The 60,948-nt window shown below is 44.3% G+C and overlaps 2 protein-coding genes across 4 annotated transcripts; both read left to right on the forward strand.

The window, feature by feature from the left end:
* Positions 1-4,679: 4,679 nt before the first annotated feature.
* evlb (Enah/Vasp-like b) lies at positions 4,680-48,100 on the forward strand. 2 transcript variants are annotated; one of them, XM_030047715.1, is made up of 13 exons: positions 4,680-5,350; positions 29,921-30,089; positions 31,736-31,913; positions 39,190-39,256; positions 42,098-42,165; positions 43,058-43,308; positions 43,597-43,694; positions 43,899-43,938; positions 44,297-44,348; positions 45,282-45,342; positions 45,438-45,498; positions 45,807-45,864; positions 47,224-48,100. In XM_030047715.1, exons 1-13 carry the CDS (start codon positions 5,256-5,258, stop codon positions 47,259-47,261), a joined length of 1,236 nt encoding a protein of 411 aa, XP_029903575.1. In that variant the 5' UTR covers positions 4,680-5,255; the 3' UTR covers positions 47,262-48,100. The 2 variants fall into 2 exon arrangements, with proteins under 2 accessions (XP_029903575.1, XP_029903576.1); XM_030047716.1 differs by having other exon boundaries at positions 43,902-43,938.
* Positions 48,101-50,040: 1,940 nt separating this feature from the next.
* yy1b (YY1 transcription factor b) lies at positions 50,041-56,577 on the forward strand. Of its 2 annotated transcripts, none has more exons than XM_030047391.1 (5): positions 50,041-50,720; positions 51,617-51,779; positions 52,904-52,964; positions 53,794-53,952; positions 55,445-56,577. In XM_030047391.1, exons 1-5 carry the CDS (start codon positions 50,189-50,191, stop codon positions 55,625-55,627), a joined length of 1,098 nt encoding a protein of 365 aa, XP_029903251.1. In that variant the 5' UTR covers positions 50,041-50,188; the 3' UTR covers positions 55,628-56,577. The 2 variants fall into 2 exon arrangements, with proteins under 2 accessions (XP_029903251.1, XP_029903252.1); XM_030047392.1 differs by having other exon boundaries at positions 50,042-50,720; positions 51,629-51,779.
* The last annotated feature ends 4,371 nt before the right edge of the window (positions 56,578-60,948 follow it).

Here is a 60,948-nt window from a genome sequence, read left to right on the forward strand (position 1 = left end):
ATTTGAGTACTTGGTGACAGGCCCTTCATGCGGTGTGTGTTAGTGTGAGTCAGTGTGTGAATCATAGTTAAGAGACACATTCTGTCTCGAGATGACATGCAATTTGCTGCAAAATACTGTCGCTGCAAACGAGACACCGTCATGCAGCTTTTATGGCCTTTTCATTTTTGCATCGCAGGATGTCAGAGATTTGTGGTGAAATGGCCCCGAGGCTTGCACGTCCTGTACCCATAATTCTATGAACAGATCTCATATGTCAAAACTCCCTTACACATTCTGACATAGGCTGTATAAGAGTCAAGACAGAGAGCATGAATCTGTTTGACACAACTTTCCTCCGACCAAACACAAGCAAAGCCTGTGCTAACAACAAAGATGGTGGCCTACTCAGCTGTCCAACCTGCCACCTGCCCTTCACATCATCCCTCACTTATAGAAACCTAGTAGTTCATTAAAATCAGCATCATTTAGCATTAGCTACCTAACGACCTAATCATTATTCAAATTGAAGCCCACGCCAAGACTGATTCAGTGACTAGTAAATAAAACCATAATTTTTGCCTAATATGTGAACAATCTTTTCAAAAATGTTACTCACAATGGTCACAGTACATGTTGCCAACAGAAAATCTATGCATGCATGAGTGGTTTCTCTCATTTTTCCATTGATGATTAATGAACTTCTCTAGTTTCCAACTGTCCCGCAAAATACAGAATCAACCCATAATTGCAAAATAAAAGACATGTTGAATATTGAACTGATGCAGGACACGTTTGGATCTGTATTTCTGAGAATCAATTCAGTGCAATTCTGTGGGAGAGAAATATTACAGGTTAGACTATTAAGTAAGGTGACCAGATTTTTGGAAACTTTCTTTTATATTACGGAATTCGTTCACTGTAATGTGTTCCGTACACATTTCAGATGAGAAATAATAAATAATAAATAATAAACCGCACAGTTGCTGACTTCATTTTATCAGGAGTTTCCAGAGGCAGTGCATCTAGCTGGACGCTCCTAATTTGCATAAAGTAGCCTAGACCTCAACTTCATGCAACTGAGGAGACGCCAACATGACGCCGTGTCTCTTGAAAAGCAATGCAACGCCATCGGAATGAAGAATTGCATGGCTGCTTACACAGACAATGAATAGGAACGATTACTGATCTTAGTGACGAGCACCACTAGACGGAAGGCACTTCAGGCTGCAGAGACACGAGCCTGCACGGAGCCGGTGCAGACAGCCGCATAGTTTAAAACGAGAGTGTATCTGTTGCATGTGATGCGTAAAAAACACGGTCTAGACAGCAGGTAAGGGTAAAAGCACCGCAAATACAATCAGCGATAAAAGCAGTGGAGCTCTGCAGAGACACACAGTGCCTGCTCTACACAGACACGAGAGACAGAATGCCACATATAGCATGACAACACAACATAGGGGCAGGTGTAGAAGAGAGCCTATGATAAACAGGAGCACCCTCAGTATAATGATGACAGATGATAGGATGACTAGCAGCACAACACATCACTATTTGATTACTAATAAAGCAGGCTCTTAATGTTGTGGAGAGGGAGGGGGAGTTGGCACAGTTTCCCGTCATTGAAGGCAAATTGCCTCATACATCCTCAACAAAGGTGACTCTGATTATGGATTCATTCCCCAGCAGCTTCCTGCTATGGCATGCCAGCTTCCTGAAGTTTCTAAAGAGCTGAAACTTTGTTGTTCTGCCATCGTCTGAGCTGCTTAACAGCACGTCTTGGTCGCAGTGTTGCTCATCTTTGCGTAACCCGCTGATGAGGAGGATGATTGGTGGATCGATGGTAACTGGGATGGATTTGATTGGCCGTTACTCCCAGCCAATCTCTTGGCTCGCCGGTTTCTGCCCTTGGAGAGAACTGCTCAACCAAGAGATGTCTGACAGCGTGGACTCTCGTTCACCCATACACACACTCAAACACACACACACACATTCCCTCAGACCGATCTTTTCCTCTAAGCAATCATTTCTCCTCTTCGTCCCTTCCCCTTCATGTGTCGGTGATGATTCACTCGCTTTTCACCGTGGTGCTCTCCACACTCCTCCCATCCTCTCCTGTCCTGTCACAAACACACACACACACACACACGCATGCACACACACTTCCTCTCTCTCTGTCATGCTGTGTGTCAGACAGAAGGGCAGCCCTCCTGCTGTACGCTAATGGCCAGGTTGTTACAGTAGCACTTGGCTGGACTCTTTCTGGGTCTCTTTCTCTCTCTCACACACACACACACACACTCGCACACGCGCACACTGTACAAATGGAGGTGTATAGCTTTAAGGATTAGAATACAATCTGCAGCCGGGGGTCTAACCTGTGAGAGGGGAGGGGGCTGGGTGAAGAGCAGCATACAGGAACCGGAGACTGGGTGTCCTTTCTCCCTTCCTGTTCTGTTTCCCTCCCCCACATTCCTGCCCTTCTCTTGACTCTCTCTCTCTCTCTCTCTCTCTCTCTCTCTCTCTCTCTCTCAGCTTATCCCCCACCTCTCTCTACCTGTATGTCCATCTGTCCTCTCCTCTATCCCCTACCCTCACTCCACCTGTTTTTATTTCTACTCTATCTTTCTCAACCCCCCCTTGACTTTTTACTGTTTTCACTCCTCTGTTCTCTGTCTTTAACCCCCATGGGCGTATCTGTCAGTCGACTCTTCCTCCTGTCTGCTGTTTCTCCATCTCGCACAGAGAGACCAAGGATGCATACGTTCTCAAAAACACACAAACACAAACGCACACGGATATATAAAAGTAAAGCAGCAGTGTGTGCAGTGGGATCTGGAGACAGAGAGAGAGAGAGAGAGAGAGAGAGAGAGAGAGGAGGACTTGGACGGGGGTCAGTATGTTGCTGCTCTTTCATTCCAGTTCAAAAATCAGTGATTTTTCCCCTCTAGAATCAGTACTGGTATCAGTCTCAGTCTCATCCAGTGTGAAGTAAAATGACAAGACAGGAATTTGACAAGGAGGAATTTTCTGAAGTGAGATTTGTGTCCAAAAGCCATGAGAGAGAGAGCGAGAGACTCTCAATTAAATTAGTACAGTGTTAAGTCCCATCAATTAAATTCCATTGTATTCCCATTTGGATACACATCGCCACTGCCGCCATGCACCAATTATATAGCAAACCATGTTATCCAGTAATTGTACAGCTAGTCCAATCAATGAAAATGTCTGTTGGCAGACCCAGCTGGACAGATGCGAGCCAAGCAGAAAGACACTGTGTGTGTGTATGTGTGTGTGTGTGTGTGTGTGTGTGTGTGTGTGTGTGTGTGTGTGTGTGTGTGTGTGTGTGATGTTTTCCTGGCACGTCCGAGGACGTAAATATGGGAGGGATTTATTGGTTACTGGCACTCTCCTGTGATGCGGACCCAACCCAGCAGATTATATCATGTCCACTCCACTAATATCAGATCTAATGTACATCTGAGAGATATAAGCTATAGAAGATTGTCTCACTGTTTTTTTTTTTTTTTTTTTTTTAATAGATTGCTATGTCTGATGTGACTCTTTCTACTCCAGGCAGACAGCAGTCTCTCCTCATCCTCCGTCATCAAGTGAAAAGTCACCTCACATCAGCCTCTGTGTCCACAGACTCTCCACTCTCTGCTCCAAAAAAAAAAAAAAAACCTCTCCAGCTCTGACTATATTTACTGCATAACCACAGAAACCTTGACATTTCAATCGTTAAACATTTGTTTTGTTGTTGATCAAAGAATTGATACTTATTTTGCTGTTTGTCGCTATTAAATAACTTATAATAAAAGTGCAAATCTATACTGTGTTGCAGCATCAGAATTTAGCAAAGCATTTATTTGTAGAAGAGGTCGAAATTTGCAAACAAAAAAAAAAATCTGATATATCTGCACCATGATGCATTGTGCATTTGAGATAGTTGAGCAGAAACAGTGAGTGATAGTGTGGTTTACTTCCAGCTCGTGCAATGCCAGTTCAGGCTTGCACTATCACCTTTTAAATGGCCGATGCGTTGCTTTATCTCCTTTGCCGCCCTGTGTCCATGTCTGTTAATGAACAGCTATCACAGGCGGTCACATCAGCGCATCAGTGTGTTGCTGCCGGTGCGCTTGTGTATGAATGCGCTGTATCCTCAGCTCCACCCCGGCCTGGCAAACCACCACCACCACCTCGGATCCTGCGAGAAAGACGGGAGCCATCACATGAATTAACGTCTGTTGCTCCTCCTCTCCTGCGCCCCGCACGGGTTTTACGCATCCTTGCCTCAGCCAATCCGGCGGCGGAGAGAGGAGAGAGCGCAGAGGGGGGGGGAATCAGAGAGAGAGAAGGGGGGGAAAGGGGGAGGAGGAGGAGGAGGAGGGGCAGGACCAGCAGCCTCCAGGGCTGGCGGCCCATCGCTCTTGTCACAGCTGGGAGTGGAGAGGAGGGGGAGGAGGAGGGGAAAGGAGGGAAGAGAGGGATGGAGGGGGAGGAGGTAATCCAATGAGACACAGAGAGAGGAGAGGCAGTGTGAGGGCAACGCCTCACAGCACCAGGAATCTCTCTCTCTCTCTCTCTCTATTTCACCCTCCCTCCCTCTGTATCTCCATCTCTCTCTCTCTTTCCCCCCACCTCCTGTCTCTGCAGCGTAAAAAAACCAAGGCACTCTCATCTCCCATTCAGTCTCCGCTGTATGCTGCTGAGGGCTCCTCTCATATCTTTAATTGTCTCGCTTGCTCCCACAATCCCATTCTCCTCTTTTTTTTTCCCCCTTCATTTCGCCGTCTCCTTCCCACCTGCTGAAGGATGTGCGGGTGAAAAAAAAGAACTGGAAAAACGGGATTATTTTTTGTTTACCTGTTTCCTCAAGCCTCGTTTTCTGGAGTCATCTTTGTTCTGTGCTTCCAGCTGCTCAGTGCACGGTGGCTGCTAGTGGGGAAATAGGTTAGTGTGCCTGTCTGGTGCCGGGCGGCGGAGGTGATTGAATGTTCTGTGCATGGAGGAGAGGAAGAGGAGGGGGATGCCTTCCTGGTGGTAGCGATCTGTAGACCTGCGACTGTGCGCTCAGAGAGGGCGACTGGGATGCTGCCGCTGAACTCCGACCTTTAGCTGTTGGGAATTTCAAGACAGACACGGGAGATCGGAGGAAGCGGGGGATAAAGTAAAAAATAATAATAATAATAAAAAAAAGACTGAGGCAATTGAAGCAAAGGATACAGAGGGACGTGAAGCATTTTTCCATTTTCCCTTTTTTGTGTGTGGACACCATGGACATCAACCTTCAGTCTCACCGGTTTTATTTCCCCCAGATCTACTGTGCGGAACCCGGGGCTCAACCACAGCTCACTGAGTTCAAAGTCAGGTAGGCCACCTGGTGTGGGGATGCTGGGATGATGAATGGATCAATAGAGAGACCCATCAGTAATGAATGAATGAACGGCAGAGTCGCTCAGGTCGGCTTTCGCTGTGCAAGACTTGCTGCCCTGATGGCTCCATTTTCTTTTGTTTAGTCACAGATGCATTTACTGACACTCAGAAATCAAACAACTGGAACAATAAGACTGTCTTTCACCGGCAGCTGCGGCCGCATATGAGGCGTCTCTGTGTACGATGAGTGCTGCTGTGAGCGGCTGCCCTTGCAGGGGGATGGGGCTGCATGCTAATGTGTGAGCTAGCTGTGCAGAAAGTGTTGGGGCTCCTGGGAGAAGGAGAGGGCATTGATGGCCGGTGAAGGAGCCTGCCAAGTTTGGACAGAGGGGGTGACAGTGCCGCAGTTGTGTTGTGTTTGCCGTCCTCGGGCCCGTGGCTGCTGCAGCCCTCTGGTGGCCGGCCTCTGTGCCTCTTTTGTTCTCTGCGCTCTCTCTGCTGTCTCTCTCTCTTTTTTCTGCCGCTGTCCTTCCTCCCATAAAGTGAGAGCGCCCGGGGTGCCTTGTGGCATCCACAGCCAACGCCTGTCATCGCGGTTGCAGAGCGCTCAAAGACGCATGCTCAGACATGCAACAGCTTCCCCGCTCTTTGTCTTGCTGAGGTAACGGCGTGTAGCTGTTGCTCTCACCCACCCAGGAACTCACACTGGATGCCATGTGGCGTCCACAGAGGAGAATGTGGAGAAGCACACCTTTTACTCGGGCTGTCTATCCGCCCTTGCACCCTTCTCTCCATGGTTTCAGACGTCCCGGTAATCTCGTGCGCGATGCGTTTGGCGATTCCTCCTCTAACAGCTCTGATTAGTGCAGCTTTAAGGGACTCAGCCAGAGTTTCGGCCCACTAAGCAGCTTTTAGCTTGGCCAGCGCTCCGAGCTGGAGCCGCTTTACAAGGGCGACATCGTGTCGCTGTCACGGCCTGGCCGCGCTCCCCACATTGCTGCTGGGGAGTTCAAGGGACTCCAAGCCGGGCAGCGAAGGAGCGAAGACTCTTGGGACGTCACATTACAGAGAGCGGCGGCTGCAGCGTTTTGGATGAACTGGCTGTTGAGCCGCCTTGATGGCAGTGCCGTGTTTCATCCCAGAGGAGAACGTGTGTCACCCCAGAAATCATTTGTATAGATGTGACACCTTGTCTATATTGCAAAGAAAGGTGGAATCAAGAAACCAGAAATGCCTAACCCCCCCCTTGTCCCGGCTCTCCAGTCACTTGAGTGTTATCATTGATTCGTCATACTCTGATACCAGCATGAAATCATTTGTGTTGTGAGCCTGTTTCTGCTTAGTCCCCACATGCGAACCCCGCTGGTGTGTTGTCATGACGCCGTTTAGCAATTGCGCCTTATTGACCTTCTGCGGAAAAACCCGGAGTCAGCAAATATAAGGAAACATCAGCAAATATCCGCGTTTGATGTGTCAAGTGGAGCCGTAATGAATCGTCCTCACTCAGAGGAAAACAGTCTCACACATTTCTGGCTGTGACTCACACGTCTCCTCTTCCCCGCTACAGGAGAAGTGCAGGAGTGGAGTGAACGCACTCGCACAGACTCACATACACACACAAACACACACCCCGACTGCTTTTGGGGAGATTAAAGAGATTTAAAGTGTGATGTGTTTTCACGAAACCAATTCAAGCCTTTAAGCAATATTACTGTTGCGCAAATCTGCTTTTATGCAATGAATACTCACTTACAATAACAGGGTGGTTTTCTTGCACACACACACACACACACACATTCAAATAGACTTCCATCTTTCTGTCTTTTTCTGTGCAGGTTCATTACTCATTTTGCTTTCCTGACTTGTCGGACTGCTGTGTGTGTGTGTGTGTGTGTGTGTGTGTGTGTGTGTGTGTGTGTGTGTGTGTGTTCGCACACACAGCAGAATGAAGATCAGAGTAAATCTGAGCCTCAACCGAATGTTTTTGAACGCGGCTTTACACGGCGGGATCAATAATGATGAAATTAGGAAGGTGAGCTGATTAGAAAGAATGAGAGGGAAGAGGAGAGACTGAGAGATTAGAGATATATGGAAAACAGAGACTGAGATGGAAGACAGGGAGAGAGGGAGAGAGAGAGAGAGAGAGAGAGAGAGGAAATGAGAGGGAGTGAAAATAAGAAGCCAGGAGAGAGAGGGGGGATGGTGAGAAAAGCAAAGCTAAGCAAAAGAGAAAGAGAGAGGGAGGGTTTCAGTGGGAATGGGGAAACAGAGGCAGAGGGATGAAAGTGGAGTTAGAGGGAAAACAGAGAACAGAGTTTTTTGTGGGCTTTCGGTGCGGCACAGCATCTGCGAGGGATGCTGGGATAGTAGCGCCTGCCTGGGCTCCATGGTGACCGAGGTGGTCTACTACCCCACAATATTGCCAGATAACCATGACAACAGGCGTCAGCCAATGCCCTGGGAGCGCACGCACACACACACAAACACACACACATATTGAGTGCCCTTTCTCCTTTAGTACCTCCTCTAGCAAGGAAAACACACCTAACCTCTTGGTAATGTGTTGATGGTAATGAGTGTGCACTTATGTTTGTATTTTTTTGCCAGATCTTAAAAAAAAATATCTTTTTGTTATCAAAAGTGTCTCTGGTATCTCTGAAACAATGGTTCTCAAATGGAGGTATGAGTACCCTTTGATATACATCGGAGTACTTCAGGGGGTCCGTGAGATATTTTTAAATGTTTATTTAAAAAATAGCGGTCATGCATCATTCCTAAAATATTTGGTGTATGCTAGCCTATGATAAGTATACAAACTAAAAACTATAAACTGTTTGTTCACTCTGACTGGGAAGCCAGACAAAAAAATCTAACTTTTTTTTTTTTTTTTTTTTTTGCATTGGTCAGGGTATACTTGGCTGAAAAAATATCTCAAAGGGCGTGCATCGTGTCTCTAAACCAGGACACTGATCGCTGTTACAGCCTCAAAGTTTATACAAAAAGTGTAACAGTGCACATTCATGCAGTTTCACCAGCATTAGCGAACTAGTCATCTAACTTTTAACTACAAACCTCGAGAGCTTGGTATTTCATCAGATATGATCAGATATGTTCAACACACATGTTAAGGCACTTGTGATTGAGGTCATCTGCTCATGTCGATATTCTCAGCATCATTCAGGTATAATTATTGATACTCATGACATAGCTTTGTTTGTGGTGCATTAGTGCAAGGTATCACCCAAAATTGCACACAACGTTGTGTGACACGAGACGTAAGGCACTGACCATGGAGGAAAATTGTTAGTTATAATGTCGTGCACCAGCCTGGCATCACCAGACCAAATGTGAATTAGTCCAGATGTCTCAGTTCATTTTTGATTTCCACGGGGCATTATCAGTGTAGACCAAAATGCCTCTGCAGGCAATTTGATAGACCAACAACCCATCAGTGCAACATGTGATGTCACATTTAGCGACACTCCTCCGTCTGGGCTGGAGGAGTTGGAAAGAGGCCTGAGGACTGGAGATGGCTGCTCTTTTCTCAGACCCTGTCCAAGTGTTAAATCCTCGCTTAAATCAAGATGTCCGTGGATTTCCTGACCTTCCTCAAAACGGGATTTAGATCATCATATTGTATTACAGGCCGATTTCCCCGCAGCTCCTTCACTCCCCGCTCACCTCAGAAAGCCTTAAATCCAAGTATCCAGCTACTGTACTGTGAATTATAGCCTCAGGATTATGTCTTGGGGCTGAGAGAACGGCTCTGTATTTTTTTTAGGGATTCCCAGAGGAGACGACATGTCCCTTTTGTTCAGTGTTCTGTTGTCTGACAGATTAAAGACTGCAAGTCCACTGCAAAAACACACCAAACATAAAAATGCCAGGAAAAAAAAAAAAAAAGTGCTGCTCAAAATTCATGATTTTTTTTTTTTTTTTTTTTCCCCACTGTAGTTAAAATTGGAAGCTCAAATTGCATAATGTGCACAGCGGCATAATCTGTGCTTGAGAGAGGGAAGAGTTTGACAGCTACACACAAGACGAGGATGGACAGGCAAAGCAGTGGCTGCTGTGAGTGTGTGTTACGTGTCAGATCAGTCTGCAATGGAGAGCACTTAACCTAATGGCCTCAGACAAACGCTCCGCTGTACAATGGCTCACATGTAAATACGTCTGCTCGGTGTGTGTGTGTGTGTGTGTGTGTGTTTGTGTGTGAGTGTGTGTTTGTGTTTGAGGTTTCACGGTAACTAGCAGCAGATAAATGGCATCATGGGTAGCAGAGCGCAGCCTCGGGGCATCTTCTTAGACGTCCTGTTCTCTCCTTCCTCCCCACTTTCCTCCTCTCCTCGCCCAGAGACACACACACACACACACACACACGAATGTTTCTTTTCGATGATTTGAGTGTTAATGGTCCAGCGATGCTCTCACCTTCACTCTTCTCTCTGCCGGGAGATTTTTTATCTCCGCCAAATGGAGACCCATGCATTTTTAAACCCGCCCCCGCACTTGATGTACTCTCCCTCTCCCTATATGCTCTTTCTGTATCTCTTCGCTTTCTCCGCCTCTTTGTTTCTCACTTTCTCTTCGCTGTTTGCATTTTTTTTCTCTTTGCCTGTCCTGTCCTCTCTCTCCTGAAGTTATTTCCCTCGTCTTACAGTATGTCGCCTCTTCTCCTTCTCTCTCTCTCAGCATGTGGTCGGAGTAACCCTGTTGAAACCTTGGCTCACGCTGGGCCCGATCGGTCAAATGACCGACCCCCTGCATGCGTGCACGCTCATGTACATGCAGCACACTGATGCATGCACACACACACCGCTGAAAGTTTGTTTTTCTCATAAGTTTAGTGCTCATCTCCAGTTTTAGGTGGATATGGACAGCCTGCGGCGTTTGACTCTGTATTAAACATGAGGTTTCCCACGGATAACAAATTAGACAGGAATGTCTGTCTCCTCACTGGACCTCGAGCCCTTAATGCCGCGCACTGTACACGGAGCGCTTCATGGCGATCAACATGTTAGTTACCTGCAGATGGACTTCATTTTCTGCGTTTCAAGTCCGATCTGATCAAATCAGCTTTGTTTAAGGTTGCGCCGAGTTCACAGCAGATTAACGCGCTTGCTGAGGGGCTGCGGACGATTCATCGATTCAATGCCCTCTCCTTCTCCCAGGAGCCCCGAGCACACGCACCATGTGTTGTGTCTGCCGGTGCCTCGCTTATGTCAGAGGATTTCTTTAAAGAGACGTAAAGGACCATCTGAAGTCGAAATCCTGCGCTGCAGAATCCCTCGGTTATTTTCCACTCCCTCTGTTCGCCGTCTGACATAAGCCCACCGGGGTTAGCACAGACTGTCCTCGCTTTCATTTCCATTGTTCTGCTTTGCTTTTTGTCTCGGCGGCGCGAGGATGAGTCGAGCGGGAGTCGATGAGTTAAGGGGAAGAGTGAGCAGCAGGTCTGTGGGGACTGCGATGGCAGGAGATTTAAGACCACCCAGATGAGTCAAGCTGTTTGTTTGGACCCGGGCCAGCGCTCCATTTAGATCTCGCGGACCGGCCATTTTGCTGATGTGACAGAGTCCTTTTGTTATTTTGATTTTCCGCATGTGGAATCGCTCGGAACAGTCCGAAATGCGCGTGCCTCCTCTCGAAACCCGCCAACACGCCGCTTAAATGCTGCGTTTACTTTCAAGGCAGCGTACCCTCAATAATGCATGTTGTTATTGGCCAAACTAAAAAGTTTCAAGTACCTGATCTCGCATCACACATCATTAAACCTCTTGATCGTCCTCCCCCAGCAGTATTTCCCCTGAAACCTTTTTGCTCCACTGCTTTTGAGAGTCTCAGCATTAGGGCTGGGAGGAGGGGGGAACCGAGGAAACTCTTAAATGCTTTATATGATCATCTGGGCCAGCCGTAAAAGAGACTTCATCCCTCCACTCTCTTCGAGCTTTCAGCTTGAATTAAACCATAAATTTAGGCCCGTTTTATGACACAAGGACCTGGCTTTATTCCTTTTGGCTGTCCCAGCTGACCTCCATCGACTTTTGCTCCTTTATTAGCGGCTTGAAGACGGCGACAACAACAGAAGCCCCGAAGCAAAGGAAACATGTACAGTAGACACAGCAAACAGGGATAAATGTGCTTCACGGTCTGTGGAGGCTCCAGTGTCTGCCTTCAAGGCGATGGGGCGGCGCATGTAGCTACACTAACACACACCCTGACATGCACACACTTGCAGCCTGATGAGGTGATGAGCACAGGAAGAGACAGGACGCATGTAGTTTTGCTAGGGAGCGTTACGGCAAGGGCCGATAATTAAGGCGCAGACGGTCTGAGGGCTTATGTTGCTGTTTTTTATTTATATCCCGCTGCTCATTCATCTTTTCTTCACAGCCATATTTTCTAGGCCAAGCGAATATTCCACTCCAGTTGTCATGCCAACAGATTAGCGTGCTCTTGCGTGGTCTCGGCAGTCTGCAGTGGAAGTCCAGGAGTATATGTGCCTGTGAGTGTGTGTATCAGAGACAGTGTGTGTGCATGTGAGGGTGTGTTTGTGTGTATTCCTCATGCTCTCAGCACTCCGCAGGGTCTCTAGGCTTCAGCGCGCACACAAACACACACACAGACACACAGAAATGAATGCACACTCAGGCATTGATTAACATGCTTGTGAATAGCCCACATAGCAGACTTCACTTTGCATAGAGATACACAGTGTCAGACCAAAAAAAAAAAAAAGAAGAAGAAAGAAAGAAAAAAAAAAAACACTCCCTCAGACTCAACCTCTTACTGTACTCTTACACTTAATGGTTTTCAAAGTCTTTGGGGACATGGAGGCTCCTAGAAAATGGGCCTCACTGATTTTTCTGGAGATGCTGGCGTCAAATTGGTATTAAATTCCCATTATTGGCTAGATTAGAATAACAAAGCCATCCTAGAGCCATTGTAGACCTGACAGCGGCCTAAATCAGGAAACATTTTGGGTATTACCTTGCAAGAATTTGAGTGAAAAATTAACATTTTTTAAGGGATGTGAAACCCTGTTAAAAATGTGGATTTTCTAGTTTAGTAGTATTAATTATCTACCAAGATTGGAGAGTTACTGATAGTCAGTAACTGTAATAAAATGCAGTTTTAGGGGCTGTAATTTCTACAGTAATCCATGGCAGTGGGGCTCAGAGGGCTCTATGTTCTATTTTCTGTTACAAAGTGTGGGATCTACTTGCCTCAGCTCTGTGCACTTTACTTTTCTGGATTTCATTTTCCATTGCCGTGACTGAGAGACGCATTTAAAAAAGTAATTCTTTACATGGACAGATTATCAACTATGACGCAAGTTTCATGAGTCTTGCTTTGGTATATCCTGGTTGTTAACGGTGACGGACAGGGCTTTGCTGCTCAATTTCTCTCTGACCAATCAGTGGTCTGCAGCTTTCACGTCAGCCAGCCTCAACAGAGGTGGTTCTAAAAATAGTATCTGGATACTATCCCAAACTTTTGCCTAATGGAAAACCAAAAAAAAAAAGTGGGTAGAGCTGAGGCAAGTGGAGCCAATATCATGTAATGGAAAAGGGGCAAAGTTCCCTTGCGGGGTAACGACTGGTTACGACCAACCAGCTGTCAGCAAAGAGGAAAATATCCTGATCGTTGGACCCATTACATTTTGGCCCTTGCCAGCATCAGATTGGTAGAATAATCCTTGGTAAAATAGATAAATATCCAGGAACATGTCGTATTCACCTCATTGGGAGGGAAGCTAAAGAAACATTGAAAGATTCCCAACAATACAATTAGCACGTGTTCACATCATTTGGAAAGTAGCTTAATGTAAGTGGACAGGAAAGAAAGGTAAACTATTACATCTTTAATTTAACAAAATATACTCACTTACTTAAACTTAAAAAAGTGTGCATGATAAAAGTAAATTTGGATTTATTTATGTTTATTGATAGCCATTTTCCAGACAGGCGTTATCTACCTCCTACTTGCATATATCGGAGCTTTCAGACAAAATACAAGACTCATGGCTGCAATTATGAGTTGTAAACATAAACATGATTCACAGTTTGGAGGATGGTACTTGATGAGCCTGGTGGAGGATATCGGCTGCAGCTGAAGTGTCAGTCAAACAGGGGGTGGGAGGAATTATTGGATCACTCCACTCCTCCATATGAAAGCAGTTTTCAATCCGCAACAAAAGAGCTCATTTCTGGCAAAATAGACCTTTCTCTGCGCTGATAGGGCTTCAGATTCAGATGTTTTCTACACCAAGTGATAATAAAAAAATATTGTCTTATGTAATTTTTAGTTGTTTTTTTTTTTTTTTCCAACAGTGACAGTAAAGAGAGACAGGGGGGGCAGGGGAGAGAGAGAGGAAATGGCCTGGGCCAGGTGTGTGACCGGGACGTCCCAGTACAAAACACTGCAATAAACAAAAATACACAGTTTACATTCCCCTCAAAACCACTGTTCTACAAACATATTTTGTTTCCAGTACACAGTGCGAGTTCATATCTTATCATAATTGCATTAATTGAATCAGTGTACGGATTTACCCTTCAGTGATTGATTGTTGTGTCTTTCTTGTGTCTTTCACTGTCCTTAACTCACACTGAGTAAGCATGAGTCCCAGACAAGAAAAAAACTCATAACCTAATTCAGCCAACGCCAGTTATTTTTGGACATTGCTTTTTTTAAGTCGGGCAATTGGGCTTATTTTATAACTATTTGTATTAGAGATGGCAGGGTGTTTGAAAGTCTGCTGTCAGAATAGGCCCATTTTTCTCCTCTCTCCTTTCTCTGTTTTCCCTCTCTGCCTCAATTTTTTTTCCACCCCCCACCTCCCCTCTCTCTCCCCACCAAACCTCAAATACGCAAGCAAGCAAGCTGCTTATGTAACTGGCCTGCAAAACCAGCCCGACCGTTTTGTTTTTGCTGGACCGTGTGTCACAGATAAAATGTAGTAATTTTGTCGGCGAACACAGACACGCATGCACACACACTCACACACACACACACACACACACACACACACACACACACACTCGTGCACGCTCGAGGAGTGTGGAAGATCAAAAATGCGATATCTGGAATTTCACCTTTGCTGATCCCGGGCAGCGGTGAGATCAGTGTCGCAGTAAAAAGAGATTATTGCTTTTGTGTCTGAACGACAGACAAAAGTGTCCTCAGATCAGACTCAAATTTGTTGACAAAGGCACACACACACACACACACACACACACACACACACACACACTAAATGCCATTCATATTCATTTTGCTCCCCTATCAGTATGCCCTTGATCTGATTTTTAGCAGGGTGTTTATTTTTTGTTTCTGTTTTTGGCCCTTTTTCATTGTTCCGAATGATAACTTAACACAACTGCACTGCATATTGGCACATAAACAATGTACCAGTATTATTTATTTTTATTTCATCTCATAAAGGGCTTCCACTGCTTCAGCTTGTGTGCTCGCTTGTTTGCTGAGCATGAATTGCTTTATTTTTCTCATGCAAAATACACTGGGAAAATCTGCTGGTCGTGCAGTAGGTGCCCACAAATCCCCATATTCATGTGTGAGTACCGTTTCCCATCTTAGAAAGGAAGAAACGAGCGCACAGAGTAATGAGGTGGCTTTCCTCATCATCTTGGGAATTTTTAGAATTTGTAGCCCCCGCATATTTAAATTAGCTGTCATTTTTTTGAATGTTTAAGGCTATTTTTGCACCGTGCTTCATTGATTTCTGAGCCTGGCGTACTCGATCCTACCCAGTAAGGACGTGAGCGTACTCTGTGTACTGGCGTGAACCCAGACTGTTGCTGGGAAAAACTGGCACTCTGCCGTAGACAGCAGCAGCCATGTAAACTCAACAGTCCTGCTTCATGCTACTTAACTTTGAACTCTGTACCAGATGGTTGTTCATGATGATTCTGACATCTCACCATGGTGAAGTCAGCTACTGTTACAGCGTGTCTTCGTTTCAAAGCCACTGATAGGATGAGGAAGAAAAGGAAGAGAAAAAAAAATAGTGAATTGTCCAGAGATGTAATGTTTGTTGTGATGACTGACTTTCTCAGCTTCACCTGCCATAGAATTGCCAGTCACTTAGCAGCCAACACACATTAATAGGCAAGTAAAAACAAATAAGGTTACAGTCAGGATTAAAGGTAAGGTTAGGGTAAGGTTTTGGTGGTTACACAGTAGATAACCTCATTTCTAGAACAGAAAGCCTGGAAGAAGGTCCCCGAAAGAGAGAGAGCAAATAAAACCCACTCACCATCCTGTCACTGGTCTCTTAATTTGCTCACCCAAATTTGAACCGGAAAGAGCGACTAGTCTCTTCAGCAGTGTGATTGAACATTGCCTCTGAGGGCTCCATATTCTGCTGACTTATTTTTTGCCTTTCCTCTTCCCCTGGGGAAAGATATTCTGCAGACGGAAGTGGAAACAGAAACCTCAAATTCTCTTCATCCGGTGAAACCAAAAGTCCAAGGAAACAGGGGAGCTTTGTCAAGATACAGACTCGGGATCAGGAATACTTTATTGATCCCCAAGGGGAAACTGGGTCAGCTGCAGTTGCTGAAATTCTCAAGAGAAATATATATATAAGTGAAATGATCAGAAATAAAAAAGGAGAATGAGGACTATTAAAATACGTGCATTATGTAAAAATATGTGCACTAATCCAACAATAACAATACAACAATATAAATAGAAATAAGACATTGAGAAGATGAAAAAAGAAGTCCAACAATCAGAGAAGTGATTATAACTCCTCCAAACCTCATGGTTAGGGCTAAACTTTAAACCGAACTAGTTACACTAATTAGTTAAGCAAGAAGAACAAGATGGAAAAGGATATTTAGGAAAAATAATTTCAATGCGGAATTAAAGCCCGATTTACATCAGTTCGCCATCCATCCATCCATCCATCTTCTACCGCTTATCCGGGACCGGGTCGCGGGGGCAGCAGTCTAAGCAGGGACGCCCAGACTTCCCTCTCCCCAGACACTTCCGCCAGCTCCTCGGGGGGAACCCCAAGGCGTTCCCAGGCCAGCCGAGAGACATAGTCCCTCCAGCGTGTCCTGGGTCTTCCCCGGGGCCTCCTCCCGGTGGGGCATGCCCGGAACACCTCCCCAGGGAGGCGTCCAGGGGGCATCCGAAACAGATGCCCGAGCCACCTCAACTGGTTCCTCTCGATGCGGAGGAGCAGCGGCTCTACTCCGAGCTCCTCCCGAGTGACTGAGCTCCTCACCCTATCTCTAAGGGAGCGCCCGGCCACCCTGCGAAGGAAACTCATTTCAGCCGCTTGTATCCGCGATCTTGTCCTTTCGGTCATTACCCAAAGCTCATGACCATAGGTGAGGGTAGGAACGTAGATTGACTGGTAAATTGAGAGCTTCGCCTTTCGGCTCAGCTCCTTCTTCACCACGACGGACCGGTACACCGACCGCATCACTGCGGAGGCTGCACCGATCCGCCTGTCAATCTCACGCTCCATCCTTCCCTCACTCGTGAACAAGACCCCGAGATACTTGAACTCCTCCACTTGAGGCAGGACTTCTCCACCAACCTGGAGAGGGCATGCCACCTTTTTCCGGTCGAGAACCATGGCCTCGGATTTGGAGGTGCTGATTCTCATCCCCGCCGCTTCACACTCGGCTGCGAACCGCCCCAGTGCCTGCTGAAGGTCCTGCATCGATGGGGCCAACAGGACAACATCATCTGCAAAAAGCAGCGATGAAATCCTGTGGCTCCCAAACAGGACTCCCTCCGGCCCCCGGCTGTGCCTAGAAATTCTGTCCATAAAGATTATGAACAGAACCGGTGATAAAGGACAGCCCTGCCGGAGTCCAACATGCACTGGGAACAGGTCCGACTTATCGCCGGCAATGCGAACCAAGCTCCTGCTCCGGTCGTACAGGGACCGAACAGCCCTTAGCAAAGGGCCTCGGACCCCATACTCCCGGAGCACCCCCCACAGGGCACCACGAGGGACACGGTCGAATGCCTTCTCCAGATCCACAAAACACATGTAGACTGGTTGGGCAAACTCCCACGAACCCTCGAGCACCCTCCGGAGGGTATAGAGCTGGTCCAGTGTTCCGCGGCCGGGACGAAAACCGCATTGTTCCTCCTGAATCCGAGGTTCGACTATCGGCCGAATCCTCCTCTCCAGCACCCTGGAGTAGACTTTCCCAGGTAGGCTGAGGAGTGTGATCCCCCTGTAGTTGGAACACACCCTCCGGTCCCCCTTCTTATAAAGAGGGACCACCACCCCGGTCTGCCACTCCAGAGGTACTGTCCCCAACCGCCACGCGATGTTGCAGAGGCGTGTCAGCCAAGACAGCCCCACAACATCCAGAGACTTGAGATACTCAGGGCGGATCTCATCCACCCCCGCCGCCCTGCCACTGAGGAGCTTACAAACCACCTCAGTGACCTCAGCTTGGGTGATGGACGAGTCTACCTCTGGGTCCTCAGCCTCTGCCTCCTTAACGGAGGACGTGACGATGGGATTGAGGAGGCCCTCGAAGTATTCCTTCCACCGCCCGACAATATCCCCAGTCGACGTCAGCAGGTCCCCACCTGCACTGTAAACAGTTTCGGCAGAGTACTGCTTCCCCCTCCTGAGGCGCCGGACGGTTTGCCAGAATTTCTTCGAGGCCGACCGATAATCCTCCTCCATGGCCTCCCCGAACTCCTCCCAGCTCCGAGTTTTTGCCTCTGCCACTGCCCGAGCTGCAGCACGCCTGGCCTGCCGGTACCCGTCAGCTGCCTCGGGAGTCCCACAGGCCAACATGGACCGGTAGGACCCCTTCTTCAGCTTGACGGCATCCCTTACTTCCGGTGTCCACCACCGGGTTCTGGGATTGCCGCCACGACAGGCACCAGAGACCTTGCGGCCACAGCTTCGAACAGCTGCATTGACAATGGAGGACGAGAACATGGTCCATTCGGACTCAATGTCCCCCGCCTCCCTCGGGAGCTGGGAGAAGCTCTCCCGGAGGTGGGAGTTGAAGACCCCTCTAACAGAGGGTTCAGCCAGGCGCTCCCAACAGACCCTCACAGTACGTTTGGGCCTGCCAGGTCTGTCCAGCTTCCCCCTCCGCCAGCGGATCCAACTCACCACCAGGTGGTGATCGGTTGACAGCTCAGCCCCTCTCTTCACCCGAGTGTCCAAGACATACGGCCGGAGATCAGATGAGACGACAACAAAGTCGATCATCGACCTCCGGCCTAGGGTGTCCTGGTGCCACGTGCACTTATGGACACCCCTATGCTCGAACATGGTGTTTGTTATGGACAAACTGTGACTAGCACAGAAGTCCAATAACAAAACACCACTCGGGTTCAGATCGGGGAGGCCGTTCCTCCCAATCACCCCACTCCAGGTATCACTGTCGTTGCCCACGTGAGCGTTGAAGTCCCCCAGTAGAACGATGGAGTCCCCAGTCGGAGCACTATCCAGTACCCCTCCCAGGGACTCCAAGAAGGCCGGATACTCTGCACTGCCATTCGGCCCGTAGGCACAGACAACAGTGAGAGCCCTCTCTCCAACCCGAAGGCGCAGAGAGGCGACCCTCTCGTTCACCGGGGTGAACCCCAACACATGGCGGCTGAGCTGGGGGGCTATAAGCAAGCCCACACCTGCCCGCCGCCTCTCACCGTGGGCGACTCCAGCGTAGTGGAGGGTCCAGCCCCTCTCGAGGAGCTGGGTTCCAGAGCCCGAGCTGTGCGTGGAGGTGAGCCCGACTATTTCTAGCCGGTACCTCTCAACCTCCTGCACAAGCTCAGGCTCCTTCCCCCCCAGCGAGGTGACATTCCATGTCCCCATCGCCAGCCGTTGCATCCGGGGATCGGGTCGCCGAGGCCCTCGCCTTCGACTGCCACCCAATCCACAAGGCACCAGCCCCTTACGGCTACCCTTGTGGGTGGTGAGCCCGCAGAGGGTTGGACCCACGTCACCAGTTCGGGCTGGGCCCGGCCGGGCCCCGTGGGCAAAGGCCCGGCCACCAGGCGCTCGCTCACGAGCCCCAACCCCAGGCCTGGCTCCAGGGTGGGGCCCCGGCTCCGCCGTACCGGGCGACGTCACGGTCCTTGATTGTCTTCTCTTCATAAGGGTTTTTGAACTGCGCTTAGTCTGGCTCGTCACCTAGGACCTGTTTGCCATGGGAGACCCTAACAGGGGCAAAATGCCCCCGGCAACATAGCTCCCAGGATCATGCGGGCACACAAACCCCTCCACCACGATAAGGTGGCAGTTCATGGGGGCGACATCAGTTCGCCCCCATGTTATCTTTTCATGGTTGAGTGGAGACATGTTCCTCACGCTTTTTATGCACAAAGCATGCATTTGCATTTTAAGACATCATGCTGATATTACAAAAAAAAAAAAAATGGAGTGCAGGACTCCTAAGTATGAGAAGAAGACTAACAGCAAGATACTCAGTGTTATGGAAACTGCAGCAGCGACGGGGCTGAGCCGGGCCAAGCTGTTTGTGCCAATAGCCACGCAGCTCCCCTCAGCCCCTTCACTGACTGACAGTAGATGAGTGTTTTGACACTCCGACGGGAGCACAAGTAAATGTCATTTAACCAAAGTAGCTCATCATCATGCCGACTGGCCCCAGCGGTTGGATTGCAGTGGCTGTTAAGCACAATTTATCCCATTTTCTATGAAAGCCGAGGTTTAGCTCTCAGGCTCAGGCTCATTGCTAATGTAGCTTGGCCCTGGCATGGTTATAAATGTTTAAGCTGTCAGCTGTTCTTCTCTCCACTTTATGCAGCTTTGATGTTTCATGCAGTGGATGCTCATACACGCATACATACACACGCTTTACACGCGCGCGCGCACGGGCACACGCACGCACACGCACACAAGCGGTTTCATTGTGCATTAATTTGCCTCAGTGTGCAGGCAAAAGATTCGCCATCATGAGACCGATGTCGCGGAAAAACAGAGAGCATTTTGTAACCGAGCTAGATAAAAAGCAAACAATTTGTGGCGATGATTGTTCTGCCAGCTCAACTCTCTGGTTTTGGCTGTTCCCTCGAAGCAGCTGTCTGTGGGACACAAAGACACATTTTGTCATCCGCCCTCGTCCACTTTCATCGCTATTGAACCACCAGCACCACCAAAAAATTATGTTATCCTCAGTCTGCACCACTTAAAGTGTACCAAGTATCGTAAATCAGGAATATTAATGGACAGCAACAACGACTCGCTCTGTTGTTCTAAACTCATACATGAGACAATGACTGGACTTGACCTTTGCGTTTCTGTTTTGACCCCCTTGTCACTCACCTGCATGTGAACTAATGTTAAAAAAAAAACAGCAAACACTGACCAGGTGCAAAAAAAGGTCATGAGTTGGTTCGTCATTTGAGGTTATTGCATGTGCTGAGCCACCAGGAGTGTTTTCCACGGATACCTGAGGGGCATCTTAGTGCACTGCACCGGTCTGGAAAAAAAACGAGCGTCTCATGGAGCCTCAAGGTTGCTGCTGCAGCGTGTGATCATTGTATCGAGGCTAAGTGAGCGGGACTGTTGTGTTTTTTTGCAAATGAGATGCAGGAAGTCTCAGCAGAGAATCAGATATTTGGTTTGCAAATACACTCTCACTCTCTCACTCTCACTCTCTCTCTCTTTCTCTCTCTCCCTGGGTGTGTGTGTTCAGAAGCGACATCAAATCAGAGAACTCACCCATAAAGATCACACAAATTTACATACATGAACACACACACACACACACACACACATGCACATGCTGTGTCTTTTCGGTTTAAGAGTAGCCATTATTTCCATCAGTGTTTGACTGATAGTGGACTGGAAACTGTTTTCTTTTCACTGACGACTGAACAACACACAGTTTGAGCCGTGTGATGGACACTTGTGTAAAGTGTCTCACGGTGCTGTGTAGCAGGTGTGTGGTGTATCAAGTGTGACAAGTTAATGCCGTCGTGTTTAAAGGTACTTTGCATGAGTAAGCTCTATTTAATGCGATTTTATACATTTTTCCTCAGTACATTTCAAAGCTAGCCCGAAAGTGTATGCCTGTGTCTATTATGGTATATTTGAATTATTTATTTAGTTTGAAATAGCATGTGAAAAGTTTTTTTTTTTTTTTTTTTTTTTTAATTTGATTATTATTTTAATTTATTTTATTTTATTTATTTTTTGGTTCAGATGAGTCCAAAGAGTCCTCATCTACACTGACTGCAATATTGTGATGTTCCTTCAAAGCTGTAACATGGAACTTGTACATATAAATAAAAATTACTCATACTCTCGTTCATCAGTTCACAAAATGATGATGAAGCCTATCATGCTGTATTTTCCATTATCGCAGACGTTGCAAAGCTGTACAGTGGCAACATTCCCACTGGCGCACAGCTGACCTTCAGCTACGAGTTTTACATCAACCACACTTAAATAATTTAAAAGTCTCGCATGCCTAATTACCTCGTCTGATGATTCAAATAGTCTCTCCAAGTTTTTTTTTTTCTTTTTATTTGCACGTAAAAGATTGAAAGGCATTCCCCTGTGTGACCCCCCAAGCATTTACTGCCAGCGGATAAAAGGCTGTTTGTTAAACAATTAGGATTACCTGTATTTTATGTGGAAAGAACTATAAAGCTCTGTCTTGCTTTTGTTTTTTGTTTTTTTAATTTATCTGTTGTTCCCTCTGTCTGTCTGCCTGGTGATGCAGTCACTGGGAGGTTTACTGTGTATTAACCTACTGTGCCGGCTTCGGCAGCACAGGAACGCAGCATCACTGGACACACTAATCCATCAGATCAGTTTAGGACATTTTGATCTCCTAATGACAGCCTGCTGGCCGAGCTCCATTACAAACTAACATAACAAAGCTAAAAACTGCCATGTATTGTCTCTAATCCACCATAATTGTTGAATCACGGCGGTGCATTACGAGGGAAACTATTATGCAATTTGTTAAGAGTCTGCTTGGGAGCTAGGGGTGGGAGGAGTGTTGTCTTAACAGCGTGTTTGGGTGCAAATTTTGGTAATGCACACCGACTATGTCTTTTTTTTTTTTTAAATGTCCTTATAGTGATTAGTCTGATTCAGATCAAACCCGTCGTTGGCAGTACAAACTGGTAATGACTTGGAAACGGCGCAGAGGAGTGTTGCCAGACAGTGTTGGAGAAAATCTGCCCTTTTTCAGTCCAGACTGGTGTTGATATCCGCACACACAGACCCTCACAAAGCCGCGATGCACCGTCATGTGGTCGGAAAAGCCACTTCACCAGCGGCACATACTAGTTTGGTTGCGGCTTGCCGTTGTCCAGCTGGTTAGTGAGATGTTTTGCCAACATTGTTCGCATCAGACACAAACAAAAGTTACAGAGAGCCGGCGTCGAGCTGATCTCTGTGCCAGATAGTACACTTTGTGCTTTTCATCTCGCTAAAGGCAAAACATATGGCAAAAAACGGACCGAATGCTCAATACAGCATCACCAGACAGAGTAAGCATTACTTTGTCAATGTTTTTGTCTCATCTTTCCTTAATTAACATGACATTTTACTCTTTTATTGTAATTTCAGCTTCACATTGTTTAGTTTGTGTGTCATTTTGTATGGTTCATATGGTATCTGCTATGGCAGGAAGACCTAGGCCACACATTAAGGCAGTGGATTTCAAAGTGACGTCTAGGGGCCCCAAGGGTCTCCAATGGGCTCCCAGGAGGCCTTCAGCAAAATGATTTGACAGTTTCATTTCACTATAATTTAATTCACTAGAAATATCCACAAAAATGTCAGTGTTAAGTGTGAAATCTAAATAATTTAGTAGTTACACAAACCAAGTTATGTTTTCATATCGAGGTCAGTGAATCACTTTAAAAGGGGGTCTGTGACTTAATTTTTAACCTGGGAATCTGGTGCGTGAAAACGTTTGAAAAGCCCTGCATTTAGTTATTAATCACTCTGACGTGCCAAAAGGGAAGCAGCAACACACCGTGACTCATTTGTGTTCTATCAGCGCTGAAGTGTGTTTGATTTGTGCTGTGCTGTGTGAGGGTGATGTCAGTTCAACTTTAGCGGACAACACACTGAACTTTTTCAAACTTTTCTGTTCAGATAAAGGTCGTGGTATGCATGCTGTAAAAGCTAATTTCACAAAATCCATATGGGAAAAACACACCAGCTATCACTGGGTCGTGCCGTCTTGTGTTTTTTATCAATAGTTTACAGTTTCTGCAGGTTACCTCTTTAATCTTCATGCGCTCAAGTCGGCATGAAGTGCAGATAAAATGAACAATGCAAAGCTGTCGTGAGCATCGGCAAATTTGCACACGGCGATGCGTGTGAATGTGTTTCTGTTTCTTCTTTGCTGGCAGCGCGGAGAGGAACCTGAAACTGGAGCGGCACAGGAGCTTTGATGTGGTGATGTGTGCGGGGTGAAGGGTGTGGATGGAGACAGAGGCGGCCCGAGCTGCATACAAGACCCTCTGACAGCACAGATTAGTGTAGGAATCAGGCGAGGACTGACACATGCAAATACACACAAACACGCGCATCAACAGGAGAGGCCAGCGCACACATTCACGTTCATAAAAGAATGCAAGATGAGCATGAACATGTACACACTAACACACACATGCAGTTGCTCAACGCTCATGGCTGACCTAGATGTTCTTGAGCAGATGTGTAACTGACTCAGAGTTACTGATATTTAGCTTTCAGTTCCTTTGCCTCAGAGTTTTTCCCTCACCGCCTGCCTGTCGGGCGTTGGTGGTAATTCAGAGAAACAAACAGGAAAATGAATGAACCATTATGGAAGCCAGAACCTCAAATATCCACTAATTTTCCACTGAAACTCTAGATCAGTCGGTGTAGTTTTATTTACCCCACATGGCAATTAAACTGCCACAATAGAACAAGGCTATACAAATTTCCATTATCACACATTTGCATCGTGATGTGAGCAGATTATTGTGCCAAATTTAAGTTCTGCCTCCATCAATTTTGACAAATCATCAGCGGAAAGGATAATCAAAGTGGTAATTATGTTTCATGCTTCGGAGACCGTGGTTTCATTCATTTCCTGTGCAGGTGTGTGCGTGTGTGTGAGAGTTTATATGTTTGTGAGTCAAAGTGGATCCCTGACAGCTGGTGGTCGTGCTGCTCATCTCCGATCAGAAAAGTCATGCTAGATTTTGTGCAGGTGGGCGAAAGTCGGACCAGAAATAGCGAGGGGAACTAAAGCTGTGACGCTGCGGGTTAGGGTGAGGTAACGGCGTGACGGGACGGCCCGGCCAGGTGTGTGTCCAGGGAGGAGCTGCAGCCTCCTTGGGTAACCTACATCCTCATCGGGCCGGAGATTGAAAACAAGCAAAATAATATCCTTGCGAGCACAAATAATCCATTCCATCTCCCTTGTTTAGCTGGTGACTTAAGGTGGGATTGGTGAGCGGGAAAAACAAGCATTTGTGTTTGTGTTTGTGTGTGAGAGGAAAGAAGGGAGAGAGAAGAAAAGAGAATAAAGGGCCAAAAGATGGCAGATAGAGTTTGCATGAAGCAACTATTCCATTAACCCTGAAATGAACTGAGTCCTCGAGGAGAATAACTTAATGGTTGTGTGGTGCGTGTGTGTGTGTATGTGTGGACCTGAGAGAGAAAAACAAGAAAAAAAAACTGTGTATGTGAGTGTGTTTGAGCTATAATTATTTTATCCAAACCAGCAGTTTGGATCAAATTCAGCGGTGGCGATGAATAATTCATGTGTTCATCATTACACACACGGTGGAACCTCGTTAATCTGACCTCACACAACCAAACTGACCGATTTACTGAACTGGCATGAAGTAAAAAGTCAATACAAAAACACGATCTATTGATTGTCTACGATGACTTCCGTGAGCTGCTGTTGATGCTACGGGCATTTCAGCTCCGGATCAAGCCACGCGTCATTCGCTGGAATACCATGTGCATGATTTATATCTTATATCTTCTTACTGATTTGAATTACGTCCATTCCTGAAGGATTTGGATTTCCTGCCATATTCCATGTTTGAGTTAAGGCAATACACCGACGGTATGTTTTTCAGCCGCAGAACAAGTGTAAAGCAGATTTATCCCAGTCGGCAGTCGATGTAGCTGAAAGTGCTCTCTGTGGAAAGGAGGCCACGGCCACGATTTGCACAATACCCAGCATGCACTTCTCTTACATGGGTCCCAGTGTCTGTGAGTGTAGTTATTGGAGTCTGAGCTTGGACTGCGTGTTCACATTGGTCGATTTCATGATTCAGTTTGATTCCGATTCACAGGGTTCAATTAGGGATCTTTTAGATATAGATAGATAGATAGATAGATAGGATTCAAGGATTCAAGGAACTTTATTGTCATACCAGCTCACATTTACATGTTAGTGGTGCGAAATTAGCACTCAGGTTCCGGTATAAGCCTAAATAAATAAATAAAGCAAGGTAAAAAAAAACAAAACCGAAGTGTAAATATAAAAATAAAAGATATATAAGTAAAAACAGTATATATAAATATAAACAATATGTGTGAATATAAGCAGTATGTATAACTATAAACAGCATAGATTTACTTTATTGATCCCAAACTGGGAAATTCTTATGTTACAGCAGCATCAATAGAATAAAGTTTTAGTTTTAGTTACTAATACAAATGTTTCAGCTAATATATATCTATATATATACCTGTACTTTTGCCTGCCTTTAGACTCATTGGTGCTGGTTAATTTGTAATTTGGTCCACTGAGTTTCCGTAGTCCTGCAGTTCAGCAGATGACATCACATGCATGATGGAGGCACGCTACAACTAAGATTTTGCAAACATTTTAACTCATCCACTGAAAAAAGCATTGATTACATGGATTTTAAGAATCAGTATCAGATTGTTCAAACACAGATCACAATTAACTGGAAAATCTATATTTTTACCAAGATCTAGTCTGCACTCTTATTGTTTATGTTGCAGTGTTTAAAGACACTGGGAAAAGAAATTGTATTTATAGTGAACCAATAAGCACTCCTGAATTGAAAAACACACTTTATCATGAATATGTATTTATACGCATTATGTATGTATGATGTAAGGCCTACAAAGTGGTACAAATAGGAGGTGAGGACATTTAACACTAAGCTTTGCTGTCCTTAATCAACGCTGCTCTGTGATTGGTTGGCAGTCGACACAAGGGAGGACAGAGGCGGTGTGTGAACAGCACTCAGAGATTTTCCTGTCTGTCTCTGTCTCAGCCTCTGTCAGCTCCCATTTACTGCAGCACAAAGTGGTCGGGAACAGGCATACAGTGTGTGTGTGTGTGTGTGTGTGTGTGTGTGTGTGTGTGTGTGTGTGTGCGTGCTTGTCAAGGTGAATTCGGAAGCCCCTGATTTATTCATGTCCTGGGTCACTGCTGTTAATTTTTCAAGGGGCGTGGCACGGACTAAACTACAGTATGCTCCTGAGTGTGTATACGTGTGCACACAAGCATGCACGTGTGTGTGTGTGTGTGTGTGTGCATGTGCCCCATAACTGTCAGTCAGAAAAGCCCTTTTCTGGTTGCCTCAGCTCCTTCACGGCTCCAGCTTCTCCTGCGCTCCGGCTCCTGCAGCCTCCATCTCCCTCTCTCCATCTCTCTCAGCACAAGAGCCTCATTTATTCATGCTCCTGGGCCTCCGATGCCATTCTCAGCTGGTTGCCAAGAACTCCTTTTAAAAATTAACACAGTCGACAACTTTAAGAAAATAAATTAAACACACCAGCGCTCTGCCGGGGCTCGGGCTGACTCAGAGTGTGTTCACATCATAAACTGCTAATGCATGATACGTGGGTGTACAGTGTAACACTCAGCCTAAAATCTAGCTATTTATACCCGGAGCCCTCTCACGTTAATATGGGTGTTTTCATTCAAGGTAACACATGGGCTGCTGAGCTTTTCTGGAAATATGTTGTGCACTATGTGCTGTTTTTTTTTTTTTTTTTTTTTTTTTTTTGCATTGGTGGTCTTTGATCTGAATGGGAAGGAAAGAAGGAAGGAAGTTGGATAATTTAAAGGGCTACAGCAGCACTGGAATTTCAGCTTGGTATTTCCTCTCATTGCAGAAGAACAATGCTGTTAGGATGTTAGGCACAAGTCAAATTTAGCTTGCAGTTAGCATTACCCATAGGAGTCAATGAGGAATGCTAACATTACTTTTTTTTTCTAACTGATTTGAATGTTAGAGTAGGATGGTTTTCCTCACAGGAGGAAAATGAAATCAATACCTGACAAAACTCAAAATGTCACAGTATCTGTTTAAAGGGATCTAACTTGTGCAGATTAATATAAAAGAGCAGACATTGTTGCTCTTCTTTTGTGTCTCTCTCTCTCTAATAGTTTATGCACATTCTACCACTAAATCTCACTGCAGAGCACAACATTGCATGTAAACTGTCATTATTTGACACAAAAACAGTCTGAGTAGATGTCTTACCCAAGAATCTCAAATTGGCGTTAAATCTACATAAAGCCATGGATTCTGATTGGCTGATCACAGGAGGATATCTGGAGTCCCACCTGGTTGCTCCAGCCATGTCATTCATCATCATCATCATATACAAGTCTTAGGGCTTGAACTGATCAGCCCAGATACAACATTAACCATGACCTTATAGAAGTTGATTCACAGAAAAAAACAGTATTTGACAAAAGACCCTTGCGTGCTGCACGTTCATGCACATGCTCATGTGTGCGCTTATGCACGCACCACAGGCGTTTATTTCAGTATATATCACACCCACTGTGTAACACTAGTAAACACAAACTGTTTAGGCCCTGGCGTCATCAGACTCAGCAGAAAACGCTCAACATTTCTGATGTCTAACAGGTCAATGTTTATGTAAGGTCCTTCCAAAGCAAGACATTTCTGTGGGGATCTGCCGGCAAAATCTGAGTTGAACATGATGTCGCTGGAGGTCAGAAGGCGTTGAACTTGGCACCATTAGCTTCAGCAGATAATGCTGAACATTTTTGGTATATAACATGTGTATGTTCAGTTTGAATTTCAGGTGTGATTAGCGAAAAACCAGGATGGTTTTGTAGTGAATGTTGAAAACCGGACATCTTAGTGTTTTACAGGTATTTGGAAACGAAGGGAACAAAGTGTCATCTTCAGAGTTCACAGTTAACATCTCCGTGGTGATGTCTGTGTCTCTGACTGGTGGAATTTGTTCTTGGATTATGGGTGATGTGGTACTTAGGAATCTGGGAATAAAAACACATTTTCTCAAAAACAAAGTGCAAATCAGACAAACTTACAACTTCTGCCAAAACACACAGCATCTAAACCGCTGCTGTGTGAGCAGTGAATCTGATTTTTATTTCCAAAACCCAACTCTCTGTGCTCTTTTCCTTTTGCAGCAGCCTCTCACTATCTACATCCTAATCCCAGCTCGCTTGCTTTCTCTCTCTCTCTCTCTCTCTCTCGCTCTCTCTCCTGTGACGCAGCTCTTTCACTCGGCCTCAGGGGTTGATCCACTAATTTTAGCTTGGCAAGGAGGGGGAAGACACAGATGGGACTCTTGTTATTCTCATTTCCAAGCCAGTATAGTTTCCCCAGCTCTCCCTTTTGTCCTCTTCCTCTCGTTTTCCTGTTTCTTCACCTCGCTGCCCTCTTCTTCTTCTCGTTGGAGTGATTCAGCACATACCTCTCATCTGGTAAACGCATCGGAAAGGCCACGCGGCAACCCACTCCTTTGAGTCGGCTACCGTTTAGAGTACAGTGTGTGTGTGTGTGTGTGTGTGTGTGTGAGAGAGAGTGAGTGTGTGGCACAGTGAAGGTCAGTGGAGAGAGAGAGAGCACCTCAGTGGGCTGTGATAAATGCAGTCAGATGGGAGAGCAGGCAGACCCAACGCTGGAGGCCTACACACACACACACACACACACACACAGACACACACACACACACACTACATGCTATCAGCACTCATTTAGGACATCAACAGATGCTGGACAAGCGCTTGATTACATTTGGATTAGACTATTAGTCTAAGACAGGATTAGAACATTGGGTCGTTGTCCTGTCGAATGCATTTAGCTCACTTATATCCCAAGAAAAATGCATGATGTTTGATTTTCTTCCTCCTTAAAGGAATAGTTCACCCAAAATACAAAAAAAAAAAATCTCCCACCCACCAATCTGCAGTCCACAATTTGTTCATCCAGACGGTTTCTGTGTGACTTTTCCAGTCAGTCTCCCGTCACCCAAATGCAAAGTGGCAGGACGGTTGTTGTTTTTGTATGTGGAACTCAAACCATTCAAAATTGAATGTTTCATTGAGATGTGAGAAACTCAACAGTAACAGCTCTCTCCAAAAAACAATGACATGGATATGCGGCATAATCCACTTCCCTCAGGGGTGAAGCGCGTGTCTATCCACCCGCAATGAGATCATGTTGCCGGATTAACCAGCATCCCGCTCCTGACTCAGACAGCCTATTGACTCAGCTGATTGATTCGGATTGAGGCAAAAATACACAGTGTTTGCTATAATTAAGTCTCCGTCTCTCCTTCTCTCATTCTTCCCAGTGAACAGAGCATCTGCCAGGCGCGGGCCTCCGTCATGGTCTACGATGACACCAGTAAGAAGTGGGTGCCCATCAAGCCCGGGCAGCAGGGCTTCAGCCGCATCAACATCTACCACAACACTGCCAACAACACCTTCAGAGTGGTGGGCGTCAAACTGCAGGACCAGCAGGTACCAGGCGGGCAGAGGAGCACCGCACGCGGTTACCACAGTTTGAGAAAGAGCACATAGGCAATTTATTTCATTGGCCCTGACAGCCGCTTTTCATCATTCAGCCGCTCAAAAGTGATTTCACCGAGCTACAAAGGGATTGCAGCATGTAGATTTAGGCTGTTCTGGATTCTGATTGTGTGTTTTCTAGTGCAAGACACTCTGCTCTGTCAAGGAGAAGTCAAAAGAAAAATTATTGTCATCATGACTGGTAATCACATCAGAGTTTTATGGTACAAAATGATGTGTACTGGCAGAGACTGGTGCACGGGAGCAAGACCAATGGCCTTTAATCGGCCAACGTGTGTGTGTTTGTGCATGCATGCATGTGTGTGTGTGTGTGTGTCATTAGTGGTGTTTAGCAGTGCTATTCCGTCTCTTCTCTGACCTGAGACATCCCTCCCATCTGTCAGTCTCCCCATTTCATTAGTGCACATCTCTCTTAAGTTTGTGTTTACTTGCACAATGATATTTGGACATATCCAAATCGTGTGATACGAAAAAAAATGGTTAAAAATATGATTGAAACACATGCACACAGAAAGAAGAGGCGCAATTGATTTTCTGTGCAGCAGAGATAAGAAAAAAATAGAAAGCCCCAAGAGCTTCTAAACACAAACACCCTGAAAAAACAGCCGGTGGAAAAGCAAAGACACCACTGCACCGGATACCAGAATCTAATCTTCTTTAAACTGGCCACGCATTGCGCAGACTGCTCAAATATTTGGAAAATGGATCTCACCCTAATGAGATGTACTGAAGGAATTTGGTTTTTGGATTTTTGAACAAGAACAAGACACTTTTTGATACATTTTGAGAGGGAAATATTGTTAAAAACACAGTAGCTTTCCTAACCTAAGCACTGCCTGAACTGTCAAGTTTGAGTACCAATAAGGTGACAGGTATTGACCTCCCTTTTGAAAAGAAGGTGAAAACAATTTATGACTTGTTATCTCAACTTTGTACCTTCACATAACTCTCTCAGACAAAAATCCTACATGAAGGCATTATTTTGTGATAACTGTTCAAAACTGAAGAGTTTATGGTAAGTTTCCTCCGCGCGGCTACACTCGGTTTAGAAGTCGCCGACTCCGCTGAAAGAAGCGGAGCCCTTCTTGTTCTTTTTTGAGTCCGTGTCAGTCGGTAGCTTGCCAAAAAATGATGATCGACATTATTTTCATATGACAGCCTTTGTTCCAAATTATGGCGCATAATGCTAGCCACATAAAACTTGTGACAGGTGACAAATCCAAAGCCTATTACAAGCTGCAGGATATTGCCCATGAACACTGGCTCCGAATGTTTCCCTGTTATCTGAGGCTTTTACAGCAGGACCTATGACACATCGCAAATCACCAAATCCTTTCAGATACTGAGTGATCGAGGCATTTAAAGGACTTTTTTTTTTGGCAGAGACACAACCAGAGTTATGACAGCAGCGATTGGATTATATTTATCTCATCCCCCCAGCCATCCGTAGATGTATGTTTTCTTTCAATCACGGGAGACGAGTGGGTGTTAGACAACAGCGCTTCAGGTTGAAAAATTGTTCTCTGATATGTTTTGTGCCCCCCCTCTACAATACATCAATTTCCTCTCTCCCACAGGTGGTTATTAACTACTCCATAGTGAAGGGGCTCAAGTACAACCAGGCCACCCCTACCTTCCACCAGTGGCGGGACGCCCGGCAGGTCTACGGCCTCAACTTCGCCAGCAAGGAGGAGGCCACCACCTTCTCCAACGCCATGCTCTTTGCTCTCAACGTCCTCAGCGCGCAGGACGGAGGTGTGTGTGTGTGCTCCCAACTGAACATGACTAGGAAGCGATTTTTATTATCGAAATTAGACGGCTTTCACCCAGACAGTAATTTCCAATTTTGAGGAAGCCGTGTGGTGATATGATACTGAGGCGTGGCCCGCTGAGACGGACAGGCGGCGAGGCTATCTCAGGTCACAGCTGAGAGGGATTAACAGCACTAAACACTACTAATGAAGTGCGGGCACACACATACACACACATACACACACATGCGCACATACAGAAACACAGAGAGTTAAACTTTCATAGTCAAGCACAGATGTAGCTCCAGGTAACACATGCATGCATGCATCTTTGGTATTTCACTCGCTCATTCACTCAATGTGCTAACCTCTTTTCTGCAGAGAATGATGGGTATTTATAGGCCTTAAGCGCTCACATATGGCCCGGAGAGACAGAAGGACCGATTCAGAAAGAAGAATGAACTGAGCGTGACTATGCAGGGGAAACACAAATTCAGAGAGCCCTGTTTAACACGGGCATCCCTTTGAGGGTCCGTTTGGAAGCAGGTGCATTGGCCGCCATGACCACAAAATACAAGTTTATATTAGTTTTCATATTAATAATGCACTGCAACTTCTGATGGTCTTTCTAATGGGTTTCACTTTGAATTATGCCACTCTCCTACACCTTTTTCTTACATTACCAGCTAACAGAAGAAGTTTACCCTGTTCCCCTCTTGTATGTGGGGTTTAAGTCCATGCCATAAACCAAGTAACTAATGATTTGTAACCGTCTTGATGAGGCCTTTTCTTAGGCTGAAGTGCTATAGGTTGAACTTGAAGATTTAGAGAAGTGAGTGCGCCACACAAGCATGCTAACAATGGCTGTCCCACATTATTTGAATGGAGCAGAATGGTCTTTCCTGCTCAAATCAATATACCAGGATGGCCAGAGCCATTTTTATGTGAGCCGACATTGTGGAGAATGTGTCAATTTAACTCTATGTTCATTACTGAGGTTGTCGTTTGCAGAGGTCTTGTACTGGACTACATTATACTGAGAGGTGTTTCTAAATTTTTTGTCCTCCCATATTTATATATATGAGGGGGGACAGAATATTAGAAACACCTCTCAATAAAATGCAGTCCAGTCCAACAGCAGCATTAACTATGAGCTCAATGCCAAACTTAACCATTATAGGCAGCAGAAAAGGAAACTTTATACTTTATGAATCAAAAATTTATGTTTCTGATAAATCGCATTAACATAAATTGTTGATTACAGTTTGTATTAGAGCTTATGCAGCCACTTGATTACTCAGAGCTGAGGAGTGGCTGGTTATTGTTACCGTAACGTTTAGCTCTTGTGAACATTATCACCTCGCCTTGGCTGCCCATGAGCTGGTTTTGTGCCACTTCTGCACTGGTTTGCCACCTGGCCTCAATGAAAATGACTGGGAAATGAGGTTACTGAGCAGATTTCAGATTTTATGGACACCTACTGTGACTCGTGATCCGCAGAGATACTGATGCTGCTGCAAAAAGTTGTTCCGTGACCCTTCTAACCTTGAAAAATCTGTGTTTTTGTATTTGTCTTAGCACTAAAGCAGCCTCATTGCAGTTTCCTCTGCTGGGCACTTAGGGAAAACTAAGTCAATGACACAGCATTAATCACGGGCGAATGTGAATTCTGATCTATGACGGCACGTCTGTCAGGTGTGATGCGTGCAACACAGCTCAGTGAGGTTTGACTGCAGCCAGGTAAAGTGCAGCATATGAACATCTTTTCGACCCACTATTTAAAGACTTAGTTCAGAGGTGAGTGTGTACGAACAAAGTGGGCCGCATTATTCTCTGGAGCTGAGCTCATGCGCTTTATCACATTGTGACAGGCACACACAAATAAAAGAGAGAGAGAGAGAGAGAGGGGCTCTCAGCTTGCCAGTCATTACTCCAGCAGCAGTGTGTTTCCCCCTGCAGCCCCTTCCAGTCTCTTAATTAGAATGAGTCATTGAGAAGAGCTCCCATGGGTCTCGTGCTTGAGAGCGAATCTTTTCATCTGCTTAATAACACAGGACGGGGAACAAAGAGGCTCGAGTGACAGCAGCCAAACATAAGCACGCAAATGCACAAGAGATAATACACACCAGACAGATAGATACAGTAGATAAACACAGCCTGCCACTACACTACAGCAGTGTCACCTCCCAAACACACTCTTAGACACAATCTGCACGGGTACTTATAATGTACGCATACACAAACACTGCAGTAATCACATGAATTAGCTTTTAGGTTCATGAGTGAGTGTGTATGCCGGTGTGTGCCCCTCCCTCTTTCTTACTCTCTTATAGAAGCGAAGATTTTTAGCTCACACACACCCTGATGCACCAGATGATTACATAAGACATGAGTTCACATCTTGATGAGGATGTTGAGGATGAGACGGTAGCACCGCTATGAGCTTTGCCTTCCACTCAAAGCAGGTGTGCCGACCCCCTCTAGTGGTATGGAGGCCAAAAAGCAGCTTTTCTTAGACACTTCCCTTAAATTCCCTTTTAAGTAGTTTCAGAGTTATGGGGGAAAAACATTTTTCCCATATTGTGCAATAGTGGCACGTAAATATTCTGTATCTGCTGTTTGTTGCACTTCATTGAGGCTATAATGAGTGAAATATTCAAACCCACACTGTCATTGTTTCATGGCTGCAACATGATCAAATAGAAAATACATTGTGCATCATTTTATCCATATTTCCCTGTAATTCAGCAGGACATATATACATCTTTGGATCTCCTCTAGAATTTAAAATAAAGTTCTGTGGGTTTTAAAGCTTAGCCATATGCATTTGTACTGACAGACTCATTAATTATGGGATTAATGGGAAGAACAGAGGTGGACGTTTTCTGTTTTTTATATATATATATATTTCTGCCATGTCAGTGTACAGACTGAACAGAGCTTGACAGGAATGATGCAAGATTTTAAGGTCAAGAGGTGGATTTTAACTGACAAAATCACCAGGATTTATCCCCATTAGTTGATGCCATGGTACACAGTCCACAGTTTTGTATTAGATCGTTCATATTTGGCAATATCATTCAAAAGTACAACGTTCAGTTCAAAGCTCAGTGCTTAACTAATGTCACTCCATGTCCTCCATGTCAAACCCCAAGCACATCTTATTTTCTTAGTGACAGTTTAAGGGGACAATCCTGTGACTTGGACCTGGATCAGCATTTTGTAATATTCCCGTGTTGTGTATGTGTGTGTGTGTGTGTGTGTGTGCGTGTGCGTGTGCGACCAGCCTTTTGAAACATTAACCAGGCGATGCTCGCTGCACGGCTGCTGCCTTCAGGTGTGGGTTACAAGGAGATGACAGGTGATACTGTGGCTGAGTGGAGGAGGGGAGCAGCAGGGGGAGGCTGCACAGACAGGTGACAGAGATAGAGAGGGAGGTGATGGAGGAGGAGGAGGAGGAGGAGGAGGAAGAGGAAGGGCAGCTTAGGGCGAGCGATGGTCAGCAGGGAGTGGGTCTGTCAGTGCTTCTGTGTCTGCTACAACCGATTCTTCCTCTTCAGCATGTCATGTAGGTAGTAAAGCTCTGTGTGTGTGTGCGTGTGTGTGTGTGTGTTTGCATGGCAGTTATAAGTGTGCTATCTATATAATATGTTACAATTTCATTCAGCAGAATGAAATTGATAATTGTTAATTGTTAATTGTAACACTGTATTTATATAATGTTGTGTGTGTGTGAATTCTGTGAACAGAGTGTGATGTCCGCTCGTAGGCTCTCCCTAATTAAAGTTTATCGTGGTCGCCGTGCTCCCCATTATTTTTTGGGTGCTGCTGTCAGCACATATTGTTCTTTTTAATTTCATGGTGCGTAAAGCCACTTTAAAGTCGGCAGACGTTTGGTTTATTGCCAAACGGATGATGTTGTAAGTCCGCTCACCTTTCTTTTACCCTGCATCAGTGCTTCTGAACATTTTGCTTCTGAGGCTGAAGCAGCAGTGCAGTGGAAATCCTGCAGGAGCCAAAACCAACCCGAACCAAAACAGACCGAACTTTACTTTCTTTACTTTTGCACAATCAAATTCATTGCAATGCACGAAATGTGCAAAGCTGGACCTGTATGAATTTTCTGTCTGCAGGCCTGCGTGTTCTTATGTTTATATGAAGCGAGAGAAAGTACAGTGAAAAAACAAATCCATCACTTGGTCTTATGTTCAGTGTGGGAAATCCACCTTTCTCTTAAAAAAGAAAAAAGAAAAAAAATCTGCCAGTAGGATGAGATAATCCCACATGTTTCCAATGATCATCAAGTCTTATTTTCTTGTTACTTGACACTAGTGGGATGATCTACCTGTTTCTGCCTTGTTTCAATATATTTATAAAAATCCTGAAATAAGTGAACCTGCATTGGAAATAAGTGGGATTATCTCATCTCACTGGCAGTTTTTTTCTCTGCTTCCTTTGAGAAAAACAAGATTTTAACACTGAATATGAGGCAAAACAGCTTGCTAAGGTGGAATTTTTTGCAGTGTGGTGCTTTGTTTACTTGTCCGTGGTCATGTGCATATGTGTGTGTGTGTAGCATAAGATAGCAGTGTGTGATAGCTGAACAGGAAGGCACGAGTCAGGTTCTTTTATCATGCAGCGCTATTTTGGGTGCTGCTACTTGATCAATGGCAGCCATTAGCATCGCCCTGTTGCCAGAGAGTCTCTTCCAATAGGCGTGAGCAGTGGAGGATGTCGTAAAGCGAGTATTGACCCTGAAAAGTGACTGGGTAGCACTTGTAAAGCGGTTATGTAAGAGACACCTTTTATTAGATAAAAGGTGCAGGATTTTCGGAAGCCTATCCAATTGATCACTGAACAAACCCCCTCCAAGGACATCAGTGTTTTCTTTTCCCATAAATCGACACCAGCTACTTGCTAGAATTCGCTGGCGGCGGATGAAACCCCGTAACTCTGCGCTGTTTTTCATTCGTTTCAATAGGCAAGATAAGAATAGAGAGAATAAGGAGACTGTTTTGAAGGATTATGCAACTTTTTGAGAGATTATTGCTTTAATCCTTAAAGGAGGCTGGCGCCAAGAAACCAAAGGCACTAGGGAGCAAATTGTGAACCTCTCCTCTAAAATTGTTCTGTGGGTTAAAGGACAGGAGATGAATATCAGCCGGGGGGATTTCAGAAGTGAGAGGGGTCTGGTTTTAAATTGGCGATGCACTCGGATTTGAGTGTGATACCTGAGCCGATGTCCTCTCGTCCTCTTATCTTATCCCGTCGCAAATTAATTACGTCCTCTATCGCCTCTCCATCTGCAGATCTTACTTATGGTGTTAAGTGGATTACATTGCAGTTGCCTTGTAGCTGGTGTCAGTTATTATACGCAAAAGGAGAGAGATGGAGATAGAGAGAGAGACACTCTCAAAGCTTCTATTAACTCTAGAAAGTGAGTGAGTCTCCTCTTTTGTGTATTCTGCGGGTCGATGAAGTGACTTCGCTTCCTTTGTCCCAGAACTGTCTCGTTTGCATTTCACTCCTTTGCTTCTCTGATTTTGACCAAACTCAGAGACATTATGCGTCTTATGCGCTCCAGTGTGTTTTTCCAAAATGTAATGGTTTGCTTTATTAAAGGTCAGATTCCCAGCTTCACCTTTTGTCTGGCTGAACTTAAATTTCATGTATTTCAGCAAATACAAAGAGCTTTTTTAGGAGAGCTGAGCTACAGAAAAAGTTTTTTTTTTTTTTTCCCTGTCATCGTTTTTGCGCCAAAGATATTATTTATCCCGGGTGACACTGCGCTGCTCTGTCTGTGAACTTTGACCCCCAGAGCAGCTGTTACAGGGGCCGCAGCGCACCGTGTTGTCACTTCCTTGGCAACCGCAAACATCGGAATTTGCTCTGTTTCCAATTAAGGCCTGTCTGCTCGTAGAGGGCAGCTCAAACACACACACACACACACACACACACACACACACACACACACACACACAGCAGGCCCAGACTGCCACTCTGCTCTTTAGTTCACAGAACACTCACCAACAGGCTTCCTGTCGCCGATAGCTCGGATTTCATCACAGATACAAAATTCATGGGTCTGTGGCGGACTTCTGTGTGTTTGTATATGTGTGTGTTTCTCTGTTTGTGCGTGTGTGTGTGTGTGTGTGTGTGTGTATCAGGGATATATTGTTCTCAGACAGCAGTTCAGCTCCGGTGTTGTCAATCCAGCGGAGGGTCATGTATCCCTGATGGAGCATTATGGGTAACACGAGGAAACAGTCTCATGCTCAGACGCTTTGCGCAGCGGTTTGTTCCGCCTGGTTCTGACTGAAAACTCGCTCCCGTCCTCGCGTGTTGGAGCAACCTGACATGCTGTGTGGGCTTCATGTGCTGTGATGGCATTGCTCATGACTCCATACACACGATAGCGAGTTGGACCACGTGCAAGAAGCGCTTCATAACGTACAGAAATAGTGATGGAGGCCATGTGGCATCAGAGTTTGACAGGCCTTTTCACTCTTTGAAACCTCCCCCTTTTTTTTTTTTTTTTTGAAAGGTTTTATTAATTTTCACACTTGTCTTGTTATTTATTTATTTATGGATTTATTTATGAGGCAGTTAGTCATTTTATTATTAGTCATTTTATCACAAACTTCCTGTAATTTTCAACAGATTATTAACAAATATAATATTTATGCTAATAATTATAAATATAATTTTGTGGTATTTTGTTTGATTATTTATTTATTCTGGTTATTTTCATTTAATTCTTACTAATTTCCTGCTAATTTCCCGTTTTTTTTTTTTTCTTTTTTCTTTTTTTTTTTCTTTTTTTTTTTTTTGGCATTCTCATGGTAATTTTCTTGTCTTTTTCAATTTTTGGGGTAATTTTGTTGTAATCTTATGGTAATGTTCTTCATTCTTAATTTAACATTCTCAATATGTTCTGTAATATTCTTAATTTAGTTTTACAGTGAAAGGTTTTTGAAAGAAAACAAATGAATTTGAATAATCTTAATGTCTTCTGTAAAGTGCTTAAGACTTTGAATGAAATCAAGTGAATTTGCTCAAGTTTCAAGGGATTAAGAATGTGCTAATTCACTGCCAGTGAATATTTATTTGTCATACTGGATGAATTTACTTTGATCTGCTGTTTATCACAGAAAAAGTTAGTCGTCTTAACTCAGTAACATTTTTGTATCTATAATGGAGAGAAATAATGACAGCTTATCATCTTCTTTCTCTTCTTCTTCCTCTTCTTCCTCTTCTTCTACTTCCACAATTGCATCTAGGTCCAGCTGTCCAGCGCCAAGTCCAGAATGGACCCACCTCAGACGAGATCGAAGCTCAGCGAGCGAGGTACAAAACTCATTGCTTGGCTGTAAATGTTCGTCTGACAGCGTAACCCGGTGTGCGCTCTCATAAATGTTGGATGGTACAAAACGGGAAAAGTGAGCGACGCTGACTGGAGACAAGCAGAACAACAAAAAGCACACGGTGACACTCAAAGGACTTCTCTTGGAAAGAGAAAGGCCTAGGAGATGCTATAATTAGAGCTCCCCGGCTGTGACGTGACATTTGCTGTCGGAGCGTTTGCAAAATCTTTACCACAAAGGCTTCCTGCCGCGCTGGTGCAGGTATGACAGCTCGCATGAGACGCTCTAGATATTTACTGAATTAATTCAAAACAAAAAAAAGCAAGAGGTGAACTTTGGGTGAACTTTGCCCACAATGAGGATTAGGATGGTAACTAGTCCCTGTGTCAGACAACCTGTCACACACACAGAGAGAGAGAGAATATAAACTCTAACAATTGAGATAACTAGACGGTTACCCACGGCAACCTTTTTTCCTCCCCTCTCTCCTCAACACCCTGCGTCTCCTCACAGGACTCGCTCCCAGGGGTGAGTGTCAGATAAAGAAAGCTGGAAACACAAGGAGCGCCAAGTGGCAGACAGCAGCTCACATGATAATGGGTGAATAGTATTCAAAATTATGCCTGAGGCTCTTTCCATGGCTCACTAAGCGACCAGATTTCTCTCTCTCTCTCTCTCTCTCTGTTGATTTTTCTCTCTCTGTCTCCCCACCAGAGACTGACAGACACAACTAGGTCTTTGTTGCAGTTTTTTAAAAGCTATTTCAGCTCTGCCTATCCGTTCATCCAAAAGCCAAATGCCAGGGCTTAAGAGGACAAATATGACTGGAGTTAGAGCTCTATCTGATCCCATGTCTGCTAAACTGCACCTCTGCTCTGCCCTGATGCTGCACAAAGGATTATCACTGCGATTGTGAAGGAAGATTGTCTGCTTATGTATCTGGGCTTTTTCTTTTCTTTTTCTTTTTTTTTTCTAAGTGGTGTGTGTGTTTGTGTGTCTACATGTTTGTGTGTCAGCGCTCGCAAATTAATTTGACGCAGCTCTCTCCAGCGGTGGAGAGGCGGTATTGCTCAGCAGCCCTGCGCCTGCGGGTGCTGCTGTCACATTCGGGGAGGCTGCTGGCTCAGCACAGCCACCCTCCAACACGCAGCTGGAAAATTCCACTTCCTCTCCGCGAGCCGTCTCCTCTCCCCGCCTCTCCGCGAGGCCTGACATATGCTTCTCACATCAGAGGCAGGGGATGAGGGGAGAGGCGAGAGAGACGTGGCGAGAGTGTGCGAGGAAGTAAGGTGGAGAGGGCAGACGGACAGACTAAGGAAAGAGTGAAGTGTCTTTGCACAGACAAGGAGAAAAGTATTAAGTTCACACCATGCTTTAAACTTTAATGGTACAGGGGAAACAGTCTGGTGCACAAAGTCATTTGACGGTAGATGCTTTCACGCCTCACAAAAACCCTACAATCTCTTCTAACCGGAGCCACCTGAGGTACAGTGAGACAGCGAGAGGAAATGACAGTCATCTCAACTGAGGTGTCAGCGCATGAAGGCACACGGCACTCGGGTTGAGCTGTACCTGCTTGTACCTCTGAGTCAAGTTATGATAAAGTAATTACTGACAAAATGACTGATCCCTGTCATCACTCAGGCTGTTGCCAGGAGACGGTGCGATGCAGCCATCAGGTTTGCCCCACGCTGCAGCACTGTCGCTCTGTCCCCATGAACACTGATGCTGCAAGACCTAAAAGTTGCATTAACCAACACTTAATGTAAAGATACACCCGTGTTATCAGTCTAAGTGACAATGAAGGTGCTGTAACCGCGGTGAGCGTCCCATCTGCTGTGATTTCAATGCCCCTTTGCAGAAACTGATTTCCAATGTTAGGTTGGGCCCACAGAAGGCGATGAATCAAAACTTTCACGCCTCAGTGAAACAGCTTTTTGAGACCACCTTGCTTCCTTAATGTGATTCAGTTCCTGTTAAAGCACATGCTGGGTGTAAGTGTGTAAACCAACAGGAGAGCAGTAGCAGAGAAAATGTTTTATTTGATGGGGTGTCACTGTTATACAGTTATTGGTTATGTTTTTTACAGGTGTTTGATGAGGCCAGCATTTTTTCCAGGAAAAAAAAAACAAAAACAAAAAAACAAAAAAACAATGACATTTCAATATTAAGTTACAATACTGGAAATGTGTGGAGGGAAAAGTCTATTTTGATTTTGGCCAGAACTTGTTTCTGAACAGCAGTGACATCCTGTGAAAGCTGATCTCCCCAGTGATGGCTGAACCTGCTGCAAAATGTCCAAGAGAAAATTCAGTCAATTCACTTTGACTTCCCCTTTTGGGTTGAAAAAAGTTTTGCATTTGATCTGCAGCCTCCTCAGTCCTGAACTGAACAGAAGTGAAGAAATTATTCCACCCAAAAAAACGAAGTCCAGTGAATAGATTGCATTTTCTCTTGTATATCTCTCTCCCTGGATGACTGAGATGAGTCTACACTGTCTGCACCGCTCTAAAATGATTTTCCTCACCACCTCCTCTGCCAACAACCTACAAGAATGAGAAATTTGGGTCTGAGGGTTGTTCAGTGTACAGACGTCAGCTCACATTTTTTTCTTGATATTGTCCTGAAAAAAGCAAATGTGTCGCTCTCCCTCTCACTCGGGCCTACAAGAAGTTTCTTCTCCAGCTTTAAGGCAGGGAGAGTTTGCTCTGCCTACCACTGAGACACTGTGTGGTAGGCAGGAAGGTAAAATGATCGTGTCCTGGATAAGACCTCGCCGTTCTAGCATTAAGCGATGAAATGTGTTTCCCTCTTGTCCCTTTAGGCAGATGATGGAGCAGCAGCAGCAAATGCAAGCGCACATGGAGCGGGAGCGACGGTCCTCCAACTCAGGTAGGTGCTCACGGTGAAGATGTTTTTCTTTGTGTCCTCATATTCTTGGTTCATTTCCAATAAAGTTAAAAAAAAAATGAAACAAAAATCTATTTTCAGTCACTTTTTGGTGTTGCTGTTGTCTGTGGTCATGTGGGAAAAGTGCTGTTCAATTCCAGAAATTTTGGGATCACTTCCCATTCTAAGTGCTTTGAATAGATGGAGTTTCTTCCATACAAATTTTTTGTGATTCATGATTCCAAAAACTAGGAGGCGCAAACAGATGCTGTAAAAAATAGTGCTGTATTAATTAAGTTATCAATTGTTGATTAATTTTGTGTGAAAAGGGATATTGACACTTAAAATACATGTATTTGTCTACATTCTTCACTGTCACCCAGAGATTTTTGAGCAGAAAAACACCAGAGGGAAAAAAAGGTTTCCCAGCAATATTTAGAGAGCTGGAGAGAGATTAAACAAAACATGAGCCACAGACTCTCTGGGATTTGATTTTCAGAGAGAGATAGGGAACTTATTTATTGTGCATTTTCTAGTTCTTGTTCATTCTCCGCCCTTGAGGATAGCTCTGCATCAGTGACAGAGGGAATGCTCAGATTCTTGTTAATTTCTCCACTGTTGCCAAACCTAGTTTTAAAATGCTCATGCTGGGATTCCACGTTTCTGTAACAAAGTATACTGTGCCCAAGAGACTCCATGTTGATTCTTAATTCCCACTTCCTGGAATTGCCAGATAGATTCTTTTCGGGATCGACTCCGAGGCCTCAGTAGCAAAGCTCAGTTTGTCTCCATCCATCTGAACCCAAACAGCTGACAGACACAAGGTGCAGTCACACATAAACTCAGCAGGTCTGGTCTTCTCCAGGCTCTAAGGTCTCCTGCTGTCTGTTTCCAGGTTCTCCTTTCCAAGGCCACCCTGCGGTGCTCTCCGTGGCCCCCCCAGTAGTACCTCCCCCCATGAACATGGGCGGCGGCCCTCCTCCCCCTCCACCACCTCCTGGACCTCCTCCGCCCTCTGCAGGGGCGCCCCCGCCTCCACTCCCCCCGCCACTCCCTATGGGCGGCGGGACCCATGGGGATGAGCCTCCCGCCCCGACGGGACTCGCCGCTATGATCGCCGGAGCCAAACTGCGCCGCGTTCAAAGAGTGAGACATCGTTTTATCTTGCTGGCTTTGATGTCTTGATGAAAGTTCTTTCAAGTGACTGTGTTAATGTAGGCATGGTGCAGCTGGCTCCTGTCAGCCCCACCTGACTGAAGGAGCTGGGAAGTTGAAGTAACTTAGTGTCTGTTAGATTACTGTCTCGTGAAATACACAGGAATGAGGACGGTTCAGTTTGAGTAAAAGCTTTAAGTCCAGTCAACACTTTACTAGGCTGTGTACAAACTCTCCTCTCCTCTCCTCTCCTCTCCTCTCCTCTGTCCTGCCCTGCAGCCTGAGGACAGCTCTTCAGGCGCCAAAAATGATGCCAACCGAACAAGTGGAGGAAGCGGAGGTCTGATGGAGGAGATGAACGCCCTGTTGGCGCGAAGGTCAGAGCACTGAGTAAAGTGAAGCAAAACACCATTTCATATTGATCTGCTACAGCCACACTGGACGTTACCGCTCACTGAACCGTGAATGCAGTGAGCAGCTGATGACTCATCAGTTCAAATGACACTGATTATCGACACGCTTTGAGTTGTATGAAAGAGTAAATGCTTGGTTCTTACTTGAGGCCTCCTCTTTTCCCCCAGAAGGAAAGCAGCTTCAGAGAAGCCAGACGACAGCCAAAATGTGAGTGAAAGGGAAAGAGGGGTGGGACACAAAGCATAAATCAACCATTTACTCTGTGGTTTGTAATTAGGATTATGAAGATGATTGTGATGGGTATAATGATGGTGTAGGCGATGACTAGAATGATGGACATGATAATTATGGTGATTGTATTGTATCTTAATTTGCGCTGTGATAAAACAGAGGGAAAGAAATGAGAATACTAAATGTAATGAGAGAAGATCACAAAAAGAAATCTGTAATATCCGGTGCAAAAGAGACTCAGAACATCCTATTTCAAATCGAATGAGTGACATTAATGATGATGATAATAATAATGATGGCTGTCATTTTGATTATTGTCTATATCTTCCTGCAGGATGACCCAAATTCTCCTTCACCCAGCACCCGGGGGGGACAGAATGCCACAGGTGAGAGAAATAGCACAGCACAGGATGTTACAAGCACAACGAACCAAAACAGCACAAACCACAGAAACAAACAATTATATTCAAATCACAGAGGAAGAGAGGGGCTTTCTTTAGTTTAACAGCAGACCATGACAAAGGTGAGCCTCAGTCCAAAACGGTAAAACTGAGGAATTTTTAGTTTTTATTTTGCTGTTAATCCACTTGGTGCAGTCTGTCTGATATATGTATGCACATAAAAATGAGGAGATGTGTGTGTGAATACAAGAAAGTATGCATAAGAGGAGGATAGTGAATACGTGATAGGGAAGATGATACACCAAGTTCTCATTTTTTTGTCCTTAAAAGTATGTTATTTATTCTAAATACAGTAGACATGGAGGAGGAATCCATGCTCAAACACAAGTTGTTGTCCATGTGCCATGCATATAAATGTTGTTAAGTGCTGTATTTTTTATTGCTTGCTATAATTGGTCCAATGTAGATGGCACAGTGTGACTTTGAGATATTCCCAGTGCAGTTACAATGTGTATGTACATCCGTGGTGTATGTCAGGTTTTGGCATCAGTCCTTCCCAAACTCAATCTTATACAAATTTAGGAGAAGTCAAAAATTGAAAATGAAATACCTAAGGCAGATTGAGGTAAAGTGGCTATAACAAAACAGAAAATTGCAAAACTGTCACAAAATAACTCTTGGAACGTACCGAACATCATAAATTGATACTTTCTAACAGTGGAGGGTGGTTTCTTCTCGCAATAACCATTCATTTTTGCACCATACACTTTTCCCCTGCGGTTTACAAAAACCCTGTCCTTAACTTTGTCGATTCACCACCACTCGCCACTGATAGATATATCTATATATGTATATGTACGTGCTGTGAATTATGTTTGCATCTGGATCTTTGCCGATCACTGCTGCTCTGCTCTCTAGATGGTGCAAAGAAGCCGTGGGACCGAGCTAACTCAGCAGAGAGGTCATCGCTGGTTTCGAGGTGAGAGCTCGAGGCACCACAAGTTCCTAAATAATGTCTGTGGTGAGAAACAAGAGCAAGAAATCTAACAGAGTGTGATGTTTTTTACCATGCAGGGTACGACCCGTGGGAAGTAGCAGTGACACAGACACCGCAGACCTTGATAGAATGAAACAGGTAAAGGAAACAACACGGGAATAACTCCATACAATGCCAGGGCTTGGAATCAACACCAGCTGCCAGCCAAGTGCCATCTGGCCAAGGCTGATATGTCTTTTAATATGCCTGTCATTCTGGCATGTGACCACGTCGTTTTTTTGGTTGTTGTTTTTTTAAAGGCTTTCCTATTCCAAAACTAATTTGGCTGGCAGAGCTCTGATTGCACTTTGCGCTGTGTTTGCTTGCCAACTGTGCACAAAGATTTCTATGGGAAGCATATGTGTGAGATGCATCATGAGCATTGACTTTTTGTTGTGTTCCACCAGGAAATCTTGGAAGAGGTTGTCCGTGAATTGCACAAAGTGAAGGACGAGATCATTGATGGTATGTTCAGTTTCCTATAAAAAGACTAAAGAGAGTTAATTAGTTTGCTTGTGTGGGAGCGTCGTCTCTTTCCTCTAATTTGTGTTAACAACTGTTTGACTGGGGATTTATCAGTTGGGACGATGAGGAGTTGTGTAGAGTTACAACCACAAGGTGGCACTAGAGGCTGGGCAGTACAGACAGCTGAACCCTGGGATGAGGAATGAGGATTGGCACACTTACACAGGAACACTGAGTACATTTTAGCTCATGTCAGGTAACATCAAGTGTCCAGGTCTCACTTTCTAGATCAGCACACAAACATATGTTCTGATGCAAAGCCTGTGATACATGAGCAGTATTTTTAATTAATGCAAATAGAAAGTTGGACTAAATTATCTGGATAAAGTTAAAACTTCACTCCAAATGTAAAAAAAAAAAAAAAAAAAAAGAGAGAGCCTTATAAATAAACTACAGTCCCAACTCGTGTAATCTGTAGTCTCTGGATTATTACATTAACCAACAAATTCATCGCTGCTATCCAACCAAAACCTTGGATCTCCATAATGTCAGCTTTTCAGAAACTGAGGAAAACAGTCTTGTCTCTAGGTTGATGACGGGTCATTTTTCAGTTTCATAAACATCATAAACAACAAAGATCTTTGTGAACCTACAGCAGAGCATGTAAACACTCAAATTAAGTAAAAACACCAAAATCACCAAAACTGGAGTTACAAGGTTTCTACTGGACAGTAAGTCAGTAGGAAGTCAGTAGGATGTTATATATCATATATATATATATATATATATATATATATATATATATATATATATATATCATATATATATTTCATTATCAGTCAATATCATTATTACATGCTCATTTAACATTACGGCACACCCATTATAAAATAATTATTGTAATTATAATGTGTTAATAATGTTACTTTATTGCATCTTTATGTAATTTCTTACATTTCTGCATTTTCAGTCCATTTTGAGGGACATTTTATTATATTTTTCCATTTAATACATTTTCACATATTCATTCAGATTTTCATATATTTTCATTTAATAGTTTTCATGATCATTTTGCCATAAACAAGCAAAAGAGTCTCCTTAGTGTTGGCCAAAAGGATGTCTTTACTGGAGTTCATGTATGTTTATTATCTCAGTCTGTATAAATGTACATGTACATTGTTTATTGTGAATTATTTTCCCTGTTTAGCCTCCTATTTCTATAATATTTCTATTTCTAATAATTGATAACTAACAGGGTTTTTTTTTTGTGTGGCTATTTTGTAAGTCGACATGGCCACTTTTGCATTATCTCCTTAACGTTGTTCCCATGTTTCCTCTCTCTCTCTGTCTCACCTGCAGCCATTAGAAATGAACTCAGTCGAATTAGCACGACATAATCTTTCAGAGCCACTCCCCGCCGCGACCCACCTTTTCAAACCATCGCCCCTGCAGCAGCTGCTGTGGCCCGGAGGAAGAGCGTCAGGAAAGGAGGCCCAAACTGTGACACGTACTCGTTCTGTTCTGCTGTGGTGTTGAAGCAATGTGAGGCAACGTTGCTGTAACACTTCAGACAAATGTCTCTTTATACCATTCGGTTTGATTTAGTTTGGAGAGGAAGACGTGAATGGGGCACGTTGTCGCACTGATTACTCTGATTTCTTAAAGTCTCTCGTCTATTTGTTCACCCAGTTTGCTCCCCTGTCCTCGGCCTGAAGGAAAACGGATAAAAAAAATAATAATTCAAATGATTTGTATTTTATTTTGCTTTTTTTGTCAGAAGTTTGTTTTAAATTTGTATTGTTACTGTCATTTTTCATTATTATTACTATCATTTCCACAGTTGTCAATGTAATGATGTGAATATGATTAGTCGTAGTCTTGTGATGGTGATAATGAGGAAATGACAATAAGAATATGATAGTAATGATAATGGCGATGGTTATTATTGCACATCATTTTATGTCAGCCTTTTGTATTTTATATTTGTCGTTTTCATTGGGTTTTGTTTTAGATACAGTAACAAGCACATGCAAATTTATTTCTCATCATCTGAACCTGGAACATTTTTTGAAGCAGGTCTTTTTTTGTTTGTTTGTTTTTTTCTTTTTCTTTTTTTTTTTTTTTTATCCTTTTTTTGGCCAACACAGCTATGTGTGGAGTCATGCCTGAAAAAGCCAGGCCTTGACCTGATACAGAGGGTGGAATAAACTATTGTTCTTTGGATATTGCAATCTTATGAACAAAACAAAATGAAAAAAAGAAAAAAAAATTACACCAGAGTATTTGTGATCATGTTGTTAATAAAAATGTTTATTGGCTGCAAGGATATGGTGAAGTATTGTTCATTTTATTATTTCCTTTTATGACAAAAGTGCTTCCTGGTTTGACAACAACAACAAGAAAAAAAAGATACACTAAGTTTAAAATGAATTCAAATAAAACTGTGAACAATGTCTTGGATAAACGAGGCCGCCTCTTTCATTCTGTCTATTTCATGTTTCTTTGCATGCTGGTTTGATGTCTGCCTGCTGCTTCTGGCTGACAGATATTTTTTCCTTTTGCTTTAGATTTTTTTTTTTTTTTTTAGATGTTTTTCCATCAACAGACGGCGCTGGGCTTATTGAGTGGGTGCAATATGTCACAGCTGTTTGTTGTCTGATACAGTGTAGGATGCTGTAATAGGATGATTATTAGTATGTTGTTATACTACTGTCACCTCGGGGGGGTCGGGGGGATTTGTTAATTAGATTCCAAAGATAAACAATACAAATAATGAAATCTTTTCCAATGTGTGAAAACTGCTAGTTTTAAAAAAACAAAGCTGTCATAAATATTTAGATTTGCTCAGTCTGTCTCCTCTGCTGGTTTCTAAGTGGAGAGGTGAAGGTGGGTTGCAAGAAAATTTAAGTGGGTTCTCATTTGTTTTTTTTTTTGTTTTTGTTTTTTTTTCTCACATAAGTTAATATGTTATGTCTCCTCAGCCTCCCATGTCCATTCAGCATGAGGCCGGCTGAGTTAAAGACCTGCAGGCCGGATGCTTAGTCGACTTAAACTCCTCAGAGGAAGGGTAGAGTTTGCTAGATTTGACCACATAATAGCTTCTAAATGATGTCTGGGTTTGTGAAAACAGGAAAATGTGATTCACTTGAGAAACACTTTGATGATTCATGATTCATTCACTTCACACTGAATGACAAGGGATTTTTAACTTTGATCAAACTAAATTAGTATTAGTTTTCTGAGGTGTCACTTTTAGGGAGAGTTGAGCAAGTTAACAGATACTGATTTCATTCTGAAGTGTGGCAAGACCTTACTTAAAAATAAACAAATAAACAAACAAATTAATTAATAAAGTGAGGCTTTGGTCATATCAGGTTTTAATGCAGCAGGGGGCAGAACCTATACGACTCCGTACTGCCACCTGGGGGTCAAATATGTCATAGCTCTCAGAATAAAAATAACAAAAATTATACTGTAAGTATACTCTTCTCTTCTTAGATTGAGTTCTGTCAGACTGTGAACAAGATACCCAATTTACCCAATTACAGTGGTAAACCCAGTTGTACAACTGTATAATGACAATAAATCTGATTCTAAAACTGTGTCTGGAAAGATTTAGCACTGTAATGTGTTTTACTGTTTGATTTTTTTTTAATTAATTTATTTATTTATTGGTTGCTCATGTAGAATGGTGTGAGGCTTGTATCTGTGCTGAAATAGGATGTTAGGTTTGTTGGAAGATGGGGGAGCACTTCTACCTCATGCATTGGCAGAAACTGAAAATATAGTCTGTATTGATCACCAGAGGCCCCGTAATCAATACTGACAATATTTTCCGCATTACTGGAGGCTTTTGAAAGTTTCTGAGGGACTAATTTACCAGAGGATAGGCCAATGAGAGAACAGAAGACACCTCTGACTAAAAATAAATATGGTGAGAGGTTTCAGTCTCCTGCCCGTGACCCCCCTGCTGTTCAAATGACACCATCATATGTGGATCATAAAGGCCTAAGTTCATATTTTAACAAATGTGTTCAGGGTATAATACCAATCAGGGCTCTATTTATTAAGCACATGTGTATTTAGGGGTCCTGGAAGTGGGAAAAGTTTGGGGAGCTCCCTGTAGTTCTTACAAGCTGAAGTCTCGCGATAATTCGGTGTGAGAGCATAGTGGCGACGAGATCTGGTGTGGGACGGAGTGAAGAGAGTTGTTATCGAAGAGGGAGAACGGACAGAGGCAGGAGCAGGGGGTGTGTTTGTGGGGCCCAAAAAAAAAGGAGCACAACACGGCGTGAATGAGAGAGGCAAGCTGGCGGAATTCAACATGGCATCCGGAGATACGCTGTACATCGAGGCGGACGGCTCGGAGATGCCGGCCGAAATAGTGGAGCTCCACGAGATAGAGGTGGAAACGATACCAGTGGAAACTATCGAGACCACGGTGGTCGGCGGGGACGACGACGACGACCAGCCCATGATCGCTCTCCAGCCGCTGGTCACGGACGACCCTAACTCGATCCACCACCACCAAGAGGTGATCCTGGTCCAGACCCGGGAGGAGGTGGTCGGCGGGGACGACTCCGACCTGCACACGGACGGCGGCTTTGAGGACCAGATCCTCATCCCGGTGCCGGCTCCCGGAGTGGAGGACGAGTATATCGAGCAGACTTTAGTGACTGTAGCCGGGAAGAGCTCTGTAGGTCGGATGAAAAGAGGAGGCGGCGGCGGCAGTGGGAAGAAAGCAGGCAAAAAGAGCTATTTAACCGGTGCGGAGGCTAGCGGTAGAAAATGGGAGCAGAAGCAGGTGCAAATAAAGACACTGGAGGGGGAATTCTCTGTTACAATGTGGGCATCGGGTAAGTAGCCTAGCTCTATCTGTCAGCCCCGGAGCCTCGTATTATACCCCGCATTGTTCATGCTTGCTTGTTAGCCGTTGCATGAGGCCTTGTTGCAGGGCGTTGTCCTCCTGCACCAGACTAGTTCCTGGAGTGGTCCGTCTCACCGCCAAAGAAGGCGCAAATAATGCAAGGTTTTCGATGCCGAGACGCGCCGAAATGTTGAAATGTTTTTGTTTTGAAGGGAGGCCATGTTTTAGGTGTTGCTGGGCGCCGCCATATTCCCCGAGACTAGTAAGTATGGCGGCGGCCCGAAAAAATGGCGATAGCTCGGGCAGGCAGAGATGGCGGCGGCGCTTTAGGGAGAGAGAGCAGTCTGCTAGCTTTGGGAGATCAGCAGGCCGCAATTTGCGGCGCACATTGACCCAGCTGCAGCCGCCCCGGACACGCAGGATAATGCGGAATGAATTTAAGTTGGATTTGAATGTAAATTTGCGCCGATTCTTTTTATCTAAGAAGCAAATGATTTAGCTCTTAGCCGTGGATGGTGGCCACAGCAATCCAGCCCCTGTGTGTCTACATTGCTGTGTCTGTACGGTGGTGGCGGCTGCTGCAGGTTTCCCTGTGCAATGTAATTCAGCTTTCCAGAAAGTCATCGATCATTAATGCACCAGTATAAGCCACAGCAAGTGAAACAATTAGCACTAAAGGTGGCTGATCACTTGCATTAGTTCCATACCTTATCCTGTCTAATGTTAAAATTGTTATACTATAAATATTACTTTCCATATTATTATGACTGGTGTCTTAGTGTAACCTGCAGGGTATGACAACTTCAGATATCTTTGCCCCCCAGCAGATTTGTAGATAGAGTCATGCCAATATGTTATCGGTTCAGTCTCTATAATATGTTCTAGATGACAATAAAGACATTGACCATGAGTCAGTGGTAGAAGAACAGATCATCGGGGAGAACTCCCCTCCGGACTACTCCGAGTACATGACAGGGAAGAAGCTGCCCCCTGGTGGCATCCCGGGGATCGACCTCTCCGACCCCAAACAGCTGGCAGAGTTTGCCAGGTGAGCTTGTGTGTGTCTGCCTGTGCCTGTTAATCTCTAAGCAAACACACCTGCTTCCTGAGAAAAGCATACATATACACTGAACACACACAGGGAGCACTTACTAGAATGAGCATTTCACACAGGAAAAGACCCTCCTATGTGCAGCAAGACAGTGCCATCCAGTATTTATTGAATCTTGAGGAAATGTTAGCCCTATTAGGAGAATAATTTGACCATAGCACTCTCAAACAACAACATACAACACAGCTATTCTTTCACAAGTGTGATTCAGGAAGCACAGTCATGCTTTGGTACTTCCCTCTTCAAAAAAAAAAAAAAAAAAAAAAAATGTCACATTGTATTTGCACTCTGAAGGGTTCACGGTCACTTGGCTTTGATGTCACATTAGACAGAATTTCAGTACTTGATACCAATACCAAGGAAACTCCATGATTCATGATATGTGATTCAATACCACAGCAAAAACAAATCCCATTCGCACACACTGACTCTGTATAAACAATACCTAAACTGAATTTTTATGTTTCAAGCATTTAAGAATATAGGATATATTAGAAAAGAGCATTGCAGCATGGCTTGTAGCCTCCAAGGAGAAAACAAACCAGCAGTGGTGTGATTATATTTTCACATTTTGATTTACAGTCCTGACTCTTTGAACATACAGGCTAAGGCTGCTGAATAATATCAGTTTTACACAGTAACGAATCAGTGTCAATAGTATCAATGCTAAAAAAAACTAATATTGGAATTGTTTAGAAAATGTTCTTATTGACTTCTAATATCGATTCTTGTGACATCCCTAGAACCAAATGACATTCTTCATGCCGTGTATTTTACAGTATTATACTTAATTATTTATTTATCGTAGTTACTTTCTGTTAATTGCCTTTTGATGCACAAGGGGTTTACAGGTCTTGTCTGTCCCAGTCTCACTGCATTCCACTCTTAACACCTTTCCAGAGACACAGCTACCCTCCTCCTCATGAATAAAAACACACAGATGCTAGGGCTGACCTTGATGTTGTGTGCGTGTGTGCATGAACATATTTGTTTTTGTGTTTATGAAACCGTCAACTCCTTTTCTTTCTTATTTATTTATTTTTTTTTTTTTTAATAAACAGGATGAAGCCCAGGAAAATCAAAGAGGATGATGCTCCCAGGACGATAGCTTGCCCTCATAAAGTGAGCCTGGTTTTCTGCAGGGTTGCCACGGGGCATGGGATCAGTGGAAAGACATGGAGTTTTGAGTCTGTTGCACTCAGGGAAAGTCAGGGAATTCTGTAAATTCTTGGGAAAACTCTTGGAATATAGTCAGCCTCAATCAAAAAAAAAAAAAAATCTAGTAAATATATTCACCCAATGTCCCTTGCCCCTTTGAACTTTAATAAGACTTCTGAATTTGGAGTGTGTTTAAGTTTTTGTTCAAGGCAGAGAACACTGTCATTTTTACACAGCGATACCTTACTACCACTTTGCTAGAGTGTTTCCAAAGTAGTAATAATAATCTGAATTAATGTTAATATGATTAATACTCTTATGTTGTTGCTTTTTTTTTTAGATTGAGGAGTTCTTTAAAGTTTATTTCAACTTGAAGAAATCTATTAAGTGAATGGTTTTCTGTGTGCGTAGAAAAAAAAAATCAAGCCTTAATTGAACTGTACATGGATGATTATTGTTTGGGCTTTCGCCGGAGCTGTGAGCAAAAATAGGTGGGTTTTATGTGGATATGAAAGATTGAGGCCTTACAAGCATACCTTTGAGTTTATTTCAGGGTGTAATTGTCTTGGAAAGCAAAAGGCAATTGCACACAGAATTAGTAAATGAATTATTAAGAGCCCAGTGAAAGCAAAGAATACAAAGTGTGGTACATTTTATATTTGTATTTATGTGCATAAGACATTGGTGCACTGCTAGTTGACAGGAAGAGCCTTGCTTTTCGTGTGTGTGTGTGTGTGTGTATGAGCACTAATGTTATTTGCTAACTCTGTGTTGCACTTTGTTTGCTCCCCAGGGCTGCACAAAGATGTTCAGGGATAACTCAGCCATGAGGAAGCATCTCCACACCCACGGACCCCGTGTGCACGTCTGTGCTGAGTGCGGCAAGGCCTTTGTGGAGAGCTCCAAACTCAAACGTCACCAACTTGTTCACACAGGGGAGAAACCCTTCCAGGTTGGCATCTGCAGCAGCGGCAGCACACTCACCCACACACAGTTATATTTATATTACATTTACATTTTAGGCATTTAAGCCAATCACCATTCTGTCTGACACTTTTAACACCCTCACAGTCATATGTAAGCGAAGGAGAATAGAACAACTAATTGCGCACTTAGAGGTCCAAAAATAGCAAGTTGCAAGCATTTAAGTGTCAGTAAAAAATTGTCTTCAGTGAATAAGTCAGTCAAGGTCACATTCTGACACAATAACACTTGAATACGGTAATTATATAAAGTCTGTTTTCTCTGCCTGCTTTCAATGTTTGACATAATTAAATGGCATTGAAAGCAGGAGGAGTGACATTTTTGTTTGAAAATGTGTATTAGTTATTTTGGAAGGTAAAACCCATCATAAGCGCTTATCAGTCAAGAGAAAAAATATCACCACAGGCATTTTTGGGAGTTGATTTGAAGTGGTCACAAGTCGATAGGACCTTGGGAAGTCCCCAAAACATAGTTTGGGCCCCATACCAAGTGCCGTAACTAAAGAACTGTAGTGGCAAGAGACGTGGAAGCAAGTCCTGTAGGGGAAGGGAGTGTTCTGGCGGCGCCGAGTCAATTTTAAAGTGGTTTGGAGTCGATAGAACCTCGGGAGGTGCCCCAAGGGCTAAGGAGGCCAAAGAGCTTGTGTAGCAGCCCTCCACAGGAGCCAGAATACTGCCACACAGCAGGAAGAGTGGAAATAACAGCCGCAACAGTGATAAAACTTGATGAAATGCTTGTGATAGTGCAATTACAGATTTAGCCGTAATATATTACTATTAGTATTACCAGTAATTGTAACATGTAATAGTACTAATTGTCAAAATAAAAGTATGTCATTGTTTACATAGTTTACTTGTGGTAGTAACAGCAATAATTAGGGCTGAACGATATGGTAAAAAAAATCACATTGCGATTCGGGATTTTAGTAGAGATGGCAATTTTTGCATGATAATTTTTGTTTCATTGAAAAAGCTATTAAAACGATGATGGTGTGCTTTTGCTGGGGTCTATACCAAACAAACGTGGTTTCTTACATCTGGAAAATACAATTTTAAGGCCACAGTATCTCTGTAGCACCACAATACTTTATTTACAATGTTTTGTCACACATTTTACCTTTATCAAAAAACTACAGCTCTTGGGATTTGAACACTGGCTATATTGCTGTTTCAATAGTGTTTTGACAAACTGTTCAGTCAGAGCAGTTATGGTTGTTTAAGCAGGTGTAAAAGTGATATTAGGGATCATAACAGCAGTGATGGCTTCTATATTTAGAGTAACAGGAATGGCAGAAATGGTGGTAAAGGACTTGGACGTCTGTGCTCCTGCCCAGCGGGTCAACTGCATTCATAAAAAGAGCTTTTAGTTTTTAGTTCACCATGCTGTCAAATGAGCCAACACAAAAGACACTCCATCTTCACTTTGAGGAATCACTCCCATGTTCTTCTGTTTTTCTGCAGTGTACCTTTGAGGGCTGCGGGAAAAGGTTTTCTCTGGACTTCAACCTGCGCACACACGTGCGGATCCACACTGGAGACCGGCCCTACGTCTGCCCTTTCGACGGCTGCAATAAGAAGTTCGCCCAGTCAACCAACCTAAAATCTCACATTCTCACACACGCCAAAGCCAAAAACAACCAATGAGAACCCATCCACCAGCCTCCAGCCACACACTTAGAAGAAAAAAGCATCTTAGCAACACACGTGGAACCTTGTTTGATGACGGAAAGAGAAGCTTGAGACTTTGTGATTTAAAAAGTAAAAAAGAGAGATTAAAAGACTTGAAAAATTGTGAAAATCAACCAGTTTTCTTCCCTCCCCCTGTTCTGCTGTTGTATTGGCTGAGGAACATGGTGACTCTTCCCCAAAGGCCCACCCCTGCCACCACAGTCCTTCTCTTCCTCCAGTGGCACTCAGGTGCCAGAAGATGGAACTCATGGGCAAACATCACAGACTATTTTTACCACAGAGTGAAGAGAGAAACCGCAATCTGTCATTTTTTTTAAACTTTAAATTAATTTTGCTGCATAGCTTTTATTTTCTTTTTCTCCAAGTGTGCATATTGTACACCTAACTTGGGCTATGTTTACTAAAATTGTGATTTTTTTTTTCTCTCCCTGCATTATGAGATCTATACCTATGAAATGAAAGGCCTCAGGCCTCGTGTGACCTGTTTCACATGTATGAGAAGTAAAAAATCTGTTTGTTTGCATTTCCATACCTTGTTCGGTTGTATTTTTCTCTAACCACAGAATAACCTTGTATACTTGTATTGTACGGCTGTATTGAAATTATGTAGACATAGATAGAGGCGTGATTTAAAGTGTTAACCAATTAAACTTTTAGTCATGAGTTTCTTTATCTTTTCTATGGACTGTCTTTACACAGAAAAATGAGTAATATACACTTACTCAGAGCCTGTCTCAGTTCAAGTATCTGAAACGTACATCAAATTGACTGCGAGACCATCACTTTCTTTGTTAGAATGTAATGTACAGACATCAACCATTAACTTCCTTTGTTGATATTTACACCCATGTATCTCAATTGCCCACAATAAAATGGGTCATTCCAACCCTGTTGAAATAGCCAAATGCTTTGACCGAGTGCATCCTTTTTTTTATTGACTACTTGTTGCTCTTCAATTTAGACGTAATTTGTATCTCATATAGACATTAGTGCTAATGCCCAGACTGCAGCAGCCATTTGTTGGACAGACATAATAGTACTCAAGCTGTGCTAGTGGTTATCACATCCAAACATAAGTGCCAATTCCTATGTTTTTGCAATATCCTATGTGCTGTTCCTCATATATGCATATATTAGTGAAAAGAAATCATGCTGTAATTGTTTCATCTGATGTTACAAGTGTGATTGTGATCTGCATTATAATGTTAATTTTCAATGAAAACAGTACTATAGGATGTATTATCATTATCATTATCATTTCATTTATGTATTTTTTGCTGGGGGCCTGTACCAAACATGTTTTCTTGCATCTGGGGAATGCAGTAGGCCAGGGCATCTTTGCATCACCACAATTATTTCACATATTTAACTTTATCAAAAAATAGCTCCTGCAGGTTTGGATATTGCACCCAGTCATATAGCAGTTTCAATATTTCCATTAACTTTTCAGCCTCAGCTTACATTTGAGTATTTTTAGGGGAGTAAAAGGTCAAAATGTACCATACCCCTCTGATTAGAGAGCCTAAATGTCATTCATATTTGACTTGCACCCTGTCGTAGAGCTGTGGTAGATCGGTGGGATTTCCTTCTTTCACAGGTCTCTGCTTGCAAATTGGCGTTTACATTTGAATTCACTGTTCTGCTCAGGCAGCAGGATTACCACACTGTCTTATTTCAGCGTCCTGCCAAGATCCTGCAGGAAGCCTTTTGGCCTGATCCCTGTCGTCCTGCTGCACGGCGCTTTACCAGCTTTGACTGCCACCTGTTGGCCACATGTGGTAACGACCTCAACCCGTGACGGCGCTGTCCAAGGTGCTGAACCCTGCGGCTCCATTAAATACCAGACAAATTCTGATTACAACGGCACGATCAAGCCTATTCCTGTAGTAAATGACGCTGTGTGAGGAGTTTCCTCATGTGTGAGCACAACAGCAGCTCATTATCCGCATTAGTTTTGCTTTTGGAAACTCCTCACTGCACGCAGGCGCCCAAGCGCTCTGAGACTGAGACAAAATAAAGCAACGAGGGAGATGAGTTTGCTTTGTGCTCAAGAGGTGCACGGATTCAGCTCAGGCGCATGGTCGATGTCTTCTGTCTTTTTAGACACCAAAGAAGAAATGTGAGCACCGCTGACTCGCTGCTTTAAATTCAGGACCTGATGCACTTCCCTCTACCTGAGACCATAACAGTCTGAGTGGTGTTTACAGCCCACCCTCTGCGTGTACGTGCGTGCGTGCGTGCGTGCGTGTGTGTGTGTGTGTGTGTGAGAGAGAGAGAGAGAGAGAGAGAGAGAGAGAGAGAGAGGGAGTCTGGTGTCTGTGTCCGCGTGCGTGCGTTTAAAGTCTGATTGGGGCGTGATTCCACTTGGGGGTCCCCTGCTTTCTTTCAGTCTGTCTTTCTTTTTTTTTTTCCTAAGGCAGCATTTATTCATGCGAGTGGTTGTTTTGATTGACAAAGGCAGGGGAGAGTAAATGCGCTACTTGTTATGCAGCTGAAGTCTGTCAAGCCTCCAACACCTGCTCTCTCTAAGATGCTTATTTCATTATGGCTTCTCTCTATCCCAGGAGCCAAGGCATTTGTTTCTCATCCTGTGCTGCGCGTTTAACCTTGATGTTACTCCCTCTCTCTCAGCTTTGGCCAAGTCTTAGGCTATTTGCAGCGGAGTGTGATCTCCACCACAATCTCTACGCCTGGATTTTCTTTCATCGGGTTTCTCTCTCTCTCTCTCTCTCTCTCTCCCTCTCCCTCTCTCTGGCAGCAGGCAAACAAAGGTTTATCACACTGAACTAAACCAAGCAGCCAAGCAGTAGGATAGCCTGCTGCCGCCGAGCTAAACCCTTCATCCGTGAATGTAGACTAAATCAGGAAATCCTACGGATCGACCTGATCGGCCCTGTGTGGTTTAGTATTTATTTTACATTTCTTAATAAGAATCTTGCAGGACCTTCTCCCTCATGCGCTTCATGGGACCCTGTGCACCGCTGCCACTGATTTTCACATAGTCAGAAATTGTGATACAGGTAAATAAAAACAACCACCTCCAGTCATGAGGCACAGATATGAGCACAACCCAGTTACAAGCTATGTTCGACATGAGTTTTTCCCTCAAAGCCAATATCTTCATATAACTTAAATTATAACTTAGGCGATGAAGATTTATTTCAAACGAAACAGGTAAACAAAGAGCTGTGCAAACTGGGTTTCAGTCGTGTTTGCCTTGGAAAACATCACTGGTTACGTAGTGAAAGTCAATCAGAAACAATATTATGCTCAACCCATTCCCATAGCCAGCAAGGCGCGGAGCATTGTTTCTGTGTATTTTTCTTCAATCTGCAGGTCACATCTCTGAACTTACATCTGTTGTAGACACGTTTAAATCTTTTTAAGTGCTTTTTTTCGGTGGGCACAGCTAGAGATGCTATTTCCATGCAGAAAATATGTTGCCAAGGTAACAGAGGAGAGAGAGAGAGAGAGAGAGAGAGAGAGAGAGAGAGAGAGAGAGAGAGAGAGAGAGGCTGAGATACCCCCTGAATACCAGGACTGCCGCTGCAGACGCAGAGCACAACACTCCGCCCTGTCAGCATCAGCAGAGCAGATTTCCAACCCGTGTAAAACACTCATTACACAACTGAAAGCTGTCTCTGAATGTCTTAAATGTCGAGGCAGGTTATATTTTTTTTCGGGAGAAGTGTCACACCGCGGATTAATATAGGCTATACAATTCAGGTCTCTCTTTTTTTTCCCTCTCTCTTTCTGTTTATGCCTTCTCCCTGGCACTCTCTCCCTATATAGCCCATCTCTCTCTCTCTCTCTCTCTCTCTCTCGCTCTCTCTCTCGCTCTCTCTCTGTCATCAGCCGCCACGTGTCTATCACAAATCGACCTTTATTTGATTAATGCCTCGTTTCAGGACGCTCATCACGTCTCTTCTCCGCTCCGCTCCCCTCCACCCGGTCACTGAAGGTGCGCTCTCTTCAAAAGAGCAGCAGCTATTGCATCTACATTTCAAATCAGTGTCTGTGTAAAGCTGCACGGAGATGTGCTCGGCCTCCACGCTGGTTCCTATGTAGCAAACGTGGTCACAGTTAAAGATCAAAAGATTTTTAAAGCTTTGTTTATAAGGAGCTACCTGACATTCTCAATTTTCCCCACAGTGTGCACTGTCCCGTCAACCGTAATGCATGACAAATGATCAAACAATCGCTATGAGGCTATTGCAATCATTATTCTGCCTATATCCCCATGTGCTTGAACTTGTATGCTTTATATGCTCAATTAGTGTGAAACTCACGTTAAATGTGACATCATGGTTGGATGTCTAACTTAACAGACCTACTTATTACAATAACCACGACAAATAAGATAGATTAACAGGCAGAGGCACAGTCACGCTACAAAAAACATCCATCTTGGTGTGACAGGGTCAGAAGTGGATGTGCATTTGCATGTTTTCATCTGAATGCTGTGTTGTTTTTGTGTTGACATGTCTACCTATGCCCTTTAATTTTTTAACACTTGTTTTATTAGCTTTAATGTATTGTATTTGATGTGTGTTGTAAAACATTGTGCACGGTTAAACTGAACTGTGCAATGACCCTTGGAGAGCCACACCTCCAGCCACAGACACTAATCGCAGGATGAGCGGCAGGTGTGGCGGTGCCGCACACAATTGGGTAAAATGCTTTTTATACAGACGGAGCTGGGGCAAAGGGTTACGTGCAGGTCGCAGCCGGCAGACCGTGCGAGGAAGCAGCCCAGCGAGACAGCGCGCAGCCGTGCGGTTTCCCTGACAGCCACCAGCCACGAGCCAAGCGACCAAGGAGTTGCCGTGGGACGTGCAGCTGCCAGTGTCCGCCAATGAAGTTTCACTCGGGCCTGGGTCGCCAGTCGGTCATCCGCCGCTCAGGCACACCGTGAGCAGCCTCTGGCATATCTGGTGGCGGACACAGGGAGGCAGACAGGGAGGGGTCGTGGCTGGAGGCAGTGGTAGGAGTGGGGAACACATTACTGGCCCTGGTGTCTCTGCTCTTTTGAGACGCGTTCCTGCATTTTATTTCATATTCAGTGTTAAAATCTTGTCTTTCTTAAAAAAAGTAAAAAACAAAAAAATCTGCTAACCCCATTTGTTTCAATGCAAATGAACTTATATTCAGAATTTTCTCTAGTCAAGTGTAATTTTCTTGATATTAGTTGGCTGATGGTTGGCTGTCATAGCCAAGGGTGTTGTAGTGGGGACAAGCTCCTGCTACCATTACAAGTCCAACTCCCGGCCTACTCG

This window comes from Myripristis murdjan, chromosome 24 (assembly GCF_902150065.1).
Source record: "Myripristis murdjan chromosome 24, fMyrMur1.1, whole genome shotgun sequence".
NCBI lineage: Eukaryota > Metazoa > Chordata > Actinopteri > Holocentriformes > Holocentridae > Myripristis > Myripristis murdjan.

Bases quoted from the DNA above. Each gene is read 5' to 3' on its own strand.
- yy1b (XM_030047391.1), top strand. From the start codon at position 50,189: ATGGCATCCGGAGATACGCTGTACATCGAGGCGGACGGCTCGGAGATG. The intron at 50,721-51,616 runs GTAAGTAGCCTA...AATATGTTCTAG, and splicing joins TGTTACAATGTGGGCATCGG to ATGACAATAAAGACATTGAC. The intron at 51,780-52,903 runs GTGAGCTTGTGT...TTTAATAAACAG, and splicing joins CAGCTGGCAGAGTTTGCCAG to GATGAAGCCCAGGAAAATCA.
- evlb (XM_030047715.1), top strand. From the start codon at position 5,256: ATGGACATCAACCTTCAGTCTCACCGGTTTTATTTCCCCCAGATCTAC. The intron at 43,309-43,596 runs GTGAGACATCGT...CCTGCCCTGCAG, and splicing joins AACTGCGCCGCGTTCAAAGA to CCTGAGGACAGCTCTTCAGG. The intron at 45,865-47,223 runs GTATGTTCAGTT...TCTCACCTGCAG, and splicing joins GAAGGACGAGATCATTGATG to CCATTAGAAATGAACTCAGT.